This window comes from Oppia nitens, unplaced genomic scaffold, assembly GCF_028296485.1.
Source record: "Oppia nitens isolate AA-2021 unplaced genomic scaffold, nextdenovo-longstitch-racon4-pilon3 scaffold1_pilon_pilon_pilon, whole genome shotgun sequence".
In the NCBI taxonomy this organism is placed as follows: domain Eukaryota; kingdom Metazoa; phylum Arthropoda; class Arachnida; order Sarcoptiformes; family Oppiidae; genus Oppia; species Oppia nitens.
The window spans coordinates 7,263,979-7,324,926 of NW_026533199.1; the positions used below are offsets into that span (position 1 = coordinate 7,263,979).

General features: G+C 22.5%; 2 protein-coding genes and 1 long non-coding RNA gene across 3 annotated transcripts; 2 read left to right on the forward strand and 1 right to left on the reverse strand.

Annotated features, from left to right (window-relative positions):
* The first annotated feature begins 1,084 nt into the window (after positions 1-1,084).
* Positions 1,085-47,933, forward strand: LOC128951791 (uncharacterized). The gene is made up of 5 exons (XR_008484426.1): positions 1,085-1,157; positions 15,319-15,383; positions 31,116-31,194; positions 39,600-39,688; positions 47,881-47,933. It is a non-coding gene; the product is annotated as an uncharacterized LOC128951791 (long non-coding RNA).
* Positions 47,934-48,005: 72 nt separating this feature from the next.
* Positions 48,006-53,976, forward strand: LOC128966463 (irregular chiasm C-roughest protein-like). The gene is made up of 10 exons (XM_054313314.1): positions 48,006-48,060; positions 48,133-48,231; positions 48,307-48,390; positions 48,477-48,718; positions 49,103-49,826; positions 49,966-50,087; positions 50,171-50,272; positions 52,130-52,208; positions 52,921-53,330; positions 53,461-53,976. The coding sequence occupies exons 1-10, from the start codon at positions 48,006-48,008 to the stop codon at positions 53,866-53,868; spliced, it is 2,325 nt and encodes a 774-aa protein (XP_054169289.1). The 3' UTR covers positions 53,869-53,976.
* A 3,233-nt stretch (positions 53,977-57,209) lies between these two features.
* Positions 57,210-60,492, reverse strand: LOC128966464 (irregular chiasm C-roughest protein-like). Its single transcript, XM_054313315.1, has 9 exons — positions 60,450-60,492; positions 60,280-60,378; positions 60,121-60,204; positions 59,793-60,034; positions 58,689-59,412; positions 58,428-58,549; positions 58,243-58,344; positions 58,110-58,188; positions 57,210-57,913 (listed from the first exon to the last, which is right to left on the reverse strand). Exons 1-9 carry the CDS (start codon positions 60,490-60,492, stop codon positions 57,210-57,212), a joined length of 2,199 nt encoding a protein of 732 aa, XP_054169290.1.
* Between the last annotated feature and the right edge of the window lie 456 nt (positions 60,493-60,948).

Consider the following 60,948-nt stretch of genomic DNA (forward strand, 5'->3'; position numbering starts at 1 on the left):
AAATCATGAATTTATAGTATAATAGACTTTTAAAGACTATGAAACAAAATTTCATAATTAAATTATATTCTAGTATTTTATTGATTTATGGCACATGGGTTAATCTTATGGTAATAGATTTAATAGCATTATAATAATGGTTACAATGAATATACTGTCAAATAAAAACAAAACGTTTAAAAAAGATATTTTATAAGCCATAATCACAGTACAGATTATGTTTTATTGAATGATTATCTGAAACGACTAAACAATTGATGTCAAAACCTGAAGCAAAAACAAAGTAAAAAGTGATTTCTCTCTCAATGTCTCTCATGTTGTTTGACATCCAGAATATTCTCACAGGAGTTCATTGTTTTTACACTGTTTTCAAGTGAACTGAAAATCTGTTTTTTTGTGAAACAATTGTGTTATTCCTTGAAGTGAATACACAAAAAAACTTTAGAGTAGTAACACATGTATTAACAATATATTATTTTTGTAGTGAATTTATTACACATTTGATAATATAATTTGTAATCTCTTCCTCCCATTTGCACTATAAGAAAGTGTCTATACGTTGGGAATGACCTAATTTGTTGTACATGTATACAGTATCACACAATTAAAGCACTTTTTTGTTTAACCCATGAAACGTATCATAACTTTGTAATTACTGATTTCAATCGATGACATAAGTAATGTTTTTTTTAAGATTTTTTTATAATGATTTTTCAAACATTTTAAGCTATTAGGAGAGAAAAATTTTGATTTATATTGTGTCATATAATATAGTTTGTCGATAAAAATTTGACAATTGATTAATTTTATAGATTTAGATCCATAGGTCTTAATCTATTTTCAAAGAGTTTGCCATTACTTCTTTGAGAGCGAAACTTATTTTTTCTAACAATTTGTTATTTTGTTGTTTTATAGATATTTTTGTGTAAAACATAGACAACGATTGAGATAAAGAAAACATATAATACTTAAAACTGTTGTTTCCGTTCAATTGATTACCACTTGAAGACATCAATTGTTTGCTTTTGGATGAAATAAGAAGTTTTGCCAAAAATAGGAGAGATTTTTGTCTTAAAAGACAAGACACTGAAACCAGTCGTTTGCCAATAAAATTAAGATTAAATTGTCTACTCTTTCGTTCAGTTAAAGCAACACAAGTGAGTAGACGTTTATAATAATTAATAATTACAGTAAAATGATTATCAAATATTTTTTGTTGTCTGTATAATAACTGTAACTTTTTATTTGAAACAAACAAACAAATCCTCTATAATAAAACCAATGATATAATAGTATTGAAAATAAAATTTTATTAACAAAAAGCATAGAGACTTTAGAGATATACAACTAGTTTTGTAGCATTCAATTAAACACTAATTATTATTTGGACAAAATTTTGTGCTTATTTTGCACTAAAAGTTTTTGCCGTCCTTTTAATAAAACAAATTGTGTACAAAAGCCGAGTGAGTGCTGTATTTCAATGAGTGCTATGAGTTTTGTGTCTAAATTAGTGTTGAAATGCAATGATATGATAGTGTGTTTGAGCTAAAGGATAGCGAAAACTAGTTATAAAACATCAAAGGATTTAATTAATCCAAACGTCGGCTCAAAAGCCATAGCTTTTGTGTTCACTGAGAGAGAAATGCAGTGAAGTATTGAGTTATCTTTGATATTAATAGCGATCTCTCTCTCAGTGGTTGTAATGTCTCTCACTATTTGATGTCTAATCTTACTGTCAGTCCGTCTAATTCAATGGGAATTAACTGAACTAAAGGCACAAAAAATTGGATGAAAGTCAGCAAAAATATCATTTTCCCCAATAATTTTGTAATAAAACCAAACCGTTTATCTAATTTTGCCAACATTTTCAAAAACGTGACATTAGTTTTATACTATATCATAAAATACAAAATTTATTTGTAAATATTTTTTGAATATACAACAAAATTTTACAAAAATTACATCCAATTTATATTTCTATTTCTCGATATATATAAAAATGTCTAATAAATACTAAACAATGTGTTTGTTTTGAAATAAAACTCATAAATTGTAAGTCACACACAATATTTTGATGTTTATTTTTCGTGTATAACTTTGTTTTTTTAAATAAAATACTRTATCTTTAAAGTATTAAATTATAGAATCACTTCCGATATTAGTATTTATTATATATAATTTTTAGACTTTAATTTTGTAATTTATATTATTTTATTTGATTATTATTATTATTATTATTATAGTAAAAACATATTGAAATTTAAAATATACAACAAATGTTATAAAAATTACAGATTTATTATTGTTTTCATTTATCTAATATTTGACATTTATATTCGAAAATTTCTAAATTTATTTTTTTAGTATTTAATTATGAGTATAATAATACTTTATTTATATTAAGAAAAATAGTGAAAACAATAAATTTAATAATGATATCAATAATAATGAGATTTTTTTAGCTGACATTAATAGCAAATATTTATTTCTAACATTCTTATAAATGGTATCTAAGATATAGTGATCTAACCGTAACAACACATTAAACAAAACACAGAACCGGGAGATGAGATGCTTTAGACCTTTATATATAACATTATTTTTTGATAACATTTATATCTCTTATACTAATGATTTTAGTTTATAATTACCAAATTATTTACTAAAATTCAAATTTTCCAATTATATTAATCTTTTTTATATTTTTCAATATATATTATTTCATATTGATATTGGATATTAAATGATACAAAGATGTCAGTTTAAGCTAATTTTATTAATGATTTTAATATAAGATTCTATATAATAGTTGGACACAAATATTTTCAAAACATAAAGTAACAATACATTATAAATATAAGATTTACTTATATGGTGTGAATTTAGGAGAGAAAGAGAGTGAGTGAGTGAATGAGTGAGTGAGTGAGTGAGTGAGTGAGTGAGTGAGTGAGTGAGTGAGAGTGAGTGAGTGAGAGAGAGAGAGAGAGTGAGAGAGAGAGAGAGAGAGAGAGAGAGAGAGAGAGAGAGAGAGAGAGAGAGAGAGGGTTACGCATCACTAGTCAGTCATATAATAATAAGTCATATGAGTTGTGTTGCGGTTGTGTTGTATCTCTCATCTCATGTCATGAATTGTGTTCCGATTCAATGGTTCACTGCATTCACAACCACTGGACATAACTCGACATAAAACCATATAAAACACAACTGATATTCAATGAGTGTCATTGTCTTTCAATAACAGTTTCACTAACACAGGAATTGTTGTGAAAAAACACAAAAAAATAAAGAGATCAACAAAAATGAGACAAAATATAAAATAAGGATCTTTTCTAAGATATGATTGACTTTAATAGAATTTAAAGACAGAAAGTCTATTTGTTTTATAATGTATTTCTAGTATTTTTCAACTAATAATTGCTTAAAATGTTTTACCACTTGTGATATTTTTATTCAATTAATTTTTATATGTATTGTACTATCAGTTACATAGAAATAAAAATTAGATATTTTTGTTACTGTTGTTAACATCAAATTAAATATTTATAAATATGTATACAGTATATTGTGTATTACTTTTTATTGTAATAAAATATAATATTAATTTTCTTATTTATTGATTAATAACATTGTCTTTTAATAATATAATTTAGTATAATATTGTTAGCAAAAGATAAATTAATTTTCTGTAATAATCATTCAGTTTTTATTAATCATAATAAAAATCTATATTTAATTTTATCCAAATATATTAAATAGATACTGTATAAATAAAAACAAATATTATTACAAAATTTATTTACTTATTAATTTATATGATATAATTTGACTGTGWGTTTAATGGTTAAATTTTATTGTAAGTGTAAATTTTGAGAAGTACACAAATAATTATTTAAAGTGTTTATATTTAATATTTATAGTGATTTAATTTTTTTTCATTAAAATGTGAAAACAATTTTGAAACAATATATAATACACAATATAAATCTCTGACACATACATTGCATTTAAATTTAAATCCTCTGAAAAGTGTTGTTGAAGTAAATTTTTTGGTAGTATTAAGTGTACTCAATGGGCATCGCCTCCCAATGCCTTTCATAACATTTTTACTATGACTATAGAAAAGTAATCAATGAAACAATTTTGAGTGTTTTTACATTTAAAAAATCCCAAACAATATAATGTTAATCGTCATCCATTGCAATGGACTAGTAATGTATGTCTCAAACCATGTCAGTAGTGTTGTAATGGTTTGTGTATGTCTTTTCAACACAAAAATATATTGTTATACTTTTTTAGACTTAAAAATGTGTATTAGATTTTTTTTGTGYCATAAAAAAGTGTTGAAAATTTTTCTCCAGAGTATAGTTTTAAAAGTTGTGTTTAGAGTGAGTTCTCATTTTATATTTTGTCGTATAAACGAAAGTATAAAAACTAAATACTTTTTATTACAAACAATCTTTTTTTTGTAGAATAATAACAACAACACAAAGTTTTTATATATCTTATACGACACTATAAAAATTTATGAAATTTTTTTTAATAATTTTTATTAATTTTTAGGAAAAAACAAAACATAGCAAAAATAGTTGACAATAATTTTATATGTAATAAATTATTATTATTATTATTCAGTCAACGAGTTATTTATTGCATTGTTTTATGTTTTTATAATAACTAATAAAAAAGTATATAAATTTATTCAGAGAGAGAGAGAGAGAGAGAGAGAGAGAGAGAGAGAGAGAGAGAGAGAGAGAGAGAGAGAGAGAGTTTGTAATATATCAAAAATATTAAACATTCAATAATACATATTAATATTATTTGTTAGACACAAAAATAAGTAACGAAAAAATCGACATTTGATTGAATTGAATAGAAAGTGAATGAAAACCAAAAATATATATATTATAAGTAATATGTATTTAATTTGTATATTGTTTAGTAGTATTGAACAACTCGTTTATCATATATATATATATATATGAAATGGCAATTTCTAATTATAATAATTGACAAAAAAAATAATATATGAATGGAAAACATTGATACAGAATATTCTGTTTGTGTGTGTGAATGTCATTCAGCAGTTTATCATTAATATATGGATTATTGCTATATAATAAATTTATACATTATATAATATACAATATATTAATACATTTTAGCAATATATGTATTAGAGAGTATTATAGCAGAGCAATCAGTATAATTAAAAATGGCAAACAACTGATTAATATCGGTTTCATCAGTTGATGTTTAGTTCAATCACCAATATGTGAGCAAAATTTATATATTTATATATAGTATATAACTGCAGTAATTATATCAATATCTAAAAATAGAAGATCAATGATATTAGTATCAATATGTATTATAAAAATTTATTTTGACTAATTAGTAATGTTAATTTATGTTTTATCTTGATTTGCTGTTAATGATACAAAAATTAGATTCAATATTACTATGTATTTTGACATTGATATACAATTTTTTTAAATGCATTGATATTAAACAACAAAAAAAACTAGCTTAACATTTATAAATTACATATTTAAAAAAAACTGCTAATAAAATATTTGAGTATTGTATATAACATTTGGTTTTTTATAGCAATTATATGTGAAATACATTTTGTAATATCTCATAGTGTTTTATAACAATATGCTTACTATAATAATAATAACACAAAGATAAAGGCAAACGTCAATCACAGCACATAATATAATGTCATTATATATATAGTATATATAAATCATATATAGTAGACATTCCACGAGTGGTTTGTCACTTGTTTTTGTGTGCACTCATCGGTACAGTTGTCTCACAGACTGAACTTATATATACTATATATGTCTTGTATTATATCATATCATTCATGGATATTGTAGTTATATTATTATTATTTTTTTTATACTCAATTTTATGATAATGGTAGTCTCATACAAATAAATATTATCTATGTTATTGTATATTATAATTTGAAAACTTTTCATAGGTTTTTAGACATTTTTAGTCATTTATTCAAGTATAATATTGTATACATATTGCAATTGTTTAAAATAAAGTTTATGTGTCAATTTGAGATAAACAGTATTTTTTACAATTTGTCTATTATGGTAAACATATTTGCTATAATAATAATAATAATAATATTGCATTTAAATGTTAGACAATGTTTTATTAGATAGCTTTTCACACTAATGAATGTCTGAGTTTAATATCTAATGACTTGACTGTCAATTAATTTTTTTGTTTCTATTGATATGCAATGAAATGCAATGGTATTTATATGTATAAAAACACAAAATAATAATATTTAATTAACTTAATATACACAAAATCTTCTCATACATTTTAAATGTAATATTTATATGCAAATAAGCTATTGTATGGTATATGTGTTAAATAGTTTTGTCTTATTATTATTATTTTTGTTTTGTTTTTCATGTTTTTCAATGATGTGTTTTTCTTGAAACAATAATTTGGAGAGAGATCTACTAAAAACATCTATTAGACACTTGACTACTCTTTTTTATCTATTTTAAATCCCTGTGCCCTTAATAGTTATTACAGTGAACCGGCCATTAGTAATACTACAATACAGTTGTAGGAATTTATATATATATATATATATATATATGACAAAAACTATCTATTGCACCGTTAGATTATGGTTGGGATAAGGGGTAGTACCGGAGCTTTATTTCTAGTCATTCAATTCATTTCTTTACATATCATGATTATTGCGAGGAAACAAAATTATAAAATCTATAAAAATTTATTTATAGTCGATATCACTTTTATTGATCTTATGAAAAAATTTTAAAAATAAAATTTTGTTATTTTATATATTATTTATAACTATAATATAAAAGTGTAATATTAAGGGTTTTTTATAATGAGAGGGTTGGGCGGACACCATTAAAGGACACATATTAATGCACTATATTTCTATTGTTTTTCATATATGCACAACAATTGCATAATAAATGATTATCTTTAGAAACCTAATTATTGTATACAATATTATGTGAGTTAAAAAGAGATTTTATTTTTTGTCTCATTTATGTGTGATTATGTTATCTTTAAAAATTGGTTATTATTTTTATAAGTTTTTATTTATCTCATTTGAACTTTATTATATAGTCACATAAAGTATACGGTAAAATACAGTTATATATTAAACAGTATATTAATTTTAATTTTTAATATTTTATAAGATTTACAATACAGGAAAAAACTACAACTTAAATATTTTTATGTATAGTTTTTAAAATTATATGTCAATAAATGATATTTCATGTATTATATAAATTTAATTAATAATAAATCAGAGCTACTGTTTAAAACATTTAGAAAATATGAACATTAAATTATATGTGACGTTACTAATAGATATTATTTTATTTATTGTAACAAATTATTGATTTTAAGATTTTATAGTATTTAATAAAATGCTATTTTATTTATATTAATAACAATATTAAAAAAATGTATTTTTATATTTTGTTTTTATGCTAAAAATATAATTTAATTTTAGTGATAAAAATAGCATTATTTCAAATGGAATATTTATATTTTTAAAAATTCATTAATTATAGTTATATTTTATATTTTTAGTATTTCTTCTATTTTTTATTTTTATTTATCTATTTTTTCACTAAATGTATGTAAAATTAGTAAAGCCTCTATTTATTCATATCTTAGCAGCATTTTTCTGTTATGTAACACATAAGGTATTAATTTGATTCAATTTTATTTTAAATAATACATATTTTTAAATATTTGTTAAGTAATAAATCAAATGTTGAATTAACCAAAAAAAATTGTGTTCTTATTTTTAGTTATAGATATTATATATTGTAATATTTTTTCGTTACTAAATGTTTTTAAACATGAATTTTATAACATTTATTTGTTGTGCTCCGGGATGTGATTTATTGCAATTGTAAGTTTAGATTTCGTGACATACAGTCAATCAGTTCGTTATGTGTTTGAAAATATCTATACAAGTGTTTGCACATACAGTCGGACTATTATTTATGGCGACACACTATATAAATATGTGTGTAATTGTAGGGAATATTATTTTTTATGTTATGTCCGTACATTATATACGGAAATCATATTTACCTTATAATAAAAATATAAGATATTTTTAGATGACTGTGAAAAATAATTTTCAAAAGTATTGATCACAACAAACTAAATAACTATAATTTAAATTTAATATGTTTTTGTATCAAACAATACAAAAATATTAGTGTTTTTCCACAGAAATTTTTATTTTGTCTTTTTTTAATAATTAGTTTTTCTGCTATCGATCCCAGGATTGGTGTTAAAAAAATATGTGGAAATTTTGTTGTTGTTTAATGTCATAAAAAAATATTATAATTTGGTTTTGTTGTTGTGGTTTTATGGCTAACATTTTATAGAAGTGTGTACACTATATATATCATATGGTAATTAAGCTTTCATTGAGATTACTAAAAAATGTTTGATTTGGTAATCAATTAAAACTATTTGCCCTCCCATTAACATTAACACTGTTTTATGGGTTTATAAATCAAAATTAAAGTCAAATTTATGACACAATTCAATCATTTTATTTAAATTTACGGTGTTTTAAAAAAACTAATTGGAAATCACTTTATGGTTAAAAACAATAATAAATTTCAAAAATCGATAAATATTTATAGTAATTAAAATATTATAATCAAAAGTATCATTGAGAAAAATAATTTGGTAATAATTTATTTTAATTGGAAAATACACATTTTTTTGAATAAAATGTGAATTTATACAAAAATATCTACCTTGAATTATGTAAATAATGTAAAAATATTTTTATTATTTKTGTTATTTTTATTTCATTATTTTATTTAATTTCTTATGATAGCTGACGACAATTATTTATCTTTTAGTTTTTGTTAGGAATGATATGATATTTAATAAGATAACAAAAAATATATTTTTAATATACGTTTATGTATTTATTTGAATATATTTCTATCTAATGTATTAAATTAATAGTTAAACAATACTAAATAGTATTAAAACTAAGAATTATATATAGATTTACTATGAAAATAGAAAACTCGAAACAAAGCATATATATTATAGATTAATTAATTAAATGGGCACTGATGTGGGCACTGGTGGGTACTGTTAATCATTCATGCATGTGCTCTCACTTTAGCAATTGTCAGCCCCTCCCTAACCATACACACGGATGGACACAAGTGTTTACAATAATTAATGGTTCAGATTCTATGTAATGAAAGATCGGACTTTAACTCATTGTATTAGCTGACGATATATACTGTAATATTACTACACACACTATAAACGGAATATTCTGTAAATTTATATACATATTCTATGTGTTTATAGCTATATATCCATAGATATCATACAATTGTCATTATAAACATAACACACACAGTCAGAGGGAGGGGGAGAGAGAGAGAGAGAGAGAGATACAATCAAATGTCAAAATATCGCAAACGCATTGCTTGTAATAGTGTTTGAGTGGGAATTGTATTGAATTTGTTATATAATAATAGAGTAAAGAATGTCTATACAAGTGAACACTACAACAACACAAACCAAATGAAAAAAATTATATATTTTTAAAAAAGCATTGGTTTTACGTCTGTTCGGTCAATCCATTGGAGTGTGAAATGCAATCAAAATCCCAGTGCCTTATAGTTACTGAATAAGAGAAATAAAATAAATGTATGTCTTATACCGCAACTATACTGTGTATATGATATAAGTTTAATATACGTAAATAATCTATGCTTTATAAATACAGACAAACCCAGATTTTATGATTATATTAAAAATATAATATGATGACAATTTAAAATTTTTTATCTATTAAACAAAAAGATGATTAATGAACATATTTTAGTTATAATACCAGGGATTATATGAGACTATGAATGTCATTATTAGCATATGTGACATATGTTTGTTTTAATCGGATTTCACTGTTATTTCCTTCATTTTTTTGTTTTATTTTATTATTTCACTTTCTTTTCGCTAACAAAGAGTGAAATGAATGAAAAAAGAGAGAAAAGTTGAAAGAATAATAAACTTATGCTTTAATACTATTATATAACTTATTTACATTTATAGCACCGTTCGATATATAAATGGGCAAAGAGTGTAATAGTGTCACTATAGGCACCGGCAGTTAAGGATAAGGCATACCATTTCAATATTAAGTTCTGTAGAGTATAATTCACACAAGTATTTAGTTAACTCTTTATAGTTTTAAAGTATAAGAGAGTGTATGTATGGGTGAGTCTATGGGCTTAAACTTGATATATTAGTTTTGGGATCTCATTTGCCATTTAAGAAATATTTTCAATTATTTCTCACATTTTTATTGTCTATTTAAATAAACTTTTATATTAATGTATAATAATGTGAAGGAAAATATTATACAGTATTTTCATTTTGCAAAAATCAAAACTATTGATTTAAATTACAATAATACTGTATCATAATATTATAATTTATATTATATAGAATCACTCATAACTTTTTAGTTGTTTTCACAATTTTAATAAAATTTACAGTAAGTTTTTGCTTACTTTTATGGTTGAAAACACTTATCAATCACTAAACTAGTGATAATGTGAACGATAGGCCATCGTTTCGCTGATACCACTGATCAGCTTGGTCACCACATATGCACTGGTATTTTTTAGCTACCAGTGCTGTAAGCGATACGGGAGGTCGGCAGGGGTTGAGTGGACATGTGTTATAGTTTGTGAACTTTTTTATTACTTAATTCACATATCAGTAATATATATATATATATTTATATTTAAATTGTTATAAAAATGTCTAATGTTTTCAAAAAATATATATCTAAATAGCTTCGCCAACATAACATAACATTTTTTGAAAACATTAGACATTTTTATAACAATTTAAATATAAATATATATATATATATTACTGATATGTGAATTAAGTAATAAAAAAGTTCACAAACTATAACACATGTCCACTCAACCCCTGCCGATATCGCTTACAGCACTGGTAGCTAAAAAATACCAGTGCATATGTGGTGACCAAGCTGATCAGTGGTATCAGCGAAACGATGGCCTATCGTTCACATTATCACTAGTTTAGTGATTGATAAGTGTTTTCAACCATAAAAGTAAGCAAAAACTTACTGTAAATTTTATTAAAATTGTGAAAACAACTAAAAAGTTATGAGTGATTCTATTAATAATTTGATTAAAACCAATTACGGTATGGACGGCATACGGAGGTGCAGGCAATGGGAGAGAGACATGTTTAAAATAGTTAAGTACCGTGAACACCTTACTTTTAATAAAAAATGCTATGAAAATAAAATTATACCTAAAAGTTTACAAGTAATATCTAATGATAAATACCCTAGCTCAATAAGAGCTGCTAAAATTTGTAGTTTAATTTTTATAAAAAATAGGATAAATGTTTGTAAATACAAACTAAAAAAGTTTTACAGACTAGCAAATCTAAAATTTAAATCTCTTAATTATTTATTACCAAAAAATATGTTAAATATAATAGAATCTAGAAATATTAAATATTGTAAAAATTTAAAATCAAAAATTAGAATGAGACAAAAAAATAAATTCAATAAATTATTAAATACTCAATTGTATTTATCAAACAATAATATATTTAATAATAATAAAATAAATAATAATAATAATAATAATTCAAAATGGATAGTTAATTTATCTAATAAACATTTTAATAATGATGAGCAATATATTTTAAGTTTAGATCCTAAGTTTCAAGTAGTGCCAAACAAAATTATACCTGAACAGTTTATATCTAATATAGAAAGTAAATTAAAAAATTTAATTCAAAATAAACCAGATTTAGAAAATATTAGAATAAATTTAATTAATAAATTAAAAAATTATAAATCAATAAAACCTAATCTAACAAAAAAACAAATAACTAGTTTAAATAAACTAAAAAATGATAATGATATTGTCATAACATATGCCGATAAAGGCAATAAAACTGTTATTTTAAATAAAATAGACTATATAAGTAAAGTAGAAAATATTTTAAATGATAAAAAAATATACAGTATTATTGACACTAATAATATTAACACAATTGCAAACAAACTTAAAAATATATTAAGAGATCTTAAAAATAAAAATTTATTAAATAGAAATGAATATTATTATATATATCCAAGTTATTACAATATACCTAATTTATATGCTTTAATAAAAATTCATAAAGAAAATAATCCAGGTAGATTAATTATCCCCTATTTTAATCACCCTTGTTCAAAATTAGCAAAATATTTAAGTGACATTATTACACCTACATTACGTAATAGCTTATACACATTAAAAGACTCTAAACAATTTGCAAATATAATAAAATCACAAAAAATTAAAAACAATGAAATAATGATTTCTTTAGATATTATTAATTTATTCACAAATATTCCTTTAGATTTTACATTAATATTAATTAAAAACAAATTATTAAACGACAATACACTATCTAATAGAACTAATTTAGATGTAAATAATATTATAATTTTGATAAACTTTTGTATGTTTAATAATTGTTTTACATTTAATGATAAATTTTATATCCAAAAATCGGGAGCCCCTATGGGTTGCAATCTGTCTCCAGTTTTAGCAGAAACATTAGTTAGTTATATATTTGAATTATCTTTAAATAATTGTAACTTTAAACCTAGTTTTTTAAAATTTTTTGTTGATGATAGTTTTTTAATTATAAACAAAAGATATGTTGAAAAATATTTATTTCACATTAATAAAATTGGTAAATCTATTGGTAATATTCAATTTACTATAGAATATGAAATTAATAATATACTAAATTTTTTAGATGTACAACTTATAAAAAATAATGAATCTATAGATACACTCGTATACCGCAAACCTACACATTCTAATAGATATATTGATTTTAAATCTCATCAATCAATACAAAACAAAAAATGTATAATCAATACACTAGTTAATAGAGCAGTTAGTTTAACAAATCCTAATGAGAAATTAAAAGATGAATTAAATATTACAAAACAAGCATTAATAGAAAACAATTTTCCTAAAAAAATAATAAATGAAACTATAGATAAATGTTTAAATAAAAACAATAATAATTTGTCAGATAAAAATAAATTTGATATCACCAAAACTATTTCAATCCCTTATTATAAAAATTTAAGTGAAAATATAAGGAAAATTTTAGCAAATTATGATATAAATGTTGTATTTAAAAAAGGTTTGACAATAAAAAATTTATTAAACAAAAATCCGTTAACTTTATTAAATAAAAATAATATAGTCTACCAATTAGATTGTATAGACTGTTCATTTAAATACATTGGCACTACATGTAGAAAATTATCTGATAGAATTATTGAACATAAAAAAGCAATAAATAATAATTATATAAAAAGTAATGTAGCTGACCATGTTAGATTAACTAGTCATAACATTAACTTTGATTATCCGAATATTATTTATAATGAAAAAAATAAAAGATCAAGATATTTTTTAGAGAGTTTTTATATTGAAAAATGCAAAATTAAAAATATTAATCTTATGAATGACCAACAAAATAGTAAAACATGTATTCCCAGTACTTATTTATCGCTAATTAATAATTAAAATGTTTGCCAAACTAGCCCTTAAAGGGCTAGTTATGTTGGCGAAGCTATTTAGATATATATTTTTTGAAAACATTAGACATTTTTATAACAATTTAAATATAAATATATATATATATATTACTGATATGTGAATTAAGTAATAAAAAAGTTCACAAACTATAACACATGTCCACTCAACCCCTGCCGACCTCCCGTATCGCTTACAGCACTGGTAGCTAAAAAATACCAGTGCATATGTGGTGACCAAGCTGATCAGTGGTATCAGCGAAACGATGGCCTATCGTTCACATTATCACTAGTTTAGTGATTGATAAGTGTTTTCAACCATAAAAGTAAGCAAAAACTTACTGTAAATTTTATTATATTATATATATATATATATATAAAAGAAAATTTATTTTAATATTTTAAACATTTTAAAATTACTAATATTAATAAATGCCTTTCAACACTAATTTAGTAGAAAAATATTTTTTTATTATTAAAACCTATTTTTTATTTAATTTTCTTTTTTATATTTGTTCACTTATTAATATTTTAAATTATATATATTAAAAATATATACAGTAGATTTTTATTCAAAAAGTAAATATATTAAATACAACGCATTGTAATTTAGAAATATTATATTTATATGATATAAGTATTGATTAATAATTTCATTAAATGTTTCATATTATTAAATCAATTGATATTAATTTCAATAAAATATAATATTGTTAAGTATTAAAAATTATTGTTGAAAATGTCTTATGTATAACGGTTTTGATGTTTTTTATTATCAAAAATATTTACGAATAGACTGTCATTGTTATGTCTCTAAAGACTTAGGACTAAAATATATAATAAATTGACGCAAAACATGAGTCATGTATTTTTAAAATTATGAAAATTTATTTTCTAATAATTAGATAAACTGTTGTAAAAATAGCCAACAATTCATTCATAGCATAGACATTGAACAAAATGCAACACTCTTTTAGAAAATGAAAAATTATATCACTTTTAAAGACATTTTATCGTTTGTTAAATATTTTATTTGCAGAGCTCTCTCTCTCTCTCTYTCTTTCTTTCTTTCTTTTTTTTCTCTCTTTATAAACATCCGTTTTATTCCCTTAAATATCTATAGTTTAATATTACATAACATAGATATAAACTACAGTATATACAGTATATATATTATACAAAGTTATCATCACTAAATTATTTTATATTTTTAATATTATATATATTGCTGGAACAGTGATAACGTGTGATTCATTTAATAATACAATACACATGAGTGTAATCAATGTTAAATTTTTAATACAAAAATTTTATTTAATAATAATTTTGTATTTTCTAATTTATTATACTACATGATAACATATGTAAAAGCTGAAATCTTATATTAAATAATAATGTACTTTGTTTACTATAACTTTTTAAGATTTTTTGTTTAATTAAAAATTTATTGACTAATAAAGTCTATATAATAATTTTATTTATTTTTTGCATAATTTTATGTAAAGATATTTAATTTTAGATAATAATAATAAGCAGAATATATAATAAAGAAATATTTTTTAAATTTATATAATTAGATTAATAATAATTTTTATTTTTAATATTTTGTTTTATTAAATTTCATTTAGATTTAATTGCATATTTGAAATACAAGACTATCATTATTACTACAAACAGCTGTAAGAATTAAACGGTAAAAACTTTTTTATTTTATTTAAATTATAGTTATATATTATTATTAATTAATTATCAATAATATTATTAGTCTTTAAATTGTTTTTAATTAATGTTTTGTATATATTTCAAAAGTGTACTATTCTTCATATTTTCTATTTACGATATATATATATATAGATAATTTAAATTATGTATAAACTTAATTATTTTTATATATTGAATGACAATTTGCAAAAATAATTATTTATTTTAGAATATAGAATTTAATTTTTAAGAATCTATTCAAATTATAAATGAAAAATATATATTAAATTACTAATATAATTATATAAAAACATTTTTAATGTATAGACTACTGTATGTGAATACATTCATAGTCATGAAATACATTTGATATTTTATATTACATAAAAATAATAATATTTTACATAAATTTTTACAATAGTAAACTGAATTAAATTAGAAAATATAAGATTTAGTTCAAATTTTGCTTTTATTTTACTATAAATATATTTTGTAATGGAATTAGATTTCAAAATTTGAATATATTATATATTTTAAAAATAATATCTATATATATATATATATATTATAGTTATTATTCAATTTTTAAAAATATTTATTTTTAATAAAAAAGATGTTGTAATGCGAAACTTTTTATAAAACTAATATTAATTAAAACTTTGAATTGTCATAAATATTAAATTATTATTTTGAAAAAAGTAAATATTTTATTTGATAAAATAATTTAGTTTTTTAGTACTTTGAAATACAAATAAAAAACTTGATAAAATATAATAAAATTTGAATATTAATTATTAAATAAAACATTTTTAAAATGTTAATATTTATTTTGAATAAATTATTTTATGAAAATATTGAAAAATATATTGAATATTAATAAGTTTTTATTGATTTTTTGACATATATTATTGAATATCAATTAGTTCAAAATTTTATTAATGATATTTATTATATTTATATAAAATAATTATTAACTCAAATTAATTAACGAGTGAATGCACTCTACATTTATAACAGATAACGAAGACTTAAGTTAACTAAGATTACATAATTGAGATTTTATGTGATAATTGAGATCTCTCTCTCTCTCTCTCTCTCTCTCTCTCTCTCTCTCTCTCTGTCTCTGTCTCTCTCAGCTAACACACAATACATACACATAAGCACAGAAAACATTATATCATCAATATAAATTATTATGAAAAATAATTATTAGATTATTTTTTAATTAAATTATTAGTCTTTTAGACATTAGTTCAGACATGCATATGCTATGTTAGACAGTAATAGTAATAATAATTTTAATAATAACTAATGCAAGAACTGCTTTATTTATAATCCAATTTTAAAAAGCCTTACATATATATAAAACACGACAACAAACAAAATTAAATAAATAATTTAATTAAATTAAAGGAAAATTGGAAAGAATTTATATAATGTTTTGATCAAAAATAAGAGAAAATAATTATTTAGAATCTATTGATTAATTTAATAATTAAATTTTAAATTAATGTCATAATATGGTATTAGAAATAATTAATTATTATCTAAACTATTCATTTGTGAATAGTTAGACAAAAACATATATATATTATGATTTATTCATCAATTTAAAAATGATTGCCCAATGATTACGTCAATCATTTTTATAATTGTTTGTTTTAAATAATGATATAAATTATTCAATGAAAACATTAAATATTGTTAGTTATATTTATTTTTTGTATTTATATATATATATGTACACAAATACATTTTTATATATATGTTAGATATTTTTAAAAATTGTTGTTTATAATTAACTTTTTTTATAATAATATAATGGCAATGATGACATTATCTAATATTCAAACATTAAACTAATAGACCAAAAATGGCTTCAATTATATATGTTTATTGTAAGATATCGTATGATTGTGTGCATTACATCTAATAAAATATGATTAAATAAATTGAATAACAAATGAATGAATATAATATACATATACAGTAAGTTTATGATTACTATTATAATAATCATTAATGTTATGATAATTAATGTTGGTTTTTATTTTATTTTTTTTATTAATTTTCATAAATTTTATTTTTATTTAAGATCTTTCTTATAATAAACTAAGTCTTGTTTGATTACGGGCTAAAAAAGTAGTTATTCATATAAAAATAAAAACATTTATTCAAATATAAATTATTAAAACATTTAATTTAACGTATAATTCTATCATTACTTTTTACAGTTGTTGTTTTTTATTTATATACTGTATATAAATATTTTTAAAATTAATTTTTTGTTAAATAATAACAAAATTTTAATTATTTATGAATTATCATTTTCTAAAATGCATATAAAGTTTTTATTTCACTATTTTATGGTTTTTATTTTGTTTGCTAATTATTTGCTAAAATTATTGCATACACACATTGGACAACAAGCAAAAAAAACATAAAAACAAACAAAATAAATATTGAATGGTTTTGAAATATTCATTAATTTATTTTTGTGATTTGAATTTTATATATATTTACATTTATTATAATTTTTAACTATAATTTAGTGTCTCTGCATAAGATAATTGATTACTTCTAAATCATTTGTGTAATATATTGTATAATACAACATATTTAATAGCATTTAAAATGATTTTATATTTAAACAATTTCAATTCATTTGAATTACAAAATTTTGAACAGTTGTTCAAATTTGATTGGGTTTCAAATTTTTAATATGTTTTTGTCAATGAGCTGTTTGTGTTGTTGTTTAGGATATCAATCATAAAAATTAATATTTAATTTTTGGTTTATATTTTGAAAATTTTATTTGTGTTAACTTTATTTGTTATTAAAACAAAGTTATTATTGGTTTAAATTTTATAATTTTTTGAAAATATTAATTTTTTTATTGTTATCCATAATGTAAGTACAGTACCTTATTATTATAATAATTATATTAAATACAAAAAAAATATTACTACAGAAAAAAACTTTAGAAATTTGTTGTTATGTATGTCGGATAAGTAGTATGTATTTCATGTGAATTACAAATCAATATATTTTATTATACAGTATGTATTGTTGTATCAATTGATTGATTCAGTAGTAATTTTGTTGAACAGAGTCTCAAATAATATCAATTTTTAATATCAATAGCAATTGAATTTAATGAATAAAACAATTTTGTGTGTTTGTAGCCGCAGAATATATTTATCATTATTATTATTACTATTACTATAAAACTCTTGTAGTTTATAGTAACAATTGAATTATTGGTATATAAATATAGTGTACAATAGAGAGAAAATTTAATACATTTTTATAGCAATTCAATTGGTAGGGTATGTCTGGAATGCAAAATGATTTTCACTTTTCACTGCCTCTCTCTCTCTCTCTCTCTCTCTCTCTCTCTCTCTCTCTCTCGCCTTAAACCTAATACTTGTATACGATTTATATATAAATATATTATACAAAACAATGAATAGTGATGTTTATAAATACTGTATATACTATGTTTTAACAGTATGTATATAAGATATAATGTATAAATTCCTACTCATCCCCACCCCATCTCTAGCACATCAACTGCTGCCACACCAGTGCTGCCAATCCTGTTATCACACATTTATCTCACTCTACGAGATATCATGTCTTAAATCCCCAATACATCCCTTAAGAGGCCTATTCTTCTCACTCATCTCTTGTCTAACTCAAAGTTACTTACTATTAGTAATATAAAGATATTAATTCATTTCAATCATCATATTTAGTCAACATTTTCTTTCTCTTCCTTTTAATAATTTAAACTATAAATAACTTTAATAATTTCAATAGTAATTTGGAAATGAGATTAATATTAATTTATGCACCAAATGTATACATTTGTCAAATTTTATTAAATATTTCATTTTTGAAATATTCATAAAACATTTGTATAATATTTAATATTTTAGTTTTATGTCCGAAATTTACTAATCTTTCTAAATATTGTAAAGATATTAACAAAAATATTATATATTAACATTGAATTAAATAATTGATGAAAACATTGAGATAATTAAGTTTATATAAACTTAAATGCCTTTAAAATTACTTTATTTTAAAGGGATTTTGATTTTTTTAATTATTTATTGAATATCATTGAATATAATTAGTAGCACTTTTTATTTATAAATTATAATATTGAAAACTGTTTATTTTATTTTACACTTTTATTTTTTAATTTATTTGACATAAAATTAAAATAAATATTTATAAATAATTATATATTAATTTTTCAAAATCTTTAAAGTTATTTAAGATTGAAATCATATTTTTAAATTACATTAAATATATTGAAATAATTAAAAAAAATATTTATCTATGTTTTGCTTAAAAGATATGAATCAAATCATATATATTTTTAATTATTATTGAAATATTCGTGACTTTTACTGAATGTAAAATTAATTTTAATAAAAATAAAATAACTAAAATGTTTAATGAAATATATTATTCATATAGTAATATATATATATATATATATTTCTATGTAACAAAATATTAGAAAATCGTTTATTATTTTCTTGTAATAAATTTTTGCTAAAATTGTGTGATATATGTTTACATTTAAAATCAAAAGTCAATTGAAATATTAAACCTTCAAAATGGGTTTCAAAGATAGATATTTTGGATGTTTAGTTAAATGAGTGAAATGTTATTATAAATCTTATGCAAAATGTGTTTAAAATTTAAAGTTCAATAAACTTTTTTTCCAAACAAATCATTTATAATAAGTATTATAAAAATATAAATAAATATCAAATAAAATTGACTGTTATTTGTATAAATTATAAGCATATATATTAACACTTTAATTATATTTAAGTTTAGTAAGTGATTTTTTGTATAACATTTTTTTAACAGCAATATAATAGATTACAGTATAAATTATATATATTAGTGGTGTTAGTTGAGCTGAAAATCTCGTCCCGTATTGTCCTGTCCTGTCCGGTCCGGTCTTGCAATTCCTGTTAAATCTTGTTTATAATATACAGTCAGTTGCTATAAATATATTCTATTTATATTACTATATAATACAAGGTTTTCTAAATAATAAATATGTATATAATATTTTTGTTTGACTGTGTTGTAGCAATAAATGACAAATTATTTTAGTCTTTCCTGTCCTGTCTTATTCATGTTTAATTAAATTCTTGTACTGTACAGTCTGTACTGTTCACTTAAAAATCCGTCCTGTCCTGTCCTGTCCTGTCCTGTACACACCAACACAGGATATTGCAGGACCATTATCCTGTTTTACAATTTAATATATATATACAAATCATGTATTGTTTATTAAATGAACAGTTTTTCTTTTAAGTAAAAGTAATACTCATTTTCTGTAATACATTTACATTGATTTCAATACGTTAGAAATTATATACAAAACATACCATCAGTTTATTTATATAACAAATGAAAATCTCTATTATTTTTATATTTTCTCTCTTTTTCTTTCTCTTTAACTTTGAAAAGAAATTTATTGAAACAAAAGTTATTTATCTTTTTTTACGAGATAGAGAATCAACGTTTGAAAATATAAACCTTAAAAGACATGATTTTTTGTAGAAAACATTTCTTTAAAAAAAACTCAACCAAAAAAACAAAACTTTTTATGAAAACTTATATGAAGTAAATCGAAAAATGGTTTTATTTTTTGTGTTTTAGTAAAAATCAATTTTCTTGTGTGTCATTACTCCTAGGGATAAGAAATTAAAAGACAAAAATTATTATTTTTTCCTCTATTTTTGCTCAAACAATAATCGCCTAAAACATAGACTTAAGTCTTTATCCGTATAGTGAGTGTATGACTGTATGTCTCTTTTATTTTATTAAAGCATTTGGGAATTGGTTTCCTATTCTGGGGGACACCAGGGATGGGACAACAAATATATAGTGAAACAGAACCAATAGATAATAAGGAAGTGCTTAAGGGATAGTTAGGGTTAAAGGATAGGGACTACCATCTGACTGATCGATAATCCTGTAGGCAATGACAACACAACACACTAAGTCTTAATTTGATTTTAATTATACTCTTATTTGTATTGATTTTCATATGACAATAAAAATATATATAACTCTTAAGTTATGTATTTGTATAATATATAACTACTGTATTTAAAGTACAGTATACAGTATACTATACAAATTAATTGCCTTTCATATTACACATCAAACTATTATAATATCAATTTTTTTTTATTTTAGTAGTGTTATTAATTTTATTATTATCATAACTATAAATGATATTTCAGCACAACTTTTATGTAACACTTATGTTAAGCCTGTTTCACATCAATTTATACAATAAATAAAAGTAACAAAATTTTTATAACTATGATATTACCAGTGTATCACATGCTTTCACTACAATACAGTATACTATAAATACTGAACAATGATTAGTGTTTTGAAAAGTACTCCAAAAATGAACCCCTCATTACATTATATTGTAAAGACATTTGTTTACTACTCCTAAAATAGACTAAAATTTTCATTTGAAAGTATATTTTCCGGGAATAAACTATAAAATCTTTTTGAATTTTAATTTTAATGTCATTTTCTAGAAATATATACAGTAGTAATGAATATTAATACTACAATTAGGGTCATAAAAATTTTGATGTCTTAAACATTTAAACAAATGATTCATACAGTATTAAATAGTTATAAAAGTACTCTCATTTAACAACATATTATTATCCAATAAAATATGTGACTAATCACTATATTTTGATTGTATTTATTGTTATCTTAAATGCTTACACTTTGTTGGCCTAACATCGCCACCATTTCCTTTCTATCCAGTGCTCCCTTTCCCTTGTCTTTGTCTCTAATCGATAGCACACTCCAAGTAATACAAATAATGAYGATAGCAGTCTCTTTGGTCTAACTGTCCATCTTTTACTTTCCTTTCTCCTCACTATCAGTCCTCCACATCCATGCATCCCATCATTCAAAACTCATTCACATGTTTTTAAAAACTACTCTTCTGTTCCTCCCTTTCCTGAGGTCTATCCACAAAAAAATACTTTTCAACTACTCGTTCGCCAACAGACTGATCCCATTTCAGTGTGCGTTTTGTGTCTATGCTCTTCATGTCCTCCCTCTCTAGTAATAGACATACAGTTACTGTCAATGTATTTACTGCTTTACTAAGAGACCAATGGATACGAAAAGCGAGTTTCAATGAGTGAGAGATAAAAGTTTTACTTAACTTTTCCTTTATTTATATACAGACTCTCAAACAGAATATTCAATAATACTGTAGTTTTGTGACTCATTTGTATTGTATAAAGTACTGTATATTGATATATATTATATACCCATCACTACATACATAACTGTGCATTAAATGATATGTATGTGTGTCTAACAAGTAAGCATTTGGCGCCTGTATTGACCAATTCATAGATTTTATTGTGTGTGTGTTAAAGCAATGCTAGACTACTCACTAAACTTATTAATATGATTACAACATTTATCCCTATATTATCCGATTATGGATTGTTTGTATTATTTTTTGCTTTTAACACTTGCTGTCAATTAAATTAAATGACAACAACTTATTTACTTTGATTTTATTGTTGTTTACAAATATATAAACATTGTTTATGATATCATTTATTGATTTTTTTTGGTCAACCCAATGTTTATAATAAATTTAATATGTTTACAAACAAAAAATTATTTTTATTATCTGATTAATTTATCAGTTAGGCAATATTAATTTAAAATCATAATTTATTATTATATTATAATTATCTTTTTTTATTTTATAGATAAAAACTTTATTTTATAAAGTGATCTGATTTTTTCAGATTTAATAATAAATTTATAAATTTGTGACCAATATTTTATAAGATAAAAAATTATATAATTTTTTTACTTAAAATCTCATTCTATTCTTATGTTAATTATTATAAGTGAAGTGTATATATATATCATAAATTCATTTATAAAGTGATTGATGCGAATGAATATAATTTCTTATAAATAATATTTCACATAATATTATGATATCATATAAAAGTCTGTTTTATAGACTATGAAAAGCAGTTATTTATTGTATGCAAAAAACTTTGTGCCAAAAATTCAAGTGAATTCATGTGAAAAACTTATTCACCAAAGAAATATATATCAATTGCTCTACAAATCAATAGTGATTTTTTTGTTAGGCATAACATTACATATGAAAAACCTTTATATATTATCTGTATATAAATGCATTTTTTATTATACAATGTATAATATATTGCATAATATTAGGGGAGTTATTAAAGGTATGTATTTTATAATATTTAATATTAAAAAGAATAAATTATTTTTTATTTTATTAATGTGAAATTTTGTTTTATTTTTAAGTTTTGTTTTTGTATTTATAAATATACCAACTTATAAATATTATATAAATAAAGTTATCATTTCATTTGATTGATTCAAGTGATTAATCAAAAGAAAATTAGCTTAGATTTTACATTTTTGTTTTTATATATTACCAACAATTTATATAATTTATTTTTATTTTTTGATATATTTCATTAATTATATGGGATACACTGTTATTGTTAAACAAATAACAATAATAATATAATAGATGTATTATTATGTAAAAACATAAAATTCAATTGAGATTTTTTTCTGGTCTTAAATCAATTGTAATTATAAGCATACAATATAAATGTTTAATACAAACAAATTTATTATATAAGACATAAAATATATTTCAAGTAAAGAATTATACAATTAATTTATTTGCAAAACTATGTTTTATTTATCTATTTATACAATTTAATCTAATAATTGAAATGACTCTTATTTTTGATGATTAAGTCTCATAAATGAAAAGTTTGCAAAATGTTTTGCCATAACCTTTGCTTTTGAATGTGTCGTTTGGTTTGGGTTAGTGTTGACACCAAATATCCGAATACACTGTGAAAGTAATCATTGAAATCGATTATTAATTGCGAAAACTTTGCTGTTTTTCTTATCTCTAATTCACTAATGGATTGAATATTTGGATCAAATGGATGTCGGAAGAGATGAGAGTCGCGATTCACTGAATGAGTGGGAAAATGAATGAAAGAGAGACAAGTGATAGTTATATTAATATTTTGTAAAACTTTTAATAATATGGCTTTTAGTTGAACCCTTGTTACAAAAAATAGTATTTTATTATACAATTCTTGCATAAAAATGCAAATAAAAAATTATTTTCTTTAATTCGTTTTATGTATTGTATATACTGTACAAACACATGTATAGACAGTTTATACCACTTTTAGCGATATATATATATATATATTATTTTTATTCTTATCTTGTATTTCGAGGCTTTTAGCCGTAAGACACATATCATTGCACTCATATAAGTGACAAATATATAGTATAGTACAGTATATAYAATATATAACTTAATACAACATACCATACAAATAATCGATATAATATCAGTTGTATAATTGAATTTCTCTTTTAGCACTAGTTTTTCTAACTGTTCGCCACTTTCTCATACACACAAAGACACTGTATATGTAATACTATGTATATATGTATGTATGTGTGTGTGWGTGWGTGTGTGTGWGTGTGTGTGAGTGTGTGWGAGCGAGAGAGAGAATGTGTGTTTTTATACACTCACTTTCAGTGCTATTAATTAGTTGTTTTTCTATTGGTCCTCACTTTAACTTATTGGACATACAGTTCCTCTTTGATTCTGATATAACTGTGACTATTGAAGAACAACTGCATGACTATCATCTCAATGTTGACTTTATATCCGAAATACATTTACTGATATTACCAAAGAAAATGATACAAGACTTAGGGTTAGTCCAAGAAATAAGAGAAATAAAAGTTAGTTATAATGTAAACGAGACATCAAAACAAGTATAAGATATATAATTATGACATAAATACACAATTGTTTAGTTGTGTTGTATGAATGCCTAAAGAAATTAACTAATAATATCAATATAAATATAATTTTTATATTCATTTAAATCTATAAATCACATATTTTTATAGATATATTGTTTTGTTTTCTGTTTTATACATATGTAATGAATGTAATTTTAATATATTTTCTAGTAATGATAGTTGAAGTGTTTTTATATTTTATAGATAAATATAATGACTTTATTAAAGTTGTATATTTCTTGTTTTTTATTGTTTGGTAAAATTATTTAAAAAAATAAAAATTGTATGTCTATTAATTCAATTACATTACACACATATAAATCACGTAATTAAATGGACTCAATGGCAGTCCAACAAACAATATGTATAAATAAAATGGTTTTTGTATTGCTATTATCATTATTATTATTTTATGGGTTAATTAGATTTCGAGTGATTTATTTCTACAGTAATGGTTTGTATATAACATATATATATATATCGCACATATAATATAAAAGAGTGTAATTGTATGATAGAAAATTTGAACACAAATGTGAAAATAATACAAAAAAAATAGTTAATGAGATTTCAATCAATCACTTGCACAACCATTTTGATGGTGTAAAATAGTTAGACTATTGATTTGGTTTAACATTATTTTTACTGACAAACCGTTTGCTTTTAACAACAATTTTCCAGAGAGTAAAACATTTCATAAATATTATTAGTTTAAGTTTAAGAAATATATTAGAGACAGACAATCAAAGAAAGAAAGAAAGAAAGAAAGAGAGTGAGTGAGTGAGTGAGTGAGTGAGTGAGTGAGTGAGTGTGAGTGAGAGAGAGAGAGAGAGAGAAAAGGCTTGTATTTATTTTATAACAATTGATTACAATAAAAAAAGAGGTGAATATATAGTGTATTAATTAAACTAATAATAATAAAGTAACGATTGAATTGATAAATAACAAGTAAAATGTGTGTAAAAACAAACAAAAATGATAGATAAGGGAGTATTACTATTAGGGAGTATTGATATTCCAGTAGTTAAAGGAATAGTAGTTCAGTGCTGTGTTAACCGTATGTGTTGTTATTCACACACAATTCAATGCTTATTAAAAAAGCGAACCACACTTTCATTACTATTAGTATTATTAGCGCTCAATTAAACACCAAGTTTTTTGTCTGAGTAAGTATACTGTATATACAGTACAATACATTATATAACATCACTGTATACTGTTATACAACTATTATACAATTATATATACAGAATACACAGTATATTATATGTAGAAATTGGTTTGCATTGCTATTCACACCAAATTTAATGACTGAGCCAACAGCTATAACACACTAACAGTATATATAWATATATATATAACTGAATTTCTTAATGTGTTTTATGTCTGTTTTCTTTTGTGTGCATTATATATATATATATATATATATATCTGATTAAAAACGATGTGCTATTTCAAAAATAAATATAATGTGTATTTTATTTAACTTTACATTAAACTAATATATAGCAAAACATCAATATATTAGTTTAATGTAAAGTTTTAATTATTTTCTTTAGATTTTTTTTTTTTTATTCATACTGTACTACAGCATATCTATAAGTATAGTTTATTAAATAATGTAAACTAATGTTTTAATAGGCAATGACGTAAATTATTATTATTATTGTTAGTATAATTTTAATATTATTAGTACTAATAGTTGGTATTATGAAGTTAGTTGAGAAAATAAATTAGGAAAACATATTTAATTCAATGAAGACCCAAATCATTTGTTGAAGTATAGCAATGTATGGCAAATAAAAGTAAGAAAATGAGATAAAAATAAATAAAAATTAGAATATATATGAAAAGCAATTCAAATGATGTGATGCTATATATATATTATATTATATATATTTATATATAATATATACCATATTATATGTTTGTTGTTATGTATTCAATGAATCACTGATTTACTGATTCAGTGTCCTATCGTTTGGCAATTCATTGCTGTTATTGTAATGTTTGTTGAGATGAGACCAAAGATGATGAGCTCGAGCTTTGAGACCAAAACTCAGTTTTTTATTTATATTTATATTATAGACATCTATTGTAAACTCGACTCCGTTTCCCATTTGTGATCTCAATATGATTTTCATATGTAAATATTGGCTACATATTTATAGTATGAGTTTTACTTGATATGTAACTGTCAAACATTGGGTTAAGAGTTTGATAGTGACCTGAGCTCATACTATAATATTATAATCATTTATATTAAATCATAATTATATTAATATACTGTACTGTTGTTATTAAAAAGCATTAAATTCATTGAACCTATAATATAGATAGATAGTAATGTTAAAACAAATTTTTAACTATTGTCAATCTCTTAAATAAAATTGCTTTATTTATGTTTAATATATATGTATATGTTTTTGGTAAAAATATAGAGATTCAATTTATTTTTAGATTTATTTTACTCGTGAGATGGACATCTATCTATAATATTGCCATATAATGTTATATTGTTATATACGTAAATATATACAGTATATTCAGTATATCGATAGCTATTATTATAATGGTTTGTTATAAGTATTGATAAATAAAAAAAGTTTGTTTTTATATGAATTCTTCAATAAATATAAATATTTTATATGTATTTTGCGGTTTCAAGAATTACTATCCAATGGGCTGACAATTTTTATTATATATTTGTATTGTGAATTTATTATAATATTTTATTTTTGTGAAAATAGATTTTATGACATATATAAATTTAAAAATTATGATTTGAGATATTAGACATAATAAATATTTTATCGTATTATTGAAATATTTTTTGAAAAATTGTATATTTTACTTAATGCAAGTTTTGTTAAAATATAAATATTAAGACATTATCTATTGATTAGTTTATTTTATTAAGTTAAAGTTATTAAATAGAAATGATGTAAAATTACTTTTCATTAATAGAAATAAAAAAATATTTGTCAAAAATACGTTTTTTTCTACAAAAGTGAAAAATATATTTATTTCTAACTTATTATTGAATATCTAGATATCATAGCATATTATACAAATATAATATTACATAAATTTTAGTCGATTTATGTATTCATACAAAAAATAACTTTTGTCATTTTAGTTGAGAGCAAAACACACACACACACACACACACACACACACACACACACACACACACACACACACACACACATACACACATCCAGACACATATATTATAGATACATACTGTACATAGACATGCATACTGTAGATATATACATATACACAAATGAAAGTAAACTGTCGGTGCCTTTAAGCTAAATAAGATATAAAAAGAGTTTTTATATTTATTTGCATTTGTTGTAAGAGTAGATCACATAATAAAAAATAGTTTATCCGATAGCATGACATACCAAATGTCATACTATTTCTTTATGGCTCCGATGACTACGTGGTCTAACTCTTATCAATCAATCCCAACTCAGTTTTGACTCTCTAAGGAAAGTCACCGATAAATACAATAAATATATGTTTGACCGCAAACTAACTTTTACTCTATTAATATATCGTATAACTATAAACTCTAAATATATATTATATACGACAAATAAATATAGATATTTCATTCTATGTTTATATTTATTTTTTAGATTTTTGTTAATAATAGTATTATATTAAATATGTTTTGATTGATTTTCATCATACGTTTCCATATAAAAAAAGTTAAAATTACTTACTTATATGACAAATATAATAAATAAATTTAGTTTGACTTAAATATTGATACTATACAGTATATCGCGTACTTTTAGTAATAACTTTGTTTTATAAAACAAAATTAAATTATAAATAAAATTTGTTTCTCTTTTCTTTATTTTATTTTGTTTTCTTTTACTTTTGTCTCATAAAGTGCTGACTTTAATATATATGAATTTTTAAATTCAATGCATTACTCATATCTCATAACATACATCTCATAACACAATAAAAAATATAGATTTTTAAAAAAATTTTGTGCACTTTTGCATTACTAGTATATACTGTAACTGTATAAACACAATATATAGTATATTGTATTTTTATAAATGAAATAAAATGTTTGCATAAGTGATGACAATATATGCAATACTATAGTCTATAACTTTATTGTCATAACTCGAGTATTCCTTTGAGTATTTCTACGAGAATTTTCAATACGTTTGGTATGACTAGAGTTGTCAGACGTCCAATCAAATAGAGGATTGATATTAAATATACTTTTCAAAGATTTTCTGATTATATTAATATATAAAGTTAATAAAAATATAAAAAGTCATAAGTAAACAATTTTGTATAATTATAATTGATATTATTATTAATTAGAATTATTTATAAAAAATACAATGTTATAATTAATAATTTTAATTATTATCTAAAAAATCTAAAATAAAATGCAAAAATATATTTTAGTAATAATAGATTTGATTGTACTAATGATCATCCTTTTTATGTTAGCGCTCTGTTTGTTTAAATACAAATCCGATACATAAATATATAAAAACTAATAAAAATATAAATAGTTTACAAATTTTATTATTTTATTTAACTTTAGTTTTCAATTATTATTTTCTATTGTTTATCAATATCAAAAATAATTTAGATGAAAAGTAATCATGTAATCAAACATAATAATATTGATAATAATATATTATTAAAAGCTTATTTTAAAAATTTTAGTTTATTATTATTGTACGATATTATAGTTTTATACTGTATTATAATAAAATGATACATTAATGTAATACATACTGAAATATAATACATTTTTAGTATAACATTATATTTCAAATTATTAATTCGTGGAATTGAATGTATATTTTGTTTTTGTTCCAAAAATATTGTTTTTTCGGTCATTTTTATAGTGAAAATAGTTGGATATATAAGAGACAGTATTTATATATAAAAATGTATAAAATATAAATTTATGTACTGTATATATATATTTATATTTTATAAATATTACTTATATTTATTTGAATAGATAGACGATTCTTATACATATAATATTTCCGTTTATATATTATTGTTCTCTCTCTCTCTAACTATCTCTCAATGCAATCCTACTCTCACTTTGAATTCATAACTGTTTTTATGCGATATTTTTATGGATGAAAAATATTTTCTTCATATATTTTGTTTTAGCATTAAATGAGAGAGAGAGAGAGAGAGAGAGAGAGAGAGAGAGAGAGAGAGAGAGAGAGAGAGAGAGARAGAGAGAGTATCATAAAACAAATGAGTGTTGAGTTCACTCTCCATTGTCTTTAATATTGTGGTTATTTATGAAAAATGCAAATACAATGCATCAATAGATATAAGCAGACAATTTTAGTTTAGTTTGTATATATTGTTCAATATTTTTATATCTACACATTATTTATAGTATTGTTGTTTAATATTGTCATTCAATAGATTAAATGTAAATTTCAAAACCAATAATAAAAAGCATATAATAGACACCAAATAGCATTTTTTGATATTACATATAAAAATCTAGTTATAGTTATCTATAGAAATGAAACATTTATTTATTAGAAAAAGCTTTGATATGTTATTATATCTTTTTTTGATTATATATTCACTGATTTGTTATTTGAAAGCTTTTACATTCATTTTAAAGTAATTCGTATGCTTTGCCACAACAGACTCAATGAAACCCAACTATTATTTTGCAATACCTGTCCATTTGCTTTACATTTTAAGTTCGTAATTAATTTTTATGTATTTAATTTGATTACAGAAGTTTAGCTCAAATTGAATGACAAGAGATCCTCAAGAGGACTGACGTTTACCATCAGCACTGACTTTAAGATAATACGGTATGTGAGGCACCAATACTTTTGCATTTTTCACTGATAATATAATTGCTAATAAAAAGCACAAAAATAAAGCTAAAGATATCTTTTTAAATTCAATCTTTCTTTCTCTTTTTTACTCTCTCTCTCTCTCTCTCTCTCTCTCTCTCTCTCTTACTGACTCTCATTTCATACAAACACACAGAAAGACAGACACCCTTTCCCTCATTTTTATAACAAATTGTGATTAGTATTCTAAAAGTAAAATATAAATGTATTAATACTGTATAAATTTATATTTATATGTATTACATATAACATACAAAATTTTATGTAATTTAATTTTTGTTGATTTTAATCTATTTTGCTTTATTAAATATAACTAATATTTAAATGTAATTTAATTTTTTACATTTTGAACATTAATTTAAATATATAGAATATTTTAATTTAAAATAATATTTAATTCAAAATTTTTTATATAGTTATAGTTTAATCCAAAGTTATTAAGCAATATTAAAGTATATAAAAGTATATTAAATCATTTAATTTATAAAATATGCAATTATTACTAATTTATAATAAGAGTTTGATAATATGTAGTTTTTAAACAACATTTTAATTAAATTAATTTTAATGTTTTATATCAAACTCTAAAAAGATATGTTAGCTTTTGTGAGCTTTAAAAGTCGTGTTGTTTTTAAGCGAAATACTATTATAACGTTTTTACTTTTAATTTTTCCATTAAATTAAGTGCTATTACTTGTCTTAAGATTCATTTTCGTTGTATTTGTTTTCTAATCATAGTATTGATTCAAACATTTTCTCTATAGTATATCGGTGTTAAAGCTTTTGATTAAATAGTAAAAAAAACTTTGAAATTATGATTATTTTTGATTAAAAAATAAATGAAATACGAGAAAAAATTATAATTCATCTTAATTTTATTTTTAATAAATTTAAATTTTATTACGTATATTTAGATTAAGATATTAAAAATAATTATTATAATATTTAACTATATCTGCTTATTAAAATTTTTAAATTAAAATTATATTTTTAGTTTTCTATTACGAATATTATTGGTTATAAATCATTAATAAATATAGAATTTTTTAAAACATTTAATCTATTTTAAGCGATATATATATTCATTTTTAAATTAATAACTGATATAAAAGTGAAATATCATTTAATAGTTTGATTTTTTTAAAATTTATAAATTTTTTTTAAAACTGTTTTATGTCGAAAATACTGATATTAAAACCTAATGTTATTTTTGCTAACTTTAAAGCCTTGAAGTAATTCATTGATGATAACAATCAAAAGTACCGAAACACTGAAAAAATCTCCGACAAAAACAATAAATAGTAATAAAAAATTGTCTTTAAAACTATAAATACTAGTGTTTTATAACTTTTTTCTGGTTTGCGATATATTAGTGTTTCATTTGTTGAGTGATTCAGAGATTGCAATAAGTTTTCAATGAGAGTAACGTTTATCTCAATCTTAAATCAAATTCCATTGAAAGTCATTCAACGCTTTGCTTTTCCCATAGAAATAATGTTTTATGAATTTGTTTAGAAGAAAATAAAAATACATTGAGTCTATGGTTTTTGTAGGTATAGTCTATTTTATCGGAAATTTTTTTAGGTTTTTTGCAATTATTTTCTTATGGCTTCATAACAAAACTCATTTCACACCACAGATAACCAAATTTTGTACACAATTTTGACGCTAAAATTTATTGTTTAAATGAAATTTTAATACTAATTTAGTTTTAACTTCTACTTTTGAAAACAACAAAAAATAATTAATTAAATTTTTTTATATATATATATATATAACAACAATAGGTCAACTTGGTTTTATATTATATAACTTTCTAATATTTTGTTATTTATTAAAATAAAAACTGTATTCAATATAAAGTACTTCTAAATGTAATATTTTTATGTTGTTTTAGTTAAAATTGGATGAAAAAATGTTTTTAAATTGTATTTCTAAGTTTTTCTACTATAAGATATACTGAATACACTTTTGTCCACTTTTTAAAGCATATTTAACATACCTTAAGGCAATGTCTATTGTTTTTGTATATTAAYTTAGATTTTCTTTAAAAATGGTTTATACTGTATAGCAATACAACTTATTTTTATTGGATTAGTTGATATTAGTGAATTGCTTAGTATTAGTTATGATTAGAAATTTTATATAAACTAATTATTAAATAACAACTGAATATATTTATATAATACAGTATATAGAGTGTATTAAACGTAATACAGTGATATGATTTATACTTTAAAACAGTAGATAATGTTAAAATTAACAATATTGTAGATAAAAAAAGTTTGAATACATTTAGATATTGAGTATATGTRTATTTGTAAAATGTTTATTTGAGATACTATTGTATGTTATGTAAGAAACAAAAAAAGTGCATAAAGTTGAGCAAAAATATCGTAACTGTTAAATGAAAAACCAATTTATTGTTTCAAATATTTCTTTCAACGCATTGACTATTCTGTCATGTAATGCCTTCGGGTCTTAAATTGAATACAATTTTTATATAAAAATACATTTACTTCAAAATGAGATGATATAGAGTACAAATATATATATGTACAAAAGTACAGTATATTTTTGTATTTTTTAAAATTGCTACTTTAAAAAATAAAGAGAAATATTGTATATTTGTTTAAAAGCACAGATAAGCCAAAGTTTTCATAAATTTTATGTAATATTTCTATACATTTTAATACACTATTTAATACTAACTAACATAAAGTCAATACTATACATATTTGGCAAATTKCATACATTGAAAACATTATAATAACAAAATGAAAAATAAAGTAATAATTAGGAGTAAAAAAACTTTAATAATACAAATGTTGTTGATTGCTGATTGACTTTACATTATATAATAATTTTAGCATATTATTAGTAGTACTATACATAAAATGTGAAATATTTATGGGGGGAATCATCGCTTAAGGGCCAGTCTTTATTCTGGTATATTATAACTATACGCATAAAATATTGTAATACTGTTGTATTTACTGTATTTAAAATGTATTGTAATTATTATTAGTATTGATTTGAATATTTGTTATATCTATAAAATTAGCATTTACTAATATTTTTAATAAACATAAAATTACATATCAAAATTAATATAATAATTTTTAGAGTATATTTATAATAATTAGTATTTTCTTTTATTGCTAATAAATATTTAATTTATGTCTTTTCGTGTGAAATTATATTTTTAATTGAATTATAATTGATATAAATTTTTTAATTATTTAATTTGAATTAATATATATAYATTAAATTGTTGTACTATTAAATTAAACAATATATTTTTATACGGATATATTTATCGTTTTATATATAAAAGAAATATCGATTTTATTATATCATTGAGAAAATAAAATATTATTTTTATTATATATAGTACTATATAATATAAATTATGTTATTATTTTCACACAATTATTATATATTTTAGTCATAACATACAATACATAATTAATTAAAATTAATATTTTATATATTAATAAATATTATTTATATTTGCATTAATTGATGTGAGAATAGTCTGAAAAATTTATTTAGTTTGCAAAACTTTATCACGATTTTTCACAAAGATTTGTCACAATGTATTACATTAAATAAATTGAGTCAAAAATATTATTATTTAAGTATTGTTAAAATTTTGCTTAATTGTTAAACTATCTTTTGTTTTTGAATAAAAAAAATTAGAAATGATTTATTATATGTTTATTATTCTATAAAATAATTATCACTATTGCGGTATTACTACAGTATATTCTGTATACTATATATTATTTTTTTAAAAATTTAAGCATATTTTAAAATAAGTATTAATGATTTGACTGTTATAAATATATTTAAGCCTTTTTTAATAACTTATAATTAAAATTGTTGAATATATTATGATTTTTTCAAGATAATTTTTTGTATAAATATTTACAAACAACACTAATTAAGGTTAATTGTTATTTAAAAACGGCAACACTATTTAATTATAGTTTAATTTATTTATTAATTTTAACTTTTTTTTTATTTTTCAGCATTTTTAAAAAATAGTATAATTTTTTAATTATAGATCAATACATTATGTAATAATTTTTGTTTATTTAACAAAATCATTATATTAACAAAAAATATGAGAAATTTAGCTAAAATATAAAAATAAAATTTTATTATATAATTTATGTGGATATTAATATTATAATGAATGTATAATATTTAATAAGTTTAACTGTGAAATTATATTTATCAGTTTGGCCTTAATCTCTAGCGACATAACTATTGCATAATAACATATATTATAATATTGCAGTTTTATAAATAAAAAACTTTTTTTATAAGTACAATACTAGACCAGAAAATTCATTTAATAACTGATATATCTATTTAATGGAATAACTTATCATAAATTTTATTGAAATCTGGGGAAACTTACATTTTTGCCAAAATATTATATACTATTATATTAATAGTTAGCAATACATTAGAATTTTTAATGAAAAAGTGAATTTTAGAACATTATATAAAAAATTTTAGTTTATTGAAGTTTTGTATTATATAAATTTAATGTGAAAAATTTATTATTGTTATGTAATGGATAACATTATTTTTAAACATATTTTCACAATTATTTTGCATGATAAAGTTTTTAATATTGCATAAAAAGTAATTTTTATTTTTCTAACGTAAACTAATTTGATTTTTAAGCCTTAATCAAATATCAAAATTATTTATAATTATATTTTATTTATTGATATATCATTAACTAATTATTTTTATATTTATTTGTATAATAGCTGATTTAAATATCAAATGAGTTTTTATGCTAAATATATTTAATACAAAATATTTTTCAATTAATTTTTTTCTATTAATTAGGATTGAATTTTGTAACTTTTATAAATTTATTACAACTTCAAATAAACACTATTTAATCATATATTGTTGTTATTCAATTTGATTATACACATAAAAATGATAACTCAATAAGAACTTGATGTTTGATTATGATATATAATATGTTATTATATCCATTATTATAATCAGACAGTAAAAAATATTTTACGTCAGTATGTTATATATTATGTATTAAAAGGGCTCAACAAAACTCAAGATTTCAATTAAAATCTAATTAATTTCTTATATATAAAAACATCTATCATATAGTTTTTTATATAGTGCTACTATTATATAATTGCAAAACGACTTAATTATGTTATATAATATGTGTTATGTTTTTTATAGTTTATTTTTTTATGTAAGTATGAACTCATTTTATTCAGAATTAATTAAATATAAAAAATAATATATATATTTGTGTTTATTTTAGTTACCATTTATTTTAGAGTATATTTATTTATATATCTGTTATCCTATCGGTGATTATGTGTTGAAATACAGAAAGCAATAATTTAGAATTATTATAAAAATTGTTTTTTTATAAAATTAATCTATTTTATATCAGAAAATTATATTTATTAAAATTCAATCAATGTTTTAATTATTGTGTAATTAAATGTTAAGTTTACTTTGCAAAAAAAAAAACTGGTATATAATTGTATAAATGTTTAGAATATATAAATCATTTTTATTTTGAAAATTTTCCTGACTTTTATTTTAACTTAAACACAGTTTATAGACTTATTGTTTGCTAAGTCGTTAGGAAATATAATGAGTTTTACAAAAGAGTTGATATTATCATTTGGATATAAAATATTTTACGGTTAGACTAAACATTATAGAGTTTATGAGTTCATAAAATAATATTATTAATAATAATATTTTTAGTGTCTTTTTAAGATGTTTGAGATAAGAGAGAGAGAGAGAGAGAGAGAGAGAGAGAGAGAGAGAGACCAAAAGATTGTTTAATTTCCGACTCAATAGTTTTATTCTCACTATTATATTGTATTATAGCATATAATATCGTAATGATTGTGTGATAATAATAAAAAGTTTTTTTCATAACTCAAGCTTTCTATCCATTAGCCGTTTAACTATCCATAATATGATCAGTGATGTTGTGGTTTAAAAATTTTGGTCATTTTTTCAAACAATTATTTATCATTTCACATAAAATCATTTATCAATTGGATATTTCATTTATCACTATTGCCTGTCGTTATGTTTTTACACACATTCAATAATTGTGTCAAAAAAAATTATTTATATAAGTAAAGTTTGTCTTATATATAAATTTGTTTTGTTTCGTACATAATCTATATGTGAATTTCTCAATTATCTATCATTACTGTATATAATATATAATGGCATCATATGATTATTATTATTTAATAACAAGTATACCAATTTAATTGAAATGTCATTTGATAGATCAATAAATTATTAATATATTTATTATTATAAGACACGATTACTATGGCTAAAGTTTCTTTGAATATTTATATTATTTTTATTTATTATTTTCAAGAAATTAATCTCAATTACAAACCAAAAGATTGCGATACACTTTAAATTAAATACTTGTTTTACAAGCAAACCATCTAATAGTCGATAGGACTCTATTTTGGAGTTCCTCAGAGAAGCTGACCCTTTGCACGGTCTTCAATGCTCTCTCTCTCTCTCTCTCTCTCTCTCTCTCTCTCTCTCTCTCTCTCATTCATTGATTCATTCACTCTCTTACTCTACCAATGATTGGTTTATGACTATTATAATTTGAGAGCCGTATCATCTCTCGGGGCTAACATTTAGATCCAGTTTGCAATCACTTGATAGACAACATTTCAAGAGTGGTTATATAAATAAAAATATTTTTTATTTTATTTTTTGTTTATAATGATTTGTGTTCATCAATACCTTTAATAGTAATGAAAATAATGTGAGAAAATGTTTCAATTCTTTCACTTTGCCTGAGATATTAGGTTTGAAATTTTTATATTTTATATAAGTATATGAGTTATTATATATTTAAAAAAATATATTTTTATTATTTATGTTTATAGATATTTTTAACAAATTTATTTTTTATATGCTGTTATTTTTATGATAAATAGTATATGCAATAAAAAATCTAATTACTTGCAAAAAATTAACTTTTGTAAAATAATAGTATAAAAACTAATTTTTATTTAAATTGATATCACAAACACACCTGAAAGGCATTTGCACACAAAACAACACAAAATTTATTTATAAACTTGTATAAAGTTAGTTGCAATTTTTTAATTTACTTTATTAATGCTATTAAAACCACTATTGATTGGTGTCTGAGAGCAACGATATTTATATACACGGCATACATATATATGTAATCAGTGGACATATATTGGGGTTTTATAGACAGATCTCTTGTGAATTGGATTATCAATAGTTGGCGCAACTTTAATGAACTCTTGTATTGCAAATTAGAAAATAAATTTATTTGAGAAAATAAACTACAAAACGGAATTATATTCACACACAAAACATCTGTATATTTGATATATTAAACAATTAYTATAATATAAATATTTATTTGTCTATAATTATTTAACACACACACAGACATATTAATAAAAATAGTGATACTCTTAAAATATTATCAGATAAATATTTTCACACTATATTTAAAAATAAATTATAACAATATTTTAATCAACAAAAATATAAAACTTAAAGTTTACAGTAGTATTAAATTTTTAAAAAATGTTTCTCATTTTTATATATAATGTACAGTAGTTTGATGTGTTTATATCTAATATCTATTTTTTCATCAGTAGTAGTAATCATACATTTGATTCAATATCTACAACACTGTCGTATTGCTCCCTAACATAACATCTCTCCTTTTTAATGGCTTTACCAGTGTTTTACTCTTGTAAGCCAACAGTGCAGCTGATGATAATGTTTGTGCTGTTGATGAGCTCAGGAAAAGGATTCACCAAAACTTAAACTTCTCCCTGTATTCTAGTTATATATATATATATATATATATATATATATTTGAAAGACTCATATATTGTATAGAGATAAACATTAAAACTAAATAGATATCTATATACTTAACTTAAAGCACAACAATTATATAAAAATATTAAATGATTTGTAAGATAATCTATAATATGGAAGAAAATTTTATAAATATTTTTTTCTAAAACTTAAATTATTATATTTTCATTTATATTTGATATATTGTATAGAAWCAAATACTGTATAATAAAACCTATTTATATTATGTTTTATATAATGTATTTGTTTTTTGCTACTAAAAGCTTTGATTGTTTTTTGCTTCTTATCTTTCTTTTAGTTTTAATATAAATTAGTTTCATATATCTATGACAGATATCATTTACAAAACATTTAAATTATTTTTTCTTTAAAGTATTAAATGTTTTGTTTTATTTATATTTAATTTATATATTTATTTACAGATATCGATTGCAATTTAGGAGAAGTAAAGATAACAAAAAGAAAAGATAGTATTAAAAGCAAATTGACTGAATAAAACTTGTCCTAAAATGTGAGTTAATTTTTGCTTTTTATTCATTAAATTATAATTTTCTGTTACTGTCATCTCATGAGAGTACAGATACACATAAAAGACATGTTTTTGCTTTCTTAAACATGTAATGTCTTAACATATTTTTCATTTCAAAAATGATCTCCAAATGATAATTGCATTTATTTTTGTTTGTTTGTCACTCAAAAAAGCCTAATGTAATGTCCGGTTATAACTATAATAAAGAAAAGGGTCACAAACTCCAGTGCCAGACATCCTATTAATCTTAATTAGAGGACAGTTGGATACTGTTGTGTGACAAAAGGCTAAGAGATTTATTTGAAATCTATTGCATTACATATATAATAAATGTCTGTCCTGTATGACCACACAATATATTAATGCGGATATTTGTGTTGTTTATAGTCAAACACATAATACACAGCTATGTTGTAAAACCGGTACAAAAATAGACAAAAATCTCGAAAATTAATTCCTCATATTTTTAGCTTATTATGACTCTCGTAGTCACATAATAGTGTAGATCACACACCAAGACATAGACAAAGACATTGTTAGATATTAATACTACATGTGCTCTAAAATGATATGAATTTCTTGTTTTGCACATATTTTTCGGTTTAGTATATGATTTAAGACCAGAGATAACAAGCCTTTTGTTTAATGCTTTTCATTGAATTCATAAGCTTTAAGCTGATTGGGAAATGGATATTATTTTAATTATATGAATGAAATATTAATTGCTATATAGTATTAGTTGAGTTTGTATAAAATATAAATATAATTAAAAAATGTTACACAAACTGTTATATAATTTTGTTAATTATAAAACTTTTATTTAAAATGATATCAAATCAGTTGTTTATTGTAAGTCATATATAGTTTTAAAGCAAATGCAAACATTGAGTTATGTTTGTAATGTATTGTGTATTTAACAATATATAAGAATGATATGCAATGTCAGTGCAATGTTTGTTAACCTACAGTACAAACAAATAGCACTTATATTAAGAGAAAATGTTTGGACACCAGATGTGTGTGTATGTGTCCATTATGTTAGACATAGCACTGGTAGTAGTTATAGAACACCCATTTGTAGGCTCATCTCCATCTCCATGTGCTTTCCGAGACTATATCGGGTTTAACCCTTATATTCGCCAAATGAACACAAGAGGCTCTCAATCATTCAGACCTTAAACATAAGATAGAGGATAGACCTAAACAACAATTATATCAATGTGTGTATACTCTTAACTGTAATATAAGTAGAGAAAACACACATTACATGTACACTAAACACAAACCCATAATACAAACCAATGCACTGTTGTTAATGTCATTTAGCTKTCAAAAGCTCTAAAAACAGCTATTAAACTATAGGTCACTTGAAAATCAATGACTTTGTTTGCTCTGTCATACAACACCTCCCAGTGCTCACTCACTTACTATAACACTGATGGATATAATGTGTTTAAAAATTTGTGTCTAAATTCTTGTTTATCTTATGACAGAATTTTGTTTGTATTATATATACATTTTATTTATATAATGCCTATAAATATGCTTTTTGTATGAATGACTGTCTATAATTGGAAACTTACACTTTTTTGTTGAACTATTTTAAAGGGGAAGTGGTGTCTCATCAATAGGTCTGAGCTGTCGATCTTGATTTGTCAGTAGAGGACAGTCAGCGCCGATAATTAAAATTCCGTATATTTTCTAAATTCCTTGCGTTTACAATGTCTTTAAGAGTTCACATTTCAGACAATTTTTCAATTTACTCTTTTACTCTAATTTTAGTCTATGAGTGAAAGGGTTATATCAGTAATGCCTACTGACTAATGGTATGTTTCCTTTCATTGAAACTAATGTTTCACTCGTTTATAGTTTTTATTATAACTTTTACATAAAAGAGTGAAACACTATTATGCGTTATACATATACTTTAAAGAGATTTATATAACATTTATTTAAAATAATTTTCATTTATTTTTCATCATAATTATTATATGTTGCAAAAATCAGAGTCTCATTTAAAATCTCTCACTAATTATTTAATATAAAATTTTACACCAAATATAAAACATTTTAGGCTAATGTTATGCTAACTAATAAATAAATTGTGTGATATAAATTTTTATATAATGAAGTTTCTTATTGTATTGTATTTTGTAGATTTTTGAAAATGTTTACATTGTATAATTGTTAAAAATAACATATTACTACTATTGTGTGCATTTTATACATTTTATACATTTTATACATTTTATCTTGAATAATCGCATAATTTTCTGTAATTTATAATTTTATTTGATATTTTATAAGAAAAATAGATTTTTTGAAATGCATAATTAAATAAAAACCATATAAACATAAATATATCTTTACATAATAACCCAAAAGTAATTTTGAGAATATTTGCATTTTATAGATAAAACAATTTAACTTTAAAGTTGACACAAATGTTTTGGTTTTCTCGCACATCGTTATAATCATAAGTTTTTATTACAACTGTTATTGCATTTACTAATGTTTTTTGAAGAGAAGTCAAGATATTTGTGTTGAACCAAATAATGAGTGTCTTTTCTAAATAACATAAAATAATAAATATAAATATACAGTATATATAGTTTTTTTGTCGACAAATAATATAATTTATTCATTGAATTTATGTGTTTATTGCTAGACATACTGTACTCTATTTGTAAAGTAATATTAATAATGATAGTAATACTGTATTTATAGAGAATATTCTTAGCTGTAATTTTTTATATGAATAACTAATACATGAATTTTAACGATAAGAAGATTTTTTGAGTAATTAATAAATAATTTGTTTGAAATACAAAATCCATTTATTTTGTGTACCTATCTATACTACTGTATAGAATAGTATATTATAAACATTATATAGTATTATACCATACAATATACTGTATAATGAGTATAGCATTGTATAAAAGTTGGTGCAAGAATTTATTGCAACACTTATATCACTAATGGTTTTAAATTATTAAATACATTTTGATATGTTTTAAAATATATTAAATATATTTTTTATGCAAACTAAATGACTAGTTGTTATGAAAATACAACACTTATTATAACGCATTTAATAAGCATTGAGTTTATATGATAATATCGTGCTTTTATTATTTATAGTTTCTATTAATAACATTATAAAATTCATATCTTATTTTTTGAAAAGATTAAATAAAACTGTGGTATAAGAAAAATAGTGATTAAATGTATAATCTAACCTTTATTTTGATTATTTATTAGTTATAATTTGATATCACATTAATAATCTAAAATATAATAAAATTCAGAAATGTGATATTCAACTGTAATAAATATATTGTTATTTTGGTAATAAAAATAACATTCATATTGATAGCTATGAAGTGTCGGCATCCGATAGTTATGTCAAAGATTGTAAGTCGACAGTCGATCCCATATATGATTATATTTGATATCTCATAATATTATATCATATACAGCATTATTGCCATTTCATTGCTTACTAACATATGATTGAATGAAAATCTATTTATTTCTCTACAAACTGTTGCCTATAATATAACAAATCATACAAAATATGACCAAATCTTGTTATTTATCCATCAATTTCATGGTTTCTCAAACAAACCACTCACACTGGCCTCCCAGTGCTCTCTCAATCAAACGGTGCCATTGAAAGCAAGCCATCAAATGAATGAATCTTTTTCTCACTCTTTCAGTCAAACACACTCTCTTTGAATCGTTTAATATCTTTATATTTATATATATTATATAATCATTTATTTTATTATTTGTTATTAAATAAGATTTTTTTTTTGCAAAATATTTATATCACATCTTCAGTACATTCATTCATTTTCATACATTTGCCTCTCAATCACAAGCGATTAACACAACTGACATCCCTGTCCTCAATGTTTTAGTATARCCAAAGTGTCAAATAAGTTATAACCTTCACAATGATTTATCAAAATATGTCGACTAATATATCATATTATAGTAAATGTTATAATATTTTCGTATTAATGATGGCTATAATGTTAATTTGCTATGATTTGCTACATAAAGTTTAATTATATTTTTATTATTAATATTTTTGTAAATAATTATATCATTAAATTAAAAAATATTTATTAATTATTAACAGCTTAATTTAAAACAGTGTTCTAATTAATTTAATGTATAGTATAATTCTAATTAATATAGTAAAATTGTGTAAAATTTTCATCATTTCAACATGCACATTTTAGTATAAATAAAATATTTTATAATGAAATATAAAATGCATAACTATTATATTTATATATATATATACTGTATATATATTATAAATAAATAAATTAGTTACTAAATTAATTGTTATTACATGCAATTAACTTTAATTAGTTATATGACAAACAACATATTTTATTATTTTACTGAATTAATTAAATTATTTGTTAATTATTTTAATTTAGATATAGTGCTGACCTAAAATATTTTCAAAAATGTTTTTCACAATTTTAAATTAATTCAATTGATCTATTGATTTAATCATTTGTAATAAATAATTTATTAAACTATTGATTTATTGTGTTTAAGCAAAAACTAAATGAATTAATTATAAAAATATCCATTATATTATGTGACAGTAATTACATTTGATTTATAATTKCATATAATTTTTCAATATTACAATTAATGAATTTATTATTTTTGCTGAAAGACAAAATAAAAATGTTTGTTACAAATATTATTGAAAATACCTCAAAGATATTATGACTAATTATCCAACAAATTTAGTTCATATTAAATAACAAAAAATATATTATGAATATTCATTATTACATTTATATCAATATTATATAAACTCTTCATGAAAATATATTGATATTTATTTGCTTAAAATAAAATAAGGAAAACATAAAAACTAATTCATTAAAAACATTTTCCCAGTATTTTTATTAACTAATTTATRATCTTTTATTTCATATAATAAATTTTTACTAAGGATTWATTTTTTTATTAAATACCATAAAAGGTGTTTTTGGTTTAATTTGTTTTTACCTCAAATTTTTTACAATAATATTATTTTGATAAACATACACGTTTTAAATAAAAATATTATTCAATTTTTAATCCCAAAATTTAGATCAGATATTAAACAAGTTTAACTATCATTTGATTTGTTTTAAAACTTATTTTTATTAAAATTTTTTATATTATTATTATTATTATCATCATATTTTGTAATAAAATCAAATGTTTTTGAATATTATGATAACTTGTATTTAAAAAATGGTTCTAAAATTTAGTTTAATATAAAAATTATTATTATTATTATTGCATAATATGATAGCCTAAAAAAGCTTTTCTCACGCATCTCATAGCACTGTATGATAGACAGCACCGATAGTCAACATGATATGTCTGCATAACTGCTGACTAACTAACTAACTATAAGACAATCTAATATATCATAAGAAAGCTATAGAGAGAAGGGTTGGTTACGACTCGAGTGCTAATCATATCATTTATTTTCTTCTTCCACTTCTTCATAGACTTTATGTTTATCTTTCAAAAGTCACTCTTAAGACAGCAAAAGACACAAACATATACAGTATATATATATTGAGACAGTATTTACTACTGTTATTAATGTGTGTATAGTTTTTATGATATCAAAGTTTTACTCAAATAACAAACATTTTGAACATATTTCCATTCATTATATAAATACGTTATTATTTTTTAATACAAAATTTAAGTATTAGTCAAATATTGTTATATTAAATCAAATATACATAATTTGTTTGTAATTATTTAGCTTAGATTATACAGTACATACTTTATTGATTCATGTAAAATGTGTACAAATTTATATGTGTATATACAGTATATATATATATATATATTTGTTTTTAGTTTAAATTGTTAAATCATTTTAGGAATTTATATATTGTTTTGAAAAAAAWTATTGTTTTAGAAACTAATTCAATGTTTAATTTATATGCCATAAAACAGTTGAAAATTTATTATTTTATCGGTGACTACACTGTGCTCACAATGTGTGTGATTAACACAGAGAGGTCTTTCACTCTCACATCTCGTCTATCCCCACAACGCATATGATCTCCCGGTGCTCACTCTTTTCATCCCTTTCCCAATGTATGTATACCTAACAGTGTATTTTCCAGTGATGTGATGTTTAATTAAGTTTATGCGACACTAATTCCTGATTTCAATTAAACATATCTCCCATTCATTTACAAAACAAGCCTTTATTTTATATAAATTACATGTTTTCATGCATTTTGTGCTTCAATTGACGTAAAATTCTATGCAATACTAAATTGTATATAAAGAGTGAGAGAAAGACTTGTATATCGACTCTAAAAACAAATGATTTTAACAAATATGCGATTATATAAAAGTAAATCCGTTTACAAATGATTTATACATTGTTTTATTCATTACAAAAAGTTATTTTATTGATTAAATTATAATTGATTTATTAAAAATCACAAACTTTACACAATATTTATTGAACAAAAATATGTTATTTAATTAAAACATAGGATATAATAGCACTTATATTAAAAATTAAAACAAATAAATGTAAAATTATTGGACAAAACTATTATTTAATTAAAATGTTGTGACAGTAAAGCAAATCTTTCTTTTCTTATTTTCAAATGTCGACTAAAACACCTGACACTGACATTAATTATACATTTGATTAGAAATGAAATATCTCTTAATAGATGTGGTTTTATAAGCCATGTCAACCATAATATAGATGTTTATATAGAAAAATGGATTAATAAGAAATGGACGAAAATATTTTTTTATATAAATTGTATAAATATATTATATAATGTTTTAATAACAATATTTTACGAGAAGAAAAMACATTTTTGATTTTTATTGATTTTATTTATAATGTGTTAACTGTTTGTGTAAACAGTGTAACAGTTATGGTATTTTTAGAGTTTATTGAACCACAAAATGATTAATAGATGTCTTAAAAATCACTTTTTTACAGAAAAAAAGAGAAAATAAATCTATAGATATAAGTTATATATGTATATAATATATGATATATATTTGGACTGTTATTCTATAGCCGATTATCGGCCATAACAGTCATCACCGGCTCCTCTCTATCTCCCAGTTAGGTATCACTGCCTCAAACTCAGTGAGTCAGCCCTTAAATACATGTCTTTATAAGATATGAAATATGATTCTCTTCCCGATTATGACATTCATTTCTTGTGCACTGATACTCAAAACACATCAATGATAGGAAAGCCTACAAACACATACACACACTATAAAAGATAGATATACTAAATATAACGATATTTAGCTGATTTGTGTGATTGACTTCAAGTACTCTTAAAGCATAAAAAAGTGTTTTATAGGCATTATTTGATTGACTGTTTGGTGAATGATGTATAATAATAATTGTGTCAAATGTTATAATTGTATTAAGAGTTGGCACTATTATWAAAAATAGTAAGTTTCTTAATTTTATGATGTTTATACATTAGTTACTTATTTTTATTCATTGTTTATGTGTTTAAAATGTATATAAAAAAGATATTTAATAATTCTKTATTTATTTTAAAGATTTTATTAGATATTAATAATTGTTTATTTTTTATTACTATATACTGTATAATATTTTTTCTTATATAACATCACTTCTTAAATTTAATTTTATTTCTATCGCAACATAAYTTTTTTTTGCACAATTGTTTTGTCGTTTTGTATGACTCTTTTACAGTCAGTTATCCACAGGAAATATGTATCAAAAACATTGAAATAGTAGTAATAACATAAAGAATAATAGTAATAATAATAATAATAAGACATTAATAAAAGTGGAAACAAACAAAATTATATAAGAAAAAATACACTAAGATTTACAGCATTTGTGTTTTATTTGTTAAACTTTTTTATCGCTACACTATAAGTGTTGGGATTTCAAATAATACGTGAAGCGATTAGTATTTAATGGGTTAGAAAAATGTTATCTTTTTGAGTGTTTAACAATAAAATTTATTCAATTTTTATCAATATTAACGTTGATTGACTAAGTTGTGTCTTACAATTACTTAAATGTCTTTATATACACATATTATAATATAATATTAATTAATGTAATCWTATGTGGTTTTTATTTTCAGATAAATGAAAAGCTTTAAAACAATCCGTATGTAAAGTTTAAAGAAATTGGAAAATATAAACAAATTATTAGACAATTATTTTAAAAATTATAAAAATGTTGACAAAAATATTTGTCAGACATTCTATGATTTTTATGTTATTAGCAGTAATTGTTTGTAAATGTGTTAATGGACAACAAAGTAAGTTAATTATTACAAAATTAAAATATCAAATATTAATAATTTGCTTAAAATAAATAAATGACTGAATAGATCAACGGTTTGCTATAGAGCCGAGCGATAAGACAGCAATAGTTGGCGATACAGTGATACTTCCCTGTAGGGTAGACCATAAACAGGGCACTTTACAATGTATGTCAATATTACTGTATATTAATTAATTAATTAATTGATTGTAAAAATTATAATTATTAAACATAATTATAGGGACTCGCGATGGTTTCGGTTTGGGAACCGACCGAACACTTAATGGTTTTCCACGTTATTTGATGATCGGTACCGATGATGAAGGTATGTATCAAATGTTATAAACTATAAATACTGTTGTATTTATAGAGAAATAGTGTAATAATTAAAACTTTTATACAAAATTTTAGGTGACTTTTCGTTGCAAATCAGCTCCGTTTCTCTTGAAGACGATGCAGTGTTTCAGTGTCAGGTGGGAGCTTCTGATGGGATCAGAGGAATCAGATCCCGGAGCGCAACATTCACTATATTCGCTCCACCAGAACATCCAGTGATAGTCCAGTCCCGAGCACAGGGAGATTACCTGAGGACAACTGCTGGCATTACAGTAGAGCTCACCTGTGAAGCACACGGCGGTAAACCACCCGCTGAGGTAAGCAATATATGTCATACCAGTGCTCTATTGTCTATGCATTAGACGTGTATTCATTTATTCATTCATTGAGACGTTTATGCATTCATTCATTCATTCATTCATTTGATTTAGACTTTTATTTATAATCCGTTTTCAATGAAATCTCTAAGAGTTTTGATTTGTTATTTTGTGTTATATTTTAAATCTTACAATTCATTGAGTGTTTAAATGAATTATGAATTTTATAATGACTTTTGATTAGATTTAAAACCTGAGTTCACTTTTAGTTGGATTTCAATGAATCACAGCTTATGTTTAAAAAATGATGAATTTTTTTAAACAATAGACTAAAAACAGAAATAGACTTAAATTTAATTGTGTTTTCATATAATTAAATGACAGCTAACGTGGTTGGATTGGGAGGGAAATCCAGTGACGAGTGGCATATCATATACAACACAACTATTAAGTGATGGAAAGCGTTGGAATGCGGCTCTTAAGTGGACATTCATTGCCAGTAAAGAGTTTGACGGAAAACAACTGACCTGTCGTTCAGAAAACGCGGCACTAAAACAACCAAAGTATACACACATTAAAGTTGAGGTCAGGTATGCACCAGAAGTACGAATACAAGCAGAGAGTGTTCAACAACACATCGGAGAAGACGTCCAATTGGTTTGCGATGCCGTCGGAAATCCCAGTCAATTGACGTACAAATGGTTCAAAAATGACGAACCAGTTGTCGGCGATCACGGCTCACGTCTAGTCATAGATAAAGTCGGCAAAGATATGAACGGAATGGTCATCAGTTGCGAAGCAGCCAACAGTGTGGGCGTCGGTCGCGCAAAATGGACTCTGGATGTGATTTACGGACCATATTTTAGGACACCATTAGATTCGTCTACTGGCAGTCAAATGGGACAACAAATCACTCTAAGATGTGATGTCGACAGCAATCCCAGACCTAACATAACATGGCTTATGGCTGGCAGTACTCAAGTGATGAGCACTGGACCCGAATTAATGATTCGTGATATGAGTGCCGACAAAGTTGGACGATATATGTGCAGAGCATCTGTCAAAGGATTTGCTGAGATTTCAGCACAAAGTCTTGTATTTATTAAAGGTTTGTTTTTTTTGTCTTCAGTTATAACTTTTAATTATATATATATATATACTTARATATTACAGTATTTGTGATTACTTTAACTAAACTAATAAATATGAGACCAATATGTCTAACAATTTAATTTTACTAATTTTAGGTCCGCCACGAATCAGACGGCCATATGTTCAATACGGCACTGAAGGACAGTCCGTTACTGTCGAATGTATTATAGACTCAATTCCTTCGCCATCAAAGATATTATGGTTTCATAATTCACGGGTTTGTATTAATTTTATTTTATTTATTTAAACTTTAATTGTTTTAATTTAATTTTAAATAAAAATGTTGTATATTTTAATTAGTTGGTAGACGTGGATAACAACGATGGCTATGAACTGATTGAAGACACCATTCAATCGGACTCAACATTTCGGTCAATGATTTCTATTAGAAAATCTAAAATAGTAAGTCTTTTATAATTTATTATTTTAGATATTAATAAATAAATTATAATAAAGTCATTAAATTTTGTACTTTTTCTATATGAACATAAAATTTACACTTTTATTTATATTAAGCTATCGATATGATACAGTCATACAATACAGTTTGTTTAGTAAACTTGATTATATATTAACGCAATTTATGAAAGCAACTAATATTAATATAAGCAAAGCATAACAAAATGTTAATTATTACACAAACATGAATATAATGTCACGATTTGATTCAGACGTTTRGTTTATTTTTTTCTGTAAAATTGTTTTCAGTTTGTATCACATTATAGAGAGATTAATCATTTGAGAAAAAATTTATGCTATATTTATATTGATATTTATATTATTTTTTATATAATTATCAATAAAATTTAATAATTAAATTGAGAGCATAACTGCTGATATATAATATTTAAAAAAATTTTTATTTTGTTGAGAATGAAAATATTATTAATCGATATAAGCCTTTATTTAATGGACTGTTATATAAAATATAAGTAACCGAAAAATAGAGAAAATTATTATTAAATTTTGTCACGATATTTTATTATATAGTAAAAATTATAAAATAAAAAATAAAAAAACAAATTTTAGGTCATGTCCTGAAATATCGCCCTTTAGATACCTTTGCTGTCAATCAATTGATTAATAGTTAAATAATTAAATACTTTATAATATATGAGTGAGAGAAATATAGATATAATTAGTTTTATTTTAAAACATATTAAACATTAAAAATTGTTTTTCTTAATGTATACACCATGTTATTTAATAATACTAATATAATTATCAATGTTATTATTTTAGATGCGTTACAAAACTTTTTATACATATGTTGTTGAGATTCACGTTTGATATATACCTTTCATTAGTATATTAATATGGTATAAGACATGGTTGCTCTCAGGCTATGATTTTAATATTAAAATACTTTAATAAGTTACTTAAATATATGGTGTCTCTAAAACTACATTTTCTAAATACTATACAATTTACTATACAGTATTTAAAAATTGCTGTATCTCTTGATCATTAATATAATTTGCTTAAATTATACTTAAAATTTATTTTAATTGCTAAATTTTATTTAGCATTTATATATTTTTAAAGCTTAATTGCTTTGGATATTATTATTAACGATTAAATCTTTAAATTATATCTTATTTACTTAAAATTTTATATATTTGATATAAAAGTTCTTATTTGTTTTTAAAAAACTAAATAATGTGTAATTTTAAGGACTTTATAGAAATTAAAAAATTAGTTTTATTACATTATAATCACATGATTGACAAAATTATGAGCAGTTAACTGCATTTTTATTATAACTTTTTGTAAAAAAATTATTTAATTACTAAAGTTTAAAAAATTTTATGTCATTTAAAAAAATATTTAAATAAGAGCAAATGTGTATACATTATTATTGACATTATTTATTTGTATTATATTTATAGTCTTTTTAATTATTATAAATTAATTAGTAAAACCACTAATAAATATTATAAGGAAATTAGTAGCAATTTAAACAAACATTGAAATACAGTATAATTATTAATATTAATGATTTGCAATTAAACTTTTCAAATATATAAGTTTATTTAATTTACAATATATTTTTGTGTTTATTTAAAAAACAAAATATATATTAGAATTTTTACTTTTATAAAATAATATAATTATGCTTTCAGTTTAGATATTTATATTATTAAATATGATATTTAAATTGTAAATTTTTTATTAATAGTTTATATTATATAATATACTATAATAAATATTGTTTTATTAAATTTTTATAAATTTTAATTATTTATTTAAAAATTTTAGAGTGACTTCGGTTCATATAACTGTAGCGTTTGGAATGATTATGGATTTGAATATAAAATCATTACATTAGTTCAAGAATGTAAGTTATTTTTTATTTTAAATATTAATTAACCACTGATTATATTACGATATTTTTGTGAATTAAACACTTGTTTTTTAAATTACAAAAATATTTAAAATAAGGATTAAAATGATTTAAAGTCATAAATTATAGTTTAATTATATGTAGATTTAGATTAAATGGGATAATGAGGGATAATAAAAGTGATTATAAATGATATTATTTCGTATATACATTAGTATTAAAATAAGATATTTTAGCACACAATATAACTGTAATACAGTAATGGTATACGTATTATAAAAGCGAGTTTAAAAATACAATAATATTTATATATTCATTAGGGCTTTCCCTTAACATAGATATGTCATTTGATAACATCATAAATTAAAATTCAATTTAACAGTAGTTTTATATACTTTATATTTGAACTGTTTTAATATCTTATAAATAATCTAATAATTATAAGTGAAATTTACAAATGAAAATTATATTAATATCTTATCTATAATTTCGATTTTAAATATGAATTACATTTATTTTTAATTACTAATGAAGCCATTAGTTATCTTCTCATTAGTAAAAAGATAATATACAATAATAACATGTAATATAATTTAAGTCAATAGTTATTGAATTAATTTAGAATTAATTTTATATTTTATTTTGATATTAATATTTATAAAATAAATGAGTTTTTAACAGAATATTTTTTTAATTAAAATAATAGCAAACTTTTCACCACTGGTTCTATCGATTGGTGTAATTATAAGCGGAATTGTATTCATAATCGCGTCGACGATAATAATTATTCTGTGTTTAAAACGAAAAAATAAGTTTACAGACAATGATAGTTATGGGAATGACCTGAAAAAAGGACAGGTATTAACTGTAGGCAACAGTACAGCTTTAAATGGTAAACATATGAATCACTCGGTTATGGATTCGGGCAGTTCTGGAGCTGATTCCGACATTAAAGTAGAAGTACGGACCGCCAGTTCATTGTCTCAACACTGGGATGAAAACGAACAGCAATGTAATGAACAGACTGTCCATAAAGACATCGCACAACAAGTAGTTGAAAATATATATAGTTATGCTAACAATCAGTCCCATCCCATAGTTTTCCCCTCAATTCATGTAATTATTTTTTAATTTTGTGTTAAAAATGATTTTTATTTTATTTGTAATTTTATTCCTAAATATCCTTAATTTTTTTATATAATTATAAATTTATGTTAAATTATAAAAATTATTATTTTATAAACAGAATGCAAACGGATTTATCCCGACTTATGTTGACTACAATGTCGGACACGACTATCTATTGGTGCCATCGACTCAATTGACATCAAATCACGTGTCAACAGTGTCTCCAACACAGACACCTCACGCGTCCATAATTATCTCATCCGTCGACAATCAAAGGGCCAGTTATGCAATAGAGCCCACGTATGGTACACTTGTAGCCGACCAAAGGTACCGATCCGTTGGTTACGCCAATCCATATCTACGGACATCCAATTCGTCATCAATTGTGACAACAAGTAGTAGTGATAATAATAACAGTAATAATCAATTATCTGCCGGAATGTATAGCGCCAGTCAAAGATATATCACAAACAATGGACACATCGGACAGTCAGCGGTGAACAATCAGTTGGCTACACATGTCTGATACAAATACACATACCTGTGCTTTGTTATAGTGCTGTCAGTGATTATGTGCTTATAATGACTACTTGTGAACTCATTTGATACAAAAGAGACACTTCATGTATATAATAGTTAAAAATTAAATATATTATTGAAAATCATTTTCAAAAGTTATTTGCTTTTAATATATCTTATAGTGTTTATTACAAATCATTTTATATAATTGCCATTTCAATCATTTTAATTAATATATTATTTTCATTTAATCATCGAAATTGTCATACATTGATGCCATAATTTTTATGTTTTTCTAATTTAAATAAAATTACTTAAATGCTATGTTTTATAAAACTTTAAATGTTTATAAATAATTTATACTAACTTTTATTGATAATAAAATATATAAATATATTAAACAACAGTAGTTATGAATGTTTTAATTAATAGCAATGCAAATGAATTTTAATTTGTTTTTAATTTAATTTAATTAATTACCGTAATTATAATTGAAAGCAATAATATCATTGTTTGCAAAAACATTGTTTTTAAGTCATTTAAATGTTGCTCATAAAATGTATAAATATAAATATTATATTTTGATAAATGTAAAATAAAACGAYAAAACTAATGCATAGATTATAAAGTTTATCAAAAAAAAATATTCATAACTATTGGTTGCCTTTTTAAAAATTGTAATAATATAGAAAAATAATAATAACTGTACAAAATTGTATATATATACAACATTTTATATTTACTATATTAAATAAATATATCATTATTAATGCTATTTAAACACAGATGTGATGTTATTTGATATAAATGTATATTATTAAAAAAAGTTTTTTTTTATAATAAAACTAATAAACTTMTAAAAGTATATCATTTTTTAGATTATTTTTAAACTATAAAAAATGTTATTATATTATTTAATATTCAGTTTAAAAAAATAACAAAAAGTAATATAATTTTTTAGTAATAAAATCGGGAATAATTATAAAGAGAATATTAAATTATATTTTCACAATTTTAATCAATATTTACATCAACAAATATCTAGAGCAAAAACAATAATTGAAAAATATAATAAATTTAAATATTACATTAATAACTTATAAAATCTTTAATTTATTAGTTAAATCCAATTTCTTAATAATTACTATAAAAGTATGTTTATTAAGGTGTGGAATGATTCACACTTTTTAAGAATTGTTTAATATATATTATATACATATGGAATATTTATTTAATATATTGTTTTATTATTTTTAAAACATATATATAAAGGATAAATACTGTACGATAGATATGTTTTACAATAATAAAAACAATATATTAAATAAATATTCCATATGTAGAGTTCTGGCTTCTAAAAAAGGGAGGAAAGTTCCTTAATAAGTTCCCTTCAATTTTCCACAAAAATAACATTTTACTTTTTAGCCCCKTTATAAAAAATATATCTAAACTTTAAACTAGACTTTAAATATAAGTCGAAAACTCAGATTTTTTTGCATAAATCTTATTATAATGTTTATTTATAATAATTGTTTACTACTCAATAAACAATTTAATAAGTATTTCAAAATTTTATAATAAAATGTGTTAGTTAGGCTTCAACATGAAATTCTATAATAAATAAAGATATATTCCCAAATTAATTATTTAGGATTAATTAACAATTATTTTGAACTATTTTTATTTGTTTTATTATTTATGTTACTATACTATTTTTTAAGACAATAATAAATACAGTACAATATCATTAGTTTTTACCTTAACATAATTGTAATTTTTAAATACTAAATATCTATTATATTTTTAATAAATTATTTAATTAAAAAGTAAAAACAAGCATAATTATTATATTAATTGTTTTTATTTTATATATATTTTTATGCTACATTTTTTCTAAACTTATAAAAATAAATATTATTAGTTTGAGAATATTAAGGAATTAAGTATTTTCCTTTTTTATGGAATTTATTGAAAATTTACTCAAATTTGGTAAAAATTATTGTTTAAAAATGCAATAAAAATTGTTCACTCCTTATATYCCCCTTGAGATCGAAACCCATTAGAAAACATCATTATATATACAGTATATATATATATATATATATATATATATATATCAGAATTGGTATCTAAAGTCTTTATCTATCAGTTAACACTTAGGCATAAACTACAGTATATATACTGTAAAGTTCTAAATATATTTAAATATATATTACACTCCAGAAAAAACATCTAAATTATCAAATTGTTGTAATTTAATATATAATAAATGACTTTAAACTTAAATATAAAATAACTAAATATTTAAAAATAACTAAATAATAAAAAAAATATTAATTAAAATTAAAATGAATAAATAGCTAAAAATATTYGCTAATAAAATAATWTCTCAATTTTTTTATTGTTTGATAATATATTGTTAATTATTTAAAATTAATTAAAGTAACAAATTTGATACTTAACTAGTTATATAATTTAATTTTTTTATTAACTTATATAAAATTTAAAGATAAAAATATATATTTTAAATCTTAGTAATTCTCATATTAACGTCGATCTAATAGACTTTTAGTGTTTAGGACAACAATTAATATTTTCTATAAATAGAAATTTTATTATTTTTTCATAATTTATCATTTTAACCAACCCGTATCACAAATACAATATAAAATAGTTATAAAATTTATACATTACTCATAAATAACATTTATATTTTATTAAATAAATTTTAAATTATAAAACATTATTAAACAATAATAATTTATATACAGTATTTATAAATATATTATTTACACAATAAATAATAAGTAATATGTAATAATCATATAATTTAAAAATTTAAAGAACTAGAAATATTGTCGTCAACTGTATGTTAAACATATTAAGAGATCTTTAAATTTTCATATTATATGCAATGAATTATTATTATTATTATGAATCGCATTATCAGTATTATAAGTATTGGTATATATTGTGTATGCATTTGGGAGAGTATTTTGTTAGACAGGTATTCCAATGATTAGTTTATATTAAATATTGAATTAACTATTAATAGATAATAGTCTACTATTTTATGTCGATACTATTATCTAGTTAATTTTACAATTAATCAAAAAATGATCAATTACAATAATGTTGAGTTTAATATTATCTATGAATATGCACTTGGTCATTTTTAAATTGAATCTATGCTTTACCAGATATTTAATATAAACTAATGAGTCGAATACCTGTCTAACCGATTGCTCTCCCAAATGCATAGACAGTATATACCAGTACTTGTAATCGCATTATTCAAAAYATAAATTTAAATCATTATTTAAAATTTAAAAGAATGGCATATAGTTGTCATACTATAACTGATTTAAATTTATGATTGTTAACTAACTGTCCATTGTTTGTGATATATCTTTGACTGGCGCTATACATTCCGGCAGATAATTGATTATTACTGTTATTATTATCACTACTACTTGTTGTCACAATTGATGACGAATTGGATGTCCGTAGATATGGATTGGCGTAACCAACGGATCGGTACCTTTGGTCGGCTACAAGTGTACCATACGTGGGCTCTATTGCATAACTGGCCCTTTGATTGTCGACGGATGAGATAATTATGGACGCGTGAGGTGTCTGTGTTGGAGACACTGTTGACACGTGATTTGATGACACAAATAGACAATTGTTATTAACACATGAACTGTAATATCCATTTGTAGTTTGTTTTGCAATATCTTCACTAAATTGTTGTTCGTTTTCATCCCAGTGTTGAGACAATGAACTGGCGGTCCGTACTTCTACTTTAATGTCGGAATCAGCTCCAGAACTGCCCGAATCCATAACCGAGTGATTCATATGTTTACCATTTAAAGCTGTACTGTTGCCTACAGTTAATACCTGTCCTTTTTTCAGGTCATTCCCATAACTATCATTGTCTGTAAACTTATTTTTTCGTTTTAAACACAGAATAATTATTATCGTCGACGCGATTATGAATACAATTCCGCTTATAATTACACCAATCGATAGAACCAGTGGTGAAAAGTTTGCTATTATTTTAATTAAAAAAATATTCTGTTAAAAACTCATTTATTTTATAAATATTAATATCAAAATAAAATATAAAATTAATTCTAAATTAATTCAATAACTATTGACTTAAATTATATTACATGTTATTATTGTATATTATCTTTTTACTAATGAGAAGATTACCGGTAATTGTAATATTATTCAATGACTTACTTAAATAAACTAAAATAATAAGTTTTGAATCAAATCCATTGTCATTCCAAACGCTACAATTATATTGACCAAAATCTTCCTATAATTTAATAGTAAAAATCAAACATAAAATAATAAATTATAAAAGACTTACTATTTTAGATTTTCTAATAGAAATCATTGACCGAAATGTTGAGTCCGATTGAATGGTGTCTTCAATCAGTTCATAGCCATCGTTGTTATCCACGTCTACCAACTAATTAAAATATACAACATTTTTATTTAAAATTAAATTAAAACAATTAAAGTTTAAATAAATAAAATAAAATTAATACAAACCCGTGAATTATGAAACCATAATATCTTTGATGGCGAAGGAATTGAGTCTATAATACATTCGACAGTAACGGACTGTCCTTCAGTGCCGTATTGAACATATGGCCGTCTGATTCGTGGCGGACCTAAAATTAGTAAAATTAAATTGTTAGACATATTGGTCTCATATTTATTAGTTTAGTTAAAGTAATCACAAATACTGTAATATTTAAGTATATATATATATATAATTAAAAGTTATAACTGAAGACAAAAAAAACAAACCTTTAATAAATACAAGACTTTGTGCTGAAATCTCAGCAAATCCTTTGACAGATGCTCTGCACATATATCGTCCAACTTTGTCGGCACTCATATCACGAATCATTAATTCGGGTCCAGTGCTCATCACTTGAGTACTGCCAGCCATAAGCCATGTTATGTTAGGTCTGGGATTGCTGTCGACATCACATCTTAGAGTGATTTGTTGTCCCATTTGACTGCCAGTAGACGAATCTAATGGTGTCCTAAAGTATGGTCCGTAAATCACATCCAGAGTCCATTTTGCGCGACCGACGCCCACACTGTTGGCTGCTTCGCAACTGATGACCATTCCGTTCATATCTTTGCCGACTTTATGTATGACTAGACGTGAGCCGTGATCGCCGACAACTGGTTCGTCATTTTTGAACCATTTGTACGTCAATTGACTGGGATTTCCGACGGCATCGCAAACCAATTGGACGTCTTCTCCGATGTGTTGTTGAACACTCTCTGCTTGTATTCGTACTTCTGGTGCATACCTGACCTCAACTTTAATGTGTGTATACTTTGGTTGTTTTAGTGCCGCGTTTTCTGAACGACAGGTCAGTTGTTTTCCGTCAAACTCTTTACTGGCAATGAATGTCCACTTAAGAGCCGCATTCCAACGCTTTCCATCACTTAATAGTTGTGTTGTATATGATATGCCACTCGTCACTGGATTTCCCTCCCAATCCAACCACGTTAGCTGTCATTTAATTATATGAAAACACAATTAAATTTAAGTCTATTTCTGTTTTTAGTCTATTGTTTAAAAAAATTCATCATTTTTTAAACATAAGCTGTGATTCATTGAAATCCAACTAAAAGTGAACTCAGGTTTTAAATCTAATCAAAAGTCATTATAAAATTCATAATTCATTTAAACACTCAATGAATTGTAAGATTTAAAATATAACACAAAATAACAAATCAAAACTCTTAGAGATTTCATTGAAAACGGATTATAAATAAAAGTCTAAATCAAATGAATGAATGAATGAATGCATAAACGTCTCAATGAATGAATAAATGAATACACGTCTAATGCATAGACAATAGAGCACTGGTATGACATATATTGCTTACCTCAGCGGGTGGTTTACCGCCGTGTGCTTCACAGGTGAGCTCTACTGTAATGCCAGCAGTTGTCCTCAGGTAATCTCCCTGTGCTCGGGACTGGACTATCACTGGATGTTCTGGTGGAGCGAATATAGTGAATGTTGCGCTCCGGGATCTGATTCCTCTGATCCCATCAGAAGCTCCCACCTGACACTGAAACACTGCATCGTCTTCAAGAGAAACGGAGCTGATTTGCAACGAAAAGTCACCTAAAATTTTGTATAAAAGTTTTAATTATTACACTATTTCTCTATAAATACAACAGTATTTATAGTTTATAACATTTGATACATACCTTCATCATCGGTACCGATCATCAAATAACGTGGAAAACCATTAAGTGTTCGGTCGGTTCCCAAACCGAAACCATCGCGAGTCCCTATAATTATGTTTAATAATTATAATTTTTACAATCAATTAATTAATTAATTAATATACAGTAATATTGACATACATTGTAAAGTGCCCTGTTTATGGTCTACCCTACAGGGAAGTATCACTGTATCGCCAACTATTGCTGTCTTATCGCTCGGCTCTATAGCAAACCGTTGATCTATTCAGTCATTTATTTATTTTAAGCAAATTATTTAAATAGTTTTTATTAGTTTTTAATATTAAACTTACCTATTTGTGCATAAATTAAATCACTAATAATATAACACCACATCAATAAAAATGTAATAAAATTATTTATTGACATATTTGTTATATTTTTTGAATTTTTTATGACTTTTCMACTTTTTCAATCTTTTTGTAAATATATTTTATTTTTTATCTAAAAAATAAATATATATAWTAATAATAATATATTTTTATATAATTTACATTTAATTGWATTTAATCTTTAATTACTTAACAAGAAATTAATTTCATAAATGACGCATAATTGAGAAATAAAATTATTTTAAATGTTTTATAATATAAAAATTTATTTTTAAAGGTAATTCTCTAAATTTTAGTCATTGATACTTAACATTATATTTTTTATAAATATAACTAAAAACTCTTATTTAGATAGAAACATATAGTTAGAAATTAATATAAATAAAACATTAAATGTTTAAAAAGTTCATTTTTTCACTTGTTTTCAATGACACAATTTGATTGAGAGAGCATTGGGAGA

Bases quoted from the DNA above. Each gene is read 5' to 3' on its own strand.
- LOC128966463 (XM_054313314.1), top strand. From the start codon at position 48,006: ATGATTTTTATGTTATTAGCAGTAATTGTTTGTAAATGTGTTAATGGA. The intron at 48,061-48,132 runs GTAAGTTAATTA...ATGACTGAATAG, and splicing joins ATGTGTTAATGGACAACAAA to ATCAACGGTTTGCTATAGAG. The intron at 48,719-49,102 runs GTAAGCAATATA...ATTAAATGACAG, and splicing joins GCGGTAAACCACCCGCTGAG to CTAACGTGGTTGGATTGGGA.
- LOC128966464 (XM_054313315.1), bottom strand. From the start codon at position 60,492: ATGTGGTGTTATATTATTAGTGATTTAATTTATGCACAAATAG. The intron at 60,205-60,279 runs GTATGTCAATAT...ACATAATTATAG, and splicing joins TAAACAGGGCACTTTACAAT to GGACTCGCGATGGTTTCGGT. The intron at 58,550-58,688 runs GTTTGTTTTTTT...TACTAATTTTAG, and splicing joins AAGTCTTGTATTTATTAAAG to GTCCGCCACGAATCAGACGG.